The sequence below is a fragment of the Scyliorhinus torazame genome, chromosome 8 (assembly GCF_047496885.1).
Source record: "Scyliorhinus torazame isolate Kashiwa2021f chromosome 8, sScyTor2.1, whole genome shotgun sequence".
In the NCBI taxonomy this organism is placed as follows: Eukaryota; Metazoa; Chordata; class Chondrichthyes; order Carcharhiniformes; family Scyliorhinidae; genus Scyliorhinus; species Scyliorhinus torazame.
Window position 1 is genome coordinate 169,620,647 of NC_092714.1, and position 61,855 is coordinate 169,682,501.

Consider the following 61,855-nt stretch of genomic DNA (forward strand, 5'->3'; position numbering starts at 1 on the left):
TTAACAGGCCTCAGGTGACTGCCAGAGGACTGGGGCATGGGTTAAGGCTGCTGCAATTGATCTCAGTATCTCTGGATTACAGAAAAGCAGCCAGTCCTCAACACCACCCAGTGTAACCCACTGCAGCGTGGCTCATTTCAGATACTTTTTCAGTTAAATTATCTACCAACAAACAGCATCAGAGAATAATGGCAAAACAAAATTCAACGGTTTAGTGTTTAAAAACAAATAATTTTAATTTAAATCTTAAGACACTGTGTAAAATAGGTTCGCTTCTAACGTGGTGAGCAGCAAACTAACATGGAATGGTTACAGTGAATAATAGTGACCAGGAGTCACACCTTTAGCATCCACACATTACAGCTGAAAACCTTTTTAAAATAAATTTGACGCATTAAAGAAATGTGGGGACCTGCACTCCACACAAAATGATCGTGTCAAAAATGGCTAAAATTCTGCTTTCACTTCTGCTCAAGAGGCAGTGGGAGCTTCAACCTGCAGTCACCAGGAACACTTGACTCAAATTCTCCTTCATTATCCCTTCATGAGAATCAGGGAGGCTGCCCTGAATGGCACTGATGATGCCAACATTGGGTGTGGTCGTCCCATTCAAACACATAACAACTCCAGCAGGTGACAGAAATTTAAAATTTGGCATAAATAAAATGTCAAAATCAGTCTTCAGTTGAAAGAAACGTCTGTTCCATTGCTTGTTATCCCAGCAGCTTCTGGTAGAGGGTGCGGTTTTTACGTCTAGGATTTTGACTGCCATTTCCTTTCAGTTCGAGCTCCACTAAGCCATTGGCATCCCAAGGACAAGTAGCAGCTTTCTCCCAGGCTGCTGTAAGCCACTACTCTGGAATCCCAGTCACTTGATTTGCTTCCTGAGCAGCCAGGCTCCTATTCTACTCGGTCACATCAGATAGTGTGCATGTCAAAATTGAACAAATCGAACACCACAGCACAGAGCGAGATCAGCGCAGTATCTTGAACTCTTGGCAATTCAGCAAAGGGCATAGTCATCAAGCAGAGATCTTCATTGTATAAGCTGCTGGTCAACACCTCCATTCCAGGTTTAATAATCCCGAACAAAAAGTGAGCTTTACTAACTGATATAGTTGATTTACTTGTAGATAATTTCCATTTCTGTCACAGCACCAGCCTGAATGCTTTATATTTGTAAACTGAGTACACATACACAATACGTCATGTACATATAGCTGAGAAGTTCCAACACAAGAAATAAGCGGAGATCTATTCGTGCAGCTTTCATGGTCACGCCAGTCTCAGACATATTTTTCCAATCCAGTAGCTGTTGGCCAAGGCTTGCCTCTTAGTGCAGTCTCACTTCTGTTACCTCCTCTGGACTAAGTATGCAGCAATGGCCAGTGTCGCCCCCACAGCCGTTAGGGCCATAAACCATTTTGCGACTGAATCTTGCAGTTGACGGTTACGAGCAGCAGCATTATTCCCATATAGTGCCACAAAGGCATCCTGGGAAAAGAAGACAATAGCACAAGTTAGCCACCAGCACACAGTGCATTTGGATACCAGTCCAAGCTCAACAATTTCATGATTTACAGTTTCAAACATTGCTATGGTTGAGTTTCTTGATAATTACGGCAAAATCCCTGTCTAAACCATATAGATGGCAAGGTTCCCAGATTCAATCCCTGCTTGGAATTAGATTAGCTAATCACAGTCAGGGTAACAGTGAGAACTCTACAGTTTCAAATAACTTGATCTCAGGAGATGGGTGATGCCAGTAAATTTGCATTTATTGCCCGTCTCCTGAGAAATAAGTAGCTTGCTAGGCCAATTCAGAAGGAATAAAGAACCATCTATATAGTGTGGGGCTGAAGCTATGAGTAGGACAGGTAGGATCCATGAAGAACATTAGTCAGCTAGTTAAATTTATAGAACAATCCAGCAGCTTTTACAGTAATATTTCCAATGTTACCCCCCAAATTTATTGATTTCAGTAGCACAAGATGACATCATGGTGGGATCTGAACTCAGTTGCTCATCTGGTACCAAAAATACTATTTGAGCATATTCCTCCCAGACGCATTATTATCCTCACTGCCGCTGGGCTTGGCCATTATAGTCCAGTCACCTATTCTTGAGTTTTTTAAAAAAACACACATCAGGTAAACACAAGATCAAGCTGGTCTCTGATACCTTCCAATCAAATCAGCGGGCAACACCCAGCTACACACACAAAAATGACCCTTTAAATGGGGAATGGAGGCTTGAAACAACTTTGGCCCAGAGATCTGGCTTCTTCAGCCACAAGAGCCTAGAGGAGAAATTTAGCAAAATTCTCAGAAAATTTGCTCTGAAAGACAATTGCAAAAACAGAATCTTTGCATAGAATGAACCAAGACAATGCCATGTCTACCAAACCCAAATCATTTTTATACATTAATTTCAACAAACTGCAGTGAAAGAAAAGTAAATGATCATAAACAGCAGGCTTGGCTACACAGTGCCACTCCCCTACTGAAGTGTGGGGCTCGGTCTGTTGTGGTTGGGTCATCTCTCAGTACGTTCATTTGACAAGGGCAGACTGAGGTTCTCAATGATTTGGAGCCTGCACCTGACCTTTCCATTAAGGCATACTCTACCAGAGATGGCCTGTCTCTGTCACACTATTATTTTCTGGCTAAAAAAACATACATAATTATAACTGAGATGGTACACTGGAAAATATGAATACTACATGTTAGAATTTGCTAAAGTCTGAGCAAATCAGAATTTGGATTGCATTAACATGGAGATTAATCAGAACAATGGGAATGGCAACAAACAAACATGTTGGCTACTTCCCACGTCAGGTATTTAGTCTTGGCCGGAACAATGGAAGACTAAAGCAGCGTCACAATTATCTGGGATTGTCTAGGTCATCCGGTGTTCTCTTTGTAATGTTAACCGCTTAACAGTTAAGCCATCAAGATGGCCATTATGTCAAATCAGAAGGTGGGGCAAGAAGGAATTTGTTTCAATTACAAGTTTCAGTACCTTGTGATATAAATCACAAAGGAAGGGCACACAACAGAGCAGGATAGTCTTTTTGAGGTCAGAACTCATGGGACATCCAACATTTTCAGAGGCTAAATTTGATCACCTGGGAATGCAGTAAACCTATTTGTATTAATCTATTGCATAACCAGCATAGTTGTTATACTATTGATGTCTCAGTAATAAACTTTGAAAAGGCACGCAAGCTTGACTCACTTCCTAGGGGGACCAGCAATCAACTCATGGTCCTTGGTTTAAATCATGCCAGGAAGCAGCATGCAATCCTCCATAGAAACCCTACAGTGCAGAAGGAGGCCATTCGGCCCATTGGGTCTGCACCGACCCTCTGAAAGAGCATCCCACCTAGGCTTTATCCCTGTAACCCCACCTAACCTACACATCTTTGGACACCAATGGGCAATTTAGCATAGCCAATTCACCTAACGTGCACATCCTTGGACACCAATGGGCAATTTAGCATGGCCAATTCACCTAACCTGCACATCTTTGGACTGTGGGAGGAAACCGGAGCACCCAGAGGAAACCCAGGCAGACACGGGGAGAAAGTGCAAACTCCACAGTCACCCGAGGTCGGAATTGAACCCGGGTCCCTGGAGCAGTGAGGCAGCTGTGCTAACAACTGTGTCCCCGTGCCATGGAAGGAAACCCACAGACACAGGAAGAACGTGCAGCCTCCACAGTTACCCAAGGCCAGAATTGAACTCAAGTCCCTGGCAGTGTGAGGCAGCAGTGCTAACCATTGTGCCACCATGCTGCCCATTAGCACTCTTGCTCCCAATAATGACTCGTAGATTCAAGGTCAAAGCAGCCCACTTGATCGCTGCCCCTTCCACAAACATTTAATCCCTCCACCATCGATGAACAGCGGCAACCGTGTGTACCATCTACAAGATGCACTGCAGTAACTCAGCAAGGCTCCTTAGGGAGCACCTACTGAACACACGACCATCTAGAAGGACAAGGGCAGCAGATACCTGCGAACACCACCCCCTGGAGGTTTCTCGCAAGTTATTCACCATCCTGATTTGGAAATATATCATGTTCTTTCACTGTTGCGGAGACAAAATTATGGAATTCTCTTCCTCACAGCACTAGGTCTCTACCTACACCGCAAGGACTGTAGTGGTTGAAGAAGGCATCTTTCAAGGGCAAGTAGGGATGGGTATAAATGCTTGCCTAACCAGCAATGCCCACATTCCACCCGTAAAATAAATTTTTTAAAACTAGTGCACACTGCCCCGCCAATGCCGACCCCGCACACCTAGTGCCCCGCCAATGCCAACCCCACCCGCGCACACACTGCACTGCCAACCCCACCCGCGCGCACACTGCACTGCCAACACCGATTGCAACACAGATTGCAAACACACACACTGCATTACCAATGCTGGCCACACACACAACTTACCAGCACTGATCACACACATTGCTGCTTCTTAATTAACTGTCTTAAAGTTATGTATGAGATTGTCCTCTTTTCTTGGTCATGTGTGACTCTGGAAGTTAAACATGACAGTGTAAAAAGAGCATTTGGTCCTGTCCCCTCACAAAGTGCCGATTCTGCCTTGGGTCTCATTTCAGAGGCATCAATTACATAGAAACATATAGAAAAAGGAGGCCATTCGGCCCTTCGTGCCTGCTCCTCCATTCATCATGATCATGGCTGATCATCATGTTCAATACCCTGAACCCGCTCTCCCCCCCCATACCCCTTGATCCATTTAGCCCGAGGAGCTATATGTAATTCCTTCTTGAAATTACACAACTACTTTGTGTGGTAGCGAATTCAACAAATTCACCACTGGGTGAAGAAATTTCTCCTCACCTCAGTCCTAAAAGGTTTACCCTTACCCTCAAACTATGACCGCTAGTTCTGGACTGCCCCAACATTGGGAACATTCTTCCAAATCTACCCTGTTAGGTCACTATCCGTGTGGAGTATGCACATTCCTCCCATTTCTGCATGGGTCACACACACCCACAACACAAAGAGGTGTGCAGGGTAGGTGAATCGACCCAGTCTAATCTGTTCGAATTTTAAGTTTCTATGAGATTCCCTCTCACTCTTCTAAACTCCAATGAATATAATTCTAACCAACTTAGTATTGGCTCATATGACAGTCCCACCATCCCAGGAATCATCCTGGTAAACCTTCGCTGCACTCCCTACATAGAAAGAACATCCTTTCTCAGATAAGGACACCAAAACTGCACACAATATTCCACGTGTGGCCATATCAATGCCCTATAAATTACAGTAAAACATCCCTATTCTAATCTCAAATCCTCTCGCTATGAAGGCCAACATGCCTCCACGGTAGTCCTCAACACCGGGACCCCGGAAGGCTGCGCACTTAGCCCCCGACTATACTCCCTTTACACACACAACTCCAACTCCATCTGCAGGTTTGCTGATGACATGACCATGGTGGGTTGGATCTCAAATGATGAGTCAGAGTACAGGAGGGAGATAGAGAACCGAGTGGCATGGTGCAACGACAACAATCTCTCCCTTCATGTCAGTGTAACTAAGGAGCTGGTCATCAACTTCAGGAAGTAAATTGTCATACACACCCCTGTCTGCATCAATAGTGCCAAGGTGGAGATGGTTGACAGCTTCAAATTCCTAGGTGTACACATCACCAACAATCTGTCCTGATCCACCCGCGTTTGACACTACAACCAAGGAAGCACAACAACGCCTATACTTTCTAAGGAAACCAAGGCAATTTGGCATGTCCATATTGACTCTTGCCAATTTTTACAGATGCACCATAGAAAACATTCTATCTGGCTGCATCACAGCCTGATGTGTCAACTGCTTGGCCCAAGACCGTAAGAAATTAGAGTCGCGAACACAGCCCAGTCCATCATGCAAACCTGCCTCCCATCCATTTGACTCTGTCTATACCTCCTGCTACCTTGGGAAAGTGGGCAGCATAATCAAAGACTACTCAGATCCAGGGTATTCTCTCTCCTAACCTCTTCCATCAGGCAGAAGATACAAAAGTCTGTGAACACGCACTAACAGATTCAAAAACAGCTTCTTCCCCGCTGCTACCAGACTCTTGAATGGCGCTCTTATGGATTGATCGGACCTCTCCACGCATCTTCTCTACTGTGTAGCACTACACTCCGTATGCTTCACCCGACATCCATGTCTATGTACTTACATTGTGTATCTATTGTATGTCCTATGTTTTTAATGTATGGTATGATTTGACGAGACGATACACGTGACAATGAATCTAAATCTAAATCATTTGCTTTCTTTACTGTCTGTCCTACAGGTGTGCTTACTTTCAGTGACTTGACGTACGAGGACACCAAGGTCATGCTGAGTTTCCACCTCTCAATTTAAACCCATTCAAATAATAATCCGCCTTCCTATTTTTGGTAACAAAGCAGATAATCTCAATAATCCACATTATACTGCATCTGCCATGTCTATGCTCACTCGCTCAGCCTGTCCAAATCCTGCTGAAGCATCTCTGCATCCCTCACAGCTCACCCTCCCACCCAACTTTGAATATAATACATCTAGTTCCATCGTCCAAATCATTAATATATAATAAGGGTTGGGGTCTGAGCACAGATGCCTGTGATACCCCCCTAGTCACTTTCTGCCAATCGGAAAAAGACACATTTATTCCAATGTTTTACTTCTTGTCTGCTGACCAGTTTTCAATCCATCACAAGACACTACCTGCAATCCCATGCACTTTTAACTTTACAATGATCAATGTTTCTACTATTTCTAGGACCACTTCCTGAAGTACTCTGGGATGAAGATAATCAAGCCCTGGAGATGTATCTGCCTTCAATCCCATTAATTTCTCCCAAACCATTTCTCTGCTAATACTCATTTCCTTCAGCTCCTCGCTGAAACTTATAAAAAGATTATTAAACTTGTGTTTCTCAGAATTTCTGGTACATTATTCAAGTCTTCCTTTGTGAAGACAGAAGCAAAGTACGAATTTAGTTCCTTGGCCATTTCTTTGTTCCCCATTACGAATTTCCCCCCTTTCTAACTGTAAGGGGCCTAGATTAGTTTTTAATCAATTTCTTTACATACTGATAGAAACTTTAACAGTCAATTTTTATGTTCCCCGCTAGCTTACGTTCAGATTGTATATTCCCCTTCTTCATCAATTCCTTGGTATGCCTTTGCTGAATTGTTAAATGTTTCCAATCCTCAGGTCCAATGCGTTTTCTTGCTAATTTGGATGCCTCTTCTTCGAATCCAATAATATCTCTAATTTCTCTTGTCAACCACATGGCCACAGTTACCTTTCTACTCTTGCACCAAACAGGAATGAACAACTTTTGGAATTTACCATTCTCGTTCCTCAACTGCCTGCCTTTGCCTGTCCACTGTCCTTCCTTCCCAGTCCATCATAGCCAGCTCATGCCTCATACCATCATAGTTACCTTTATGGAGGTTCAGGACCCTGGTCTCAGAATCAATTACCTCACTATCAACCTTGATAAAGAATTCTATCATATTATGGTCACACATCCCCAAGGGTTCTCCCACAACTAGATTGCCAACAAATCCTCTTTCATTGCACAACACCCAGTCCAAGATGGCCTGTTCCTTTGTTGGTTCCTCAACATATTGGTCCAGAAAACCATCCTGTATGAAAAACACTCCAGAAATTCCTCCTCTACTGTACTAATTTGACTCACCCAATTGATATGCAGATTAAAGTCACCCATAATCACAGATGTTCCTTTATCACATGCATCTCTGATTTCCTGTCTAATGCTTTTCCCAACACCACTGCAGTTTGTTGGTCTGCATCCCACCCCTACAAATGTTTTTCACCCCTTGGGAGTACTTTAACTTGACCCAGACAGATTTCACATTATCTGTGCTAATATCTTTCCTCAATATGGTATCAATATTTTCTTTAATCAACAATGCACTTCCAGCACCTTTTCCTTTCTGTCTATCCTTCCTAAAAACTGAATAGCCCTTAACGTTTAGTTCCCATCCTTGGTCACCTTGGAGCCATGTTTACATAATCCCAACTACATGTTTCCCCTTGACATCTAACCTGTACAACTAACTCATCCATTGTATTTTGAATGCTCTGCGTGTTCAGGTACAAAACCTTAAGGTTAGTCCTTTTAACATAACTTGCCCCATCCCTACTATTTTTCATTTTAACAGTGTCATTATCGGATACAGGCCCTTGACTTCTCAGTCTGTCACTTTTGTTATTCTCCTTGCTGTCTTTTTCTCTTGTTCTTGATTCCCCTGCTCTGAATCCTTACATAGGTTCCCATCCCCCTGCAATATTAGTTTAGACCCTGCCCATCCGCTCTAGCAAGCCATGGAGTTCTTTAGTATTGTATTTTAGAGAGCGACACGGTAGCCGAGTGGCTAGCACTGCTGCCTCACCGGGACGAAGACCCTGGCTCTGGGTCACTTTCTGTGTGGAGTTTTCACATTCTCCTTGTGTCTGCCTGTGACCAACCGCCAGAACCCTGGTTGATTGTCCTCTCTCTAAACCAGGATGTGCTTCAGCCAACTCCGGCACCCTGACTGGCATTGGAGCTCAGATTAGATGAGAGATTCTGTTTAAAACAATGATCAGAAAACCTGAACGGACTTCTTCCCTTGAAAAGAGAAGGCGGAATAGTGATCGATAGAACATTAAAATTGTGACGGTTTCAAGTGGTAAACTTGTGGGAGTGTCCAAAGCTAGGGGCAATAAATAAGCCAATTAATCTCTCTCTCTAAAATTATTTCAATTAATCAAATTTGTGATTAAAAGTTAGTCTCGGTAATGGTTACCATGAAACTTGTAGATTGCGATAAAAATACAGCGCGTTCGCTAATCCCTTTCAGAAAAGGAAATGTCACCCTGACCTGTTCTGGCCTAGATAGGCTTCAGACCTGCAGCAATGACTGACTGCCTGCTGAATTGGCTGAGCAAGCCACTCAGTTATATCAAGTTGGTAAATAAACTTCAAAGAAAGATAGATGACTTGGCATTAACCAAAGCACCAGAAATAACAGCACTCAACCTTATAGGCCGATAGAGCCTGCAAATTCCTCTTCATTGAAGTTGCGTTGAAATTGGGAGTTGCCCTATCAGAAGTTCTTCATGGCAGTGGACAACTAAACAACTAACTGGAAGAGAAGGCTCCACAAACATGCTCAATGAGGGGCAGCTCTGCACAGCAGTATTCATACACAATACAAGGTGGAAGGTTTTGCAATCATCATCAACCTGAATTGCCGAGTGGATGATCCATCTTGGCCTCTTCCCGAGGTCTTCAACATCACAGATGTTGATCTTCAGCGAATTCTATTTAGACCATCAGACCATAAGACATAGGAGCAGAATTAGGCCACTTGGCCCATCGAGTCTGCTCTGCCATTCAATCATGGCTGATATTTTCTCATCCCCATTCTCCTGCCTTCTCCCCATAACCCCTGATCCCCTTATTAATCAAGAACCTATCTATCTCTGTCTTAAAGACACTCAGTGAATTGGCCTCCACAGCTTTCTGCGGCAAAGAGTTCCACAGATTCACCACCGTCTGGCTGAAGAAATTCCTCCACATCTCTGATTTAAAGGTTCGTTCGTCCCTTTAATCTAAGACGGTGTCCTCTGGTTCTAGTTTTTCCTACAAGTGGAAACATCCTCTCCACATCCACTCTATCCAGGCCTCGTAGTATCTTGTACGTTTCAATAAGACCCCCTCTCATCCTTCTAAACTCCAATGAGTACAGATCCAGAGTCCTTAAACGTTCCTCATACGACAAGTTCCTCATTCCAGGGATCATTCTTGTGAACCTCCTCTGGACCCTTTCCAAGGCCAGCACATCCTTCGTTAGATATGGGCCCCAAAACTGCTCAGTTTAGTCTAGTTTATGTCGATGAATGGATAAAAACATTGAATACTGCAAAAACTGACAATGTTGGTGCTGAAGTCTTGTCAGATCCAGCCATGCCCCTAACTGTTCCAGTTCAGTTACAACACTGGCATCGACCCGGCAATGTGGAAAATTGCCCTCGGGACAGCCCATTCATGAAAAGCCGGATAAATCCAATCCAGCCAACTACCGCCCCACTCTACTCTCGATTATCAAAGGCGATGAAAGGAGTCGTCAACAGTGACTATCAAGCGGCACTTATTCAGCAATACCCTGTTCACTGGCACTCAGTTTGGGTTCCAGGAGGGATCACACCAGATCTCATTCCAGCCATGGTCCAAACATGGAGCTGAATTCCAGAGGTGAGGCAAGAGTCACTGCCCTTAACATTAAGACAGCATTTCATCAAGTGTGACATCAAGGAGCCAGAGGAAAAACTGATACTAATGAGAATTAGGGGGGGGAAACCCTCAACTGGCTGCAGTTGTATCTTGCACAACGGATGACGACTGCAGTTTTGTGGCCAATCGTCTTCCCAAAGATCATTCCTATAATCTCAACCATCTTTAGCTACTTCATTAATGACCTCACCTTCATTACAAGTTCAGAGTGGAGTGTCCACTGATGATTGCATTGTGTTCAGTGCCATTTGCAACTCCTCTGATACATCCCGGATTGGGCTGACAGGTGGCAAACAACATTTACACCACACAATTACCAGGCAAAGACAGTCTCTAATCTCTAACCATCACCCCTTGACATTCAATAGCATTACCATTGATGAATACCCCATTATTCTGGGCTATACAGTTGACCAGAAACTGAACAGGAGTAGCCATGTAAATACTGTGACGACAAGAGCAGGTCAGAGGCTGGGAATCCGATGGCAAATAACTCTGTTTCTGACTCCCCAGAGGTCATCCACAACCTCCAAGTCACAAGTCAGGAGTGAGATGGAATACACGCCACTTTTTTAAAAAAAATACAATTTACAGGAGGCCATTCGGCCCATCGGGTCTGCACCAGCATTTGGAAAGAATAGCCTACTTAAGCCCATGCCTCCACCCTATCCCCGTAACCCCGCCAAACCCTTTGGACAATAAGGAGCAATTTAGCATAGCCAATCCACTTAACCTGTACTTCTTTGGACAGTGGGAGGAAACTGGAGCATCTGGGAGGCAACCCACACAGACACGGGGAGAAAGTGCCAACTCCACACAGTCACCTAAGGTCGGAATTGAATCTGGGACCCTGGAGCTGTGAGGCAGCAGTGCTAACCATTGTGCCACAGTGCCGCCTCACTTGCCTGGATGAGTGCAGCACCAACAACACTGAAGAATCTTGACACCAACCAGGACTAGCAGCCTGCTTGGTTGGTATCCCATTTATCACTTTAAACATTCACACCCTCCAACATCTACGTCCAGCGGCAGGAGCGCTTATCCTCAACTGCAACAACTCGCCCAGGCTCTTTCAACATCACCTTCAAAACTTGTGACCACTACCATTTAGAAGGACAAAGGCAGCAGATACCTGGAAACAACCACCTGGAGGTTCCCCTCTAAGTCACTACCCATCCTGACTTGGAAACACAGTCATTCCTTCACTGTTGCGGAGTCAAAATCCTGGGGCTCCATCTCTAACAGCACTGCGGATGTACCTACACCACAGAGTCTGCAAGAGTTCACCACCACCTTCGCAAGGGTAATTAGGGATGGGCAATAAAGGACCAGTGACACTTGCTGCCAAACAACAAATATAAATTCATAAATCCAATAGGAATTTAACAGCAACTTTGATGCTGCGCAAAAATCCTCTGCAGCAGACTTTACCGTCTAGAGTGATTGAGACAAACAGTATAGATGTTTTTATACAGATGCTAGAGAAGTACAAAGAGAAAAGAACAGAAGGATATGTTTTTTAAAAATAAATTTAGAGTACCCAATTCATTTTTTCCAATTAAGGGGAATTTAGCGTGTCCAATCCACCTACCTTGCACATCTGTGTGTTGTGGGAGCGAAACCCACGCAAACACGGGGAGAATGTGCAAACACCACACGGACAGTGACCCAGAGCCAGGATCGAACCTGGGACCTCGGCGGCGTGAGACTGCAGTGCTACCCACTGCGCCACCATGCAGCCCTTAACAGAAGGATATGTTGATTGGGTGACATGTACTTTAAACAAGCCCTATGTGGAACGCCTGAATGCTTGTTCCAATGTTACAAATCTTCCAATGCAGCACAGACAGCGACTGATGGTGATTTTCCTGGTGCTCACCTACCGATAGGATAAAGTTGCTGAGAAATCAGAAGCCTTTACATGTTTGTTTCTAAGCTCCGAGTCTCTGGCCAAAGTCTCTTTGTGTAGCTCCTACTCCAGCATCACTCCACACTTTTCTCCAGAAGTTATTTATTTATTTATTTTTAAAACTGTTACCTTACAGAAAATGAAATAAAAACACGTTTGAAAACCTCTGTGGGTCGGGCACCATCTGGGGGAGAGAAAAACGTGTCTGAATTGGGTTAGTCCGGCAGAAAGCGAATCTCACAGAGCTGTTGACCTCCCATTGAACAGAGGGCATGTGCCAGAGCACACTGCCTGGCAACTCAGTGGGACAAGATCAAATGTCATGAGGGACTAACGTGTTGTGCTGCAGTCATCCTCCTTGTACTGTCCTGCAAAGGAGCAAGCATGTTGTATCTGAGCCAGCACAGCAGTCTGCAGGAAACTGATAGCAGTGAGAGAGCTGGGTGAACACCGAGGTAGGTGGCCTGTTACAGGTCTGATACTGGTTCTGTTCTAACAAACCACCTTTCCTGGAACCTTTTATCATACAAATCAGTCAAGGCGTGTACAAATATTTCACTGGTTATCTAGAAACCTTCAGGCATTTCCTAATGGCCTCAGTGGAATCTGACACACCCAAAAATGTGAAGGAAGAATTCTCTCACAACGAACAGTGAGCTACACTAACTTTTAGAAGGTTTCTATCCAATATCTTTCTTGCCTCAAATCCAAAAGTTCTACTACTAATCTCGACCAACACCTGGTGTCTCTCAGAACCCCTCTGAAAATCCATACTGAGCCCATTCTCTCAATGTGCCTTCTATTGCTCTCGTGTTGAGCTCCTCCACCAAATAAATCATTCTGCAAATCTATAATGAATCCATCATTCCACTTACATCCCCTTGTATACCACTGTAGATCTGTAATGACTCTAGCTGAAATATCCTGGTTCCAATCTACACCGACTCAAACTGCAAGTCCTTCAAAGCCTCACTATTCCATACAAGTCAGGAAATGCCCAAATTGCAATAGATTTTTTTTATTTGCTGCAATCATAGCCAAGAGACAACACACAACAGCTTCACAAAAGAACACAGAAATCAAACCCTGACCTCAAGACAGCCAGACAACTTCCCCTCAATACAACACTGAAGCGACTTCTAGTGACGACTATGGAGTGAGCGGTCGCACATTTGGCAGCTCCCACTCATGGTGGTCTTTGTGCGGCTTTTAAGCCGGATTGTTGCAGGAAATTTGTAGAGAAAGGGTGTAGAAGCAGGAACAGAAGAAAGGGACCCCCAGTTTATGGAGCTGCGGCCCAAAAGTCATCGGAAAAGAACGAACCAGGATGTGGTGACTAGTAAGGAGCGGACAACGCGCGTGGAGATGGCGGAAGAACAGGGTCGTACCCAGTCAGCTCAGTGGTCGATGGACCCGTTGGTGAGCTTCCTGAATGAGAAGTTCACCCAACAGCGGAAGGAGAGTGCGGAGGACCTGGTCCGGGCAGTGGACTCGATCAAGGCGGTGGTTGATCACGTGGAGACGAATCTGGTTCCCAGGGACTGGCGATCCAGAGGTTGGAGGAGCTGGCGGGGTAGCATGAGGACCAGTCCACCACAATGGCAGCAGAGATTGGGATGCTGCGTGACCAGCAGATGCAACTGCTGGAGAAAGTGGAGGACCTGTAAAATCATTCTCGGAGGCAGAACATTCGAATCGTGGGTGTGCTGGAGGGAATCGAAGGGTCGGACGCTGGTGCATATGTGGGAAAGATGTTGGAGAAGCTGCTTGGGGAAGGTGTGTTTTATCGACCTCTGGAGGTGGATCAGGCCTACAGGGCACTGATGCGCAAGCCCCAGGGGGGTGAGCCGCCGAGGGCGATGGTAGCGCGATTACATCGGTTCCTGGACAAGGAACGCGTTAGGAGGTGGGCCAGGCAGACGAGGCAATGTACGTGTGAAGATGTCAAGATCCGGGTGTATCAGGACCTGGGAACATAACTCGCAAAGAGGAGGGCGAGCTTTAATAAGGTCAAGTCGGCCCTGTACAAAAAGGGCATAAAGTTCGGACTACTGTACCCGGCCCGGCTATGGGGACCTGGAGTGGTACTTTGGCTGGTCGGAGGAGGCAGCGGACTTTATGAAGGAGAATAGACAGACAGGAGGAGGATCTTGAACTTTAACTGAGAAGAACTGAACTATGTTTTGTAAAACTTTGGATCGGTGTTGTTTGGAATTTGGGGGTTTTGCTTGTTTCTTGCCAGGTTTTTTTCCGTTTCAGTTTGGGGTTAGGCTGGTTATATAGTAATTTGTAAAGGGAGGAGGGGTGGGCCTTTGTGCTCGGACCTTGGGAGGGATTGTTCATTTGTTTTTGGTTCTTGCCTTTGTTTCGACTGTTTGCACTAAGAGCGGGGCGGTGGGGAACCAGTGGGGTGCTAGGCGCCATGGGCGGGGTCTGCCAGGCTAGCTGGGAGGGCTAGTTCACAGAAACAAAGTGGGGGGTGAGCTGAACACCGATGTGGGGGGAGGGCGGGGGGACTGGACTGCTGACAGGAAGGGGACTTTCAAAGCAGAGGAGGAGGGTTGATGACGGTGGTTGCCAGAGGGCGGGCCAGGGGAGGTGCAGGACATGGGCTGAAGACAGGTTATGGTTGATCGGCAGAGGGTGGGGGTGTGCGTGAGTGTGTGTGCCCCTGACCAGGCTGGTCATGTGGAACGTTCGGGGACTGAATGGGCCAGTCAAAAGGACCCGTGTGTTCCCACACTTGAGGCAACTGAAGGCGGACGTGGCCATGTTGCAGGAGACACATTTGAAGGTGGGGGATCAGATTAGGTTGAGGAAGGGATGGGTTGGGCAGGTGTTTCATTCGGGAGGGGGTGGCAATCCTGGTCAATAAACAGGTGGCGTTTGAGGTGGGGAAGATAGAGGCGGACCAGTGGGGTAGATATGTTATGGCTAGTGGGAAGTTGGAGGGAATGGCAGTGGTATTGGTAAATATATATGCCCCAAACTGGGATGATGTTGAGTTTGTCAGATGGGTGCTGGGGAAGATCCGGGACCTGGATTTATATTGACCGATTATGGGGGGAGATTTCAACACAGTCCTGGATCCGAGGCTGGATCGGTCGAGTTCCAGGGCTGGGAAGGTATCAGCTGGATAGTCAGACTTTTTCCCAGGGTAGAGGGGTCAATTACTAGGGGGCATAGGTTTAAGGTGCAGGGGGCAAGATTTAGAGGAGCTGGACGAGGTAAGCTTTTTTTTTTTATACACAGAAGGTGCCTGGAACACGCTGCCGGAGGTGGTGGTGGAAGCATGTTTATGGGGCATCTTGACAAATACATGAACAGGATGGGAATGGAGGGATACAGACCCCGGAAGTGTAGATGATTTTAGTTTAGACGGGCAGCATGGTCGGCGCAGGCTTGGAGGGCCGAAGGGCCAGTTCCTGTGCTGTACTTTTCTTTGTTCTTTGTTCTATGGCAAAGGAGCCGCATGGGGGGGTTGGATCCGTGGAGATTTGGGAGGCCAAGGAGTAAGGAGTTTTCATTCTACTCCCATGTGCATAAGGCGTATTCCCGGATAGACTTTTGTGTTGGACAAAACGCTGCTGGCTAAGGTGGTGGATGCTGAATATTCAGCAAATGTGGTGTCGGACCATGCACCGCACTAGGTAGACCTGCAAGTTAACAAAGGAAAGGCCGCAATGGAGGTTAGACGTGGGGCTGTTAGCATGGGGCTGTTAGCAGAGGAGGTGTGCGGGCTGGTGAGGGAGGCCATTCGGAGATATATAAAGATCAATGACACAGGTTAGGTTTCGGTGGGGCTGGTGTGGGAGGCGCTGAAGGCGGTTATGGGGGGGGTGGGGACTCATCTCAATGCGGGCACAGAAGGAGAAGACTGAGCAGGCGGAGTTGGACAGGCTGGTAGGCAAAATATTACAGGTGGACAGAAGGTATGCGAAGTCTCCGGATGACGGGCTTCTGAAGGAGTGTCAGAGACTGCAGCTGGAATATGGCTCCTGTCAAGGCTTTTAATGAGTCAAAGGAGCTGGGAGTGATCGTCCCAACGTTATCGCAGGCATCGATCTCCCTTATTTTGAAGCGGGATAAGGATCCGGAGAGTTGTGGGTCGTATAGGCCGATCTCCCTATTGAATGTAGTGTAGGTTAGATGGTTTTTGTTTCGGTGCAACATCGTGGGCCGAAGGGCCTGTACTGCGCTGTATCGTTCTATGTTCTATGAATGTGGATGCTAAATTGCTGGCAAAGATCTTGGCGATGCGCATAGAGGATGGTGTCCCGGAGGTACTAGGGGAGGACCAGACGGGATTTGTGAAGGGACGACACCTGATGCCCAATATTAGACCGCTCCTAAATGTGATAGTGATGCCTGCGGAGGGGCGCGAGGTCAAGGTTGTGGTGACCATGGATGCAGAGAAGACCTTTGATTGGGTGGAGTGGAGGTACCTGTGGGATGTCCTGGGAACGTTTGGGTTGGGGCAGGGATTTGTGGATTGGGTCCGGTTGCTATATCAGGCACCAGTGGCGAATATAAGGATCAACCGGGTCCGGTCAGAGTATTTTAGTCTATGCAGGGGGACTACGCTAGGTTGCCCACTCTCCCCACTAAGTTTGCCCTGGCAATGGCGTGGAGGACATCGAACATTTGGCAGGGGATAGTGAGAGGGGGGGGGGCGTGGAGTATAGAGTCTCACTCTATGGGGGCGATTAGCTCCTGTATATAACAGACCTGTTGGGGGGATTGCAGGAATTATGGGAATACTGGAGGAATTTGGCCAGTTCTCAGACTACAAACTAAACATGAGTAAGAGCGAGGTCTTCGTGATCCAGGCAAGGGGGCAGGAGAGGAGACTGAGGGAGATGCCATTCAAAGTTGTGGGAAGAAGTTTTAGATATCTAGGGATTCAGGTGGCAAGGGGCTGGGGTCAGCTTCATAAACTAAATTTGGGCAGGTTGATTGAGCAAATTAAAGGCGATTTCCACAGGTAGGGCATGCTCCCACCGTCATTGACGGGGAGGGTACAGACTGTGAAAATGACAGTCCTCCCGAGATTGCGGTTTGTGTTTCAGTGTCTCCCAATCTTTATCCCCAAGGCATTTTTTAGGAAAATGAATGCAGCGATCTTGGGTTTTATATGGGCCGGGAAAGCCCCGAGGGTGAAGAAGGTCCTTCTTGAGTGGGGGCGCCGTTCCGAACTTTATTAATTACTATTGGGCGGCTAATATTTTGATGGTTAGGAAGTGCGTAGTGGAGGAGAGGTCGGTGTGGGAGTGGGTCGAGACGGAATCTTGGAAGGGCAGGAGTCTGGAGGCTCTGTTAACGGCACCTCTGCCGTTCTCGTCGGCTCGGTACGCCACAAGCCCAGTGGTAGTGGCAGCCCTGAGTGTGGGGGCAATGGAGGCAGCATATGAGACTGGAGGGGACGTCGGTGTGGTCACCGATCTGTGACAATCACCAGTTCACTCCGGGGGGGGGGGGGGGGGGGGGGTGGGGGTGCTGGGGCTGCTGGATGGGGGCTTTAGGAGGTGGCAGCGGGCAGGGATTGAGAAATTTGGGATCCCTTCTCTTCATTGAGGGGTTCCCAAGCCTGGAAGAGCTAGAGGTGGAGTTTGAGTTGCCGGGTGGGAACGGATTTCGGTACCCGCTGGTACGGGATTTTCTCCTGAGGCAGGTTCCAAGCTTCCCTGTCTCCCTCTAAGATGGCTACAGGATAAGGTGATGTCTAAAACAGGGGTTGGGGAGAGATGATGTTGGAAACATATAAGGAATTGATGTTTTTTTGAGGAGGTGGAGGACAAGTGTGGGAGGTGCGGGGGAAGTCCGGCAAATCCTGTACGCATGTTTTGGGCGTGTCCGAAGCGGAGGGGATTTTGGCAGGGATTCGGAGATGTCATGTCAGAGGTCCTGGAAGGGAAGGTGATTCAGAGTCCAGAGGTGGCAATAAGAGGGAGACGGAGTAGATTGAGACAGGCAGCTCTGAAGCATACCTAAATAAATCTGTTCCTTTAATTTTCCACACCACATGCCTGACAAGACTTTCTAATTCTAGTTACAGAAAAACCTCAAGCTACGTCAAAAGCTTTTCAAAGTAGCTGTGACACTTACCTCTCGCATACGGTGGACCAAGAAATGGGCAACAGCTGAAACAAGTAGTTCTGAAATATGATGGCGTAGCCCGAATTAACCAAGGCACAGATCGATCCCTAATGCCCGTTTCAGTTGAGATGTTTGTGATAAATGGAAATACAAAATGCCAGTTTTCTGTCACCATTCCTTCACTGCAATTTTCTATTGAGATGGTCCATACTTTATTGGATGGTTCAGCCATGTTACATGACCTTCAGTGAAAGGCTGATAGAAATAAGTAAGATGTTCTAACAGAAGCACAGTATATTTCCTTTTATTCATTTACAGGATGTGGGAATTGCTCGGTCAGTAGTGATGCGACCAATGATGGAGGATAACTCTCTCTCTCTCTCCTCTCTTCCCCCCCCCCCCACCAACTGTATACGACTGAGCCACCCGCCACGTCTGCTGGATTTGTCCTGTCGATTCAGTGAATAGACTAGGTCCGGCTGATGCTGGACAAGTCTGTGAGACAGCTCTCCCAATTTTGGTACAAGCTCCCAGATGTTAGTTAGGAGGATTTTGCAGGGTTGGGTTTGCGCTGTTATTTCTGGTGCTCCGGTATTGACACTGGGTGATCCATCTGAATTAGTTCCTTTTTATTGACTTTGTAGCGGTTCACGAGCCATTTCAGAGGGCACCGCTGTGGGTCTAGAATCACAAGTAGGCCAGACCAAGTAAGGATGGCAGGTTTCCTTCCCGAAAGGACATTAGTTTAAGAAAACATTTCAGACTTCCGGTTGCGGCAATGACCAGCTAAGCCGCACGTTTCGGCGGCTCCAGCTCAAACGGACCTTCGGGCTCTTTTAAGAGCCCCAACGGGAAGTTTTCGTGCGACGAAACCCGGTGTGGGGTGAGTGAGTGAATAGGGAGTCCCCCCCCAACGAAAGAGGAAAATATCGGCAGCGGCGGCTGCAGCGCGAGGAATCCTCGACGATAGGGACAGAAAAGGGAGAAGACACAAGATGGCGGCGGAGAAAGCCCAGGCGGCATGGGGGCCCCAAGCAAGACGAATTCTTGAGACGGTGTGTGGAGCTACTAAAGAGGGAGGTGCTGACCCCGATGCTACAGGCAATTGAGGGGCTCAAGGAGGCACAAAGGACCCAGGAGACAGAGCTCCACGTGGTGGAGCAGAAGGTGACGGATAATGAGGACGAGATCCTGGGCCTGGCGGTCAAAACACAGACACACGAGGCGCTCCATAAAAAGTGTATTGAAAGGATTGAGGCCCTAGAAAACAGAGCGCCAAGGAAGAACCTTCGGATACTGGGTCTCCCTGAGGGAGTGGAAGGAGCGGATTGCGGCGCTTATGTAAGCACGATGCTAAGCTCGTTGATGGGAGCTGAGGCCCCTGCGGGCCCCTTGGAGGTGGAGGGGGCACATCGGATCCCGGCGAGAAGACCAAAAGCGGGAGAACCATCTAGGGCGACAATCGTGCGATTTCACCGCCTTAAAGATAGAGAAGAGGTCCTGAGATGGGCTACAAAAGTACGGAGTAGCAGATGGGAGAATGCAGTGGTACGGGTGTACCAGGATTGGAGTGCGGAGGTGGCAAGGAGGGAGAGTTTTAACCGAGCCAAGGAGGTGTTACACAAAAAGGTGAAGTTCGGGATGCTGCAGCCGGCACGACTATGGGTCACGTACCAGGAGAGACATCACTATTTCGATACGGCGGAAGAAGCATGGACCTTTATTAAAGAGGAGAAAATGGATCGGAACGGAGGGACTGGTACTGTAGGGAATGTTATTGTCGATGTAAATAGAGAAGTAAATTGAGATGGGGGGAGACACTAAGAAACGTGGGCGCCGGTGAGGGGGGAAAGAAGGGACATAGGCGGGGAATGAGGAATGGGAGTGGGAGGGTAAAGGGAGCTGCGCCACAAGAGACGGGTCAGATAAAGGGATGTTCCCGCGCCAGAAAGATAATGGCAGGAAGACAGGCGCAAGGCAGATGGGAGTTCCCCACACCGGGGGGGGGGGGGGGGGGTCAAGCAGTGAGCAGGAGAAGCCGGGGTCAGTTGAAGTCAGCTGACTTGCGGAAGTAATATGGGGGGAGCAATCACGCTAGAAGGGGATCTAGCGGGGAGGGGGGGGCGGGATAACTGGGTTGCTGCTGCGGAAATCAAAGAGGAAATGGCTAAAGAGTGGGTGGACGGGGATGGAATGCGACGCCTGGGGAGCGAGTGGGAGCGCGGAGGCGGGATACGGAGCTGGCCTAGAGAAGGTGATGGCTAGTCGACACGGGAAGGGGGCAGGTAGCCCCCTAGTGAGGCTGATCACGAGGAACGTGAGAGGCCTGAATGGACCGATTAAAAGGGCCCGAGTGCTCGCGCACTTGAAAGGACTAAGGGCAGACGTGGCTATGCTCCAAGAGACGCACCTGAAGGTGGTGGACCAAGTTAGGTTAAGGAAAGGATGGGTGGGACAGGTGTTCCACTCAGGACTGGACCCAAAGAACAGAGGGGTGGCCATTTTGGTGGGGAAACGGGTAGCATTTGAAGCAAAGAACATCGTAGCAGATAGTGGAGGTAGATATGTAATGGTGAGTGGCAGGCTGGAGGGAATGGAGGTCGTGCTGGTTAATGTATATGCCCCGAATTGGGACGATGCGGGATTTATGAGACAGATGTTGGGTCGTATACCAGACCTGGAGGTAGGAAACTTGATATTGGGAGGGGACTTCAACACCGTGCTGGACCCAGGGTTAGATAGATCCAGATCGAAGACCGGAAGAAGGCCAGCAGCGGCCAAGGTGCTCAAGGGGTTTATGGACCAAATGGGGGGAGTGGATCCATGGAGATGTCTTACACCGAGGGCCAGGGAGTTCTCCTTCTTCTCCCATGTCCATAAAGTGTACTCCCAGATAGATTTTTTTGTTCTGGGAAGGTCATTGATCTCAAGGGTGGAAGAAGCTGAGTATACAGCCATAGCGGTTTCGGACCATGCCCCACACTGGGTGGACCTGGAACTAGGAGAGGAAAGGGAGCAGCGAGCACTCTGGCGATTAGATGTGGGATTGATGGCGGACGAGGGTGTGTGGAAGAGTGCGGGGATGTATTGAGGTACCTGGAGGCCAATGACGACGGGGAGGTCCGAGTGGGAGTGGTATGGGAAGCACTAAAAGCGGTGGTCAGAGGAGAGCTGATCTCCATTAGGGCCCACAAAGGGAAAACAGAGGCCAAGGAAAGGGAAAGATTACTGGGGGAGATTTTAAGGGTGGACAGGGAATTTGCGGAGACCCCGGAGGAGGGACTGTACAGGGAGAGGAGACGACTCCAGACGGAGTTCGACCTTTTGACCACCAGAAGGGCAGAGGTGCTGTGGAGGAAGGCACAGGGGAGGAGGTATGAATATGGGGAAAAGGCTAGTCGCCTGCTGGCCCATCAGTTGCGAAAGAGGACAGCGGCGAGGGAAATAGGGGGAATTAGAGACGAAAAGGGAGCTACGGTGCGGAGAGCAGGGAAGATAAACGAGGTGTTCAAGACCTTTTATGAGGGACTGTATCGGTCCCAACCCCCAGAGGGAGAGGAGGTGATGCGGCAGTTCCTGGATCAATTGAGGTTCCCGAGGGTGGAGGAGCAGGAGGTGGAAGGCCTGGGGGCACCGATTGGGGTAGACGAGGTTATTAAGGGGCTGGGGAATATGCAAGCAGGGAAGGCTCTGGGGCCAGACGGGTTCCCAGTGGGATTTTATAGAAAATACGTGGACTTGTTGGCTCCGCTGCTGGTGAGGACGTTTAATGAGGCCAGGGAAGGAGGGACTTTACCCCAGACAATGTCGGAGGCGACGATATCGCTAATTCTGAAGCGAGATAAAGATCCGTTGCAGTGCGGGTCCTATAGACCTATTTCATTATTGAATGTGGACGCCAAATTGCTGGCAAAGGTACTGGCATCGAGGATAGAGGACTGCGTCCCGGGGGTGGTGCACGAAGACCAGACAAGGTTCGTAAAGGGGAGACAACTAAATGTCAACGTGCTACGACTATTAGGGGTGATAATGATGCCCCCAGTGGAGGGGGAGGCAGACATAGTAGCGGCAATGGATGCAAAGAAGGCATTTGATAGGGTGGAGTGGGAGTACTTATGGGAGGTGTTAAGGAGGTTTGGGTTCGGGAACGGGTTTATTAGCTGGGTCAAACTCCTTTATGGGGCCCCAACGGCAAGTGTAGTCACGGGTCGGCAAAGATTTCCGATTATATAGGGGAACAAGACAGGGATGTCCGCTATCTCCACTGTTGTTCGCGTTGGCAATTGAACCTCTGGCCATGGCGTTGAGAAACTCCAGGAAATGGAGGGGTGATTAGAGGGGGAGAAGAACACCGAGTGTCGCGATACGCGGATGACCTACTGTTGTATGTGACGGACCCAGTGGGGGGGGGGGGGGATGACAGAGGTCATGCAGATATTGAGGGAGTTCGGAGATTTCTCGGGATATAGGCTTAACATGGGGAAACGTGAACTATTCGTGATACACCCTGGGGACCAGAGTAGAGAGATAGAAGGCCTGCCTCGAAGGAAAGTGGAAAGAAACTTCCGATACCTGGGGATTCAGATCGCTAGGAGCTGGGGAACCTTACACAGACTTAATCTGACACGATTGGTAGAACAAATGGAGGAGGACTTCAAGAGGTGGGACATGCAGCCTCTGTCGTTGGCGGGCAGAGTGCAGGCAATTACGATGATGGTCCTCCCGAGGCTCTTATTTGTATTCCAATGTCTCCCTATACTAATCACGAAGACCCTTTTTAAAAAAAATAGACAGGAGCATCACGAGCTTTGTGTGGGCAGGGTAAGTCCCGAGGGTAAGGAGGGGGTTCCTACAATGTAGCAGAGACAGAGGAGGATTGGCGCTACCGAATTTGGGCGACTACTGTTGGGCCGCCAATGTGGCGATGATTCGTAAATGGATGATGGAGGGAGAGGGAGCGGCGTGGAAAAGACTGGAGAGAAAGTCCTGTAAAGGGACGAGCCTAGAGGCGCTGGTGACGGCGCCGCTACCGCTCTCACCAAACAAGTTTACCACGAACCCAGTGGTGGCGGCAACATTGAATATTTGGGGACAATGGAGGCGACAGAGAGGTGCGCGGGGAGCCCTGGTGGGGTCCCCAATCAGGAACAAACACAGGTTTGCCCCAGGAAAGATGGATGGAGGATTTCAGAGCTGGCACCAGTTGGGAATTAGGAGGGTGGGAGATTTATTTATAGATGGGACGTTTGCGAGCTTGGGAGCATTGGAGGAAAAGTATAAGTTGCCCCGGGGAAACTGCCTTAGATATATGCAGGTGAGGGCGTTCACAAGACAACAGGTGAGGGAATTTCCGCTGCTCCCGGCACAGGGGATTCAGGACAGAGTGCTTTCGGGGGTGTGGGTCGGGGAGGGCAAGGTGTCAGAGATATACCGAGAGATAAGGGAAGAGGGGGAGGAGCTGGTGGGCGAATTAAAAGGAAAGTGGGAAGAAGAGCTAGGGGAGGAGATAGAGGAGGGTATGTGGGCTGATGCCCTAAGCAGGGTAAATTCCTCTTCCTAGTGCGCCAGGCTTAGCCTGATTCAATTCAAGGTGCTACATAGAGCACACATAACGGGAGAAAGATTGTGCAGGTTCTTTGGAGTGGAGGACAAGTGTGGGAGGTGCGGCGGAAGCCCGGCAAACCACGCACATATGTTTTGGTCGTGCCCGGCACTGGACGGGTATTGGAAGGGAGTGACGGGAGTGATCTCGAAGGTGGTGAAGGTCCGGGTCAAACCAGGCTGGGGGCTAGCTTTATTTGGAGTTGCGGATGAGCCGGGAGTGCAGGAGGCGAAAGAGGCCGACGTTGTGGCCTTTGCGTCCTTAGTAGCCCAGCGTAGGATTTTACTCATGTGGAAGGAAGCGAAACCCCCCCGGGCTGGAGGCCTGGATAAACGATATGGCGGGGTTCATAAAACTGGAGCAGATTAAGTTTGCGCTGAGAGGATCGGCTCAAGGGTTCACCAGGCGGTGGCAGCCATTCCTCGACTACCTAGGGGAACGTTAGAGGGAAGACTGATGACCAGCAGCAGCAACCCGGGGGGGGGGGGGGGAGAAGTTTTAGTTTATGTTAAATGATTAGTTTACCATGTTGGTTAGCCATTTGTTCACTGTTAAATTTTCTTTTGTTATGTTTGATGTGTAAGGGGAAAAAATTGTGATTGAAAAATCTTCAATAAAATATATATATTTTTTTTTAAAGAAAATATTTCAATGAATTATTATACCTGCCATGGTGGGATTCGAAGCCCGGTCTTCAGAGCATCATCCTGGGTCTCACCACCACTTCCCCTTAGTTGCAAGGGTGAAATGTCAGAATGGCTCAGTTAGATGTATTTGCCCCTCAATTCAGGATGCTGATTGTTCAAGCTTCACCATGGCTTGGGGTACACACTTCGACTCAGTGCAGGACTGAGGGACAGCGACTGTTAAATTAAAGCCCCAAATGACTGCTTGACTCAATATTAAAGACTTCAGAACATTAGAGTTCCCTCGCCTAATAAACATCAATCTTGTTGGCAGGCTCTGGCTGTCGAGAAACTGGCTGCTGTGTTTTCCTAAAATAACAGCAAAAAGCCCTTCAAAATAATGATTCGGTTCTGCAGGGCTTTGAGATGTTTACAGGTTATACAGTGCTATACAAATGCAAATTCACTTGCGCCCATTAAATCTAAATGAAGCATTCCCACTTCTGTGTGAAGTGAAAGGTTAACATATTCTACTTTCAGTCCGTTGCATTGATTATCTTGTTCCATCTCCAGCACATTATCCATTCTGCTGTAAAAAACACATTAATTTCAATTGCTCGGACTGTGCCATCCTGAACGAGTGCTAACCCAGAACTTTGCCATGTGACCCCCTATCCTCTCTCATCTCCAATCATTTCATATGCCCCAGCAAGATACCTCCATTGTTAATTCAGCCCCCATCTCTCCTCTAGACTACAGACTAGTGTTGCTCATCTGTTTCCTTTGGAAACTAGTCTATGTAAGGTGTGTAATATAAAAGTGTTAAGGTATGCGTGATGTTGTGTCTGAACTTGTGCAATAAAACTAACGGTGCTAGTTACTGAGATATTATCTACAGGGCCACTTGGCCCAGTGACACTGTTCTGCCGCGCACAGATCAAAGCTGACAGCACAGCATGTGAGGATGAGATGCAGCCTCTTCCATTGAACTTTGACTCTGCAATTGTTGAATCTGCTACTGCAGCAATGCTTACTCATTGCCTCCCATTTGATCAGATGATCGGTCAATGTTGTAATTAGCAGTAAAGCTTAATATGATTTGACATTGTAACCAGATCTGCAGCAGGGTATTCTGCACTTTCACTTAAATTAGTTCATGAATCATGTGAATCACATGAAAAAAGGAACCTGGAAATATTCAGCTGTTCATGTGATACAGAAAACAGTACTGCAGGAAATGGCTGTCTCCAGGATTGGTGCCTCATACACTGGAACCTCATGCTGTTGCAATACCAAATGTAATTCACTGCATTAGTTATGGAGGGATTTCTCAAAATGATTCAGAAATATCAGTTCAATCATTGATTGACCATATTTGAAATACAGTGTACAAAACAGAGAATTCCACAGCCAGAATACCAACAGGACTCGTATTTAATACAAGTTGTAATCACTTGGCTACCTCGGCCTAGCATTTGAGCTTAGTGGAGCTCTCTCGCCTGAGTCAGAAGGTTGTGGATTCAAGTGGCATAGTGGTTAGCACTGCTGCCTCAGCGCCAGGGACCCGGGTTCAATTCCAGCCTTGGGTGACTGTCTTGTGTGGAGTTTGCACTTTCTCCTAGTGTCTGCGTGGGTTTCTTCAGTGTTCTCCGGTTTTCTCCCATAGTCCAAAGACGTGTGGGTTTGGTGGATTTGCCATGCTAAATTGTCCCTTAGTACCCAAAGGCTTGCAGGTCAGGTAGGGTTGTGGGGTCGGTGCAGATGCGATGGGCCAAATGGCCTCCTTCTGCACTGTAGGGATTCTATATCCTGTCCTATATCCTGTCCTATTCTTGATGCTGGTCAGAACATGAAAAAAATACAAGATCTAGGCTGACAGTACAGTACCAAGGGACTGCAGCACTGACAAAAGTACAGTCACTTGGATGAGACATTATACGGAGGCTCCATCTGCCCTTGCAGGTCTCAAATGCCCCAGGGCACTAATTTTGAAGAGCAGAGGGGGCTATCCCTCGTGTCTTGGGACAATACTTATCCCTCACCCACCATCACTAAAACAGATGACCTGGTCATTTATCTCATTGTTGTCAGTGGAATCCTGTTGTGCACAAATCGGTTGCTGCAAAGAATTCCACATATAATAAACACCTCAACTCTACATACTGGAAAACACCTGTGACCCTGAACGACACAAACCCAATCACTGGAAATGCCAAACAAAACCCGATCCATGGCAGCCACTGTATGGAATATCAAAGACGTTAAGCAGGAAATAAATGTCTGGGGTAAGGAGTATTCCCGTTGACAAACCAGTCTGATACTGTACATGAACGTATCTCACACACGAGGGGAGGGGTGGCAGCCTGCGATGTGGTGCTGGGACGAGGTTGTGACACTCAATTCATTTGGCTTCGCTGGTGGAGAAGGGAAACAGTAGCAATAAAATCTTATGTACAAGTTGGTGGCAGTACAATAATTCAGCTGTTGAACATTAAAGGAGAGGCAGTGGCATAGTGGTATTATTACTGGACTAGTAATCCAGGAACCCACGACAGGTGGTGAAATTTGGATTCAAATAAAGAATTCGGAATTTTATAAAAGTTCCTTAGGGAAGGAAATCTGTCCGACACGTGACTCCAGATCCACAATGCCCTCTATATATGCTCTCCAAGAGCCACTTATAGAGATGGACAATAAATGCTGGCCGAGACACCCCCACTCAATGAATTACAGGAGGGAAGTGTAGATTATATGCCATTTAGCATCTGCTCAACCAGAACATTCACAATTTATGTGGGAATGTAAGAATGTATGTGGTTTCCTCATTCATGTAAAAATGTAATGATTCACCCAAAGTTCCGATCATTTTCAAACTTTGTGCTTCAGATTTCCCAACTATTTGTTGCAAGTATTTGACATTCGGCTTTAGGCAATATTGCTACCAACGTCATCATGCCCACATTAAAAAAAACACTGTCCACATGTATTTGTGCCTCGTTTTTTGCCTCCTCGTCCTCTCTGATTGACATTCAACTCCACTTCCTCAATAACTCTCCATCCATCTGATCCCCCTTTTCCACATCCAAGGGTGTGATACCCAGCCTGCTCGCTTCAAGACTTGTTTTAAGTGGCGAGTGTTTTTTAAAACAGTGAAGGTGTTTCAGTTGGCATATGGGATACTTTCCTTTATTAGCTGAGGCACTGAATACAAGAGCAGGGAGGTTACGAGGGAGCTGTATAAAACGCTGGTTAGGTCACAGCTGGACTACTGCGTGCAGTTCGGATTGCCACACTACAGGAAGGATGTGATTGCAGTAGAAAGGGTACAGAATTGCTGGGCTTGAGTATTTCAGCCATGACAAGAGGCTGGTTAGACTGGGGTTGTTCGCTATAGAGCAAAGAAGACGGAGGAGGTAACCTCATTGAGGTGTATAAAATTAGGAGGAACATAGATAGGAGGACACTGTTCCCCTTTAGTAGAGGGGTCAATAACCAGGGGACATAGATTCAAGGGAAGGCATTTGAAGAAAAACCTTTTCACCCAGAGGGTAGTGGGAATCTGGAACTCGCTGCCTGAAAGGGTGGTAGAGGCAGGAACCTTCACAACACGTCAGAAGCACTTAGATGAGCACTTGAAACACCAGTGTGCAGGGCTACAGACCAAGTGCTGGAAAAATAGGATTAGGATAAGTGTTTACTGGCCGGCACAGACATGATGGGCTGAAGGGCTGTAAAACTATGCCTATATGACATCCAATCCACAGCAGTAATATTGCTCAGATGAAACATATTCTCTGACGTTGCCCATGACACATTTGTACCTCCTTATCTTCTCTGCAACCTCCAATTAGGTTGACCACTCCATTCTTTCATCTTCTGCTGTCAAAAATTACATCTGCACCCTCTCGTATACCTTTGATGGTTCCAGTCCTACCCACCCCGACAAAGCATACAACGGATTCTCCAGCACATCTTTCGGGTCACCATCATCAGCCCCCAAACATCGCACTAATACCAACCAGCCCAACCCCCACACCAGGAATAATAACAATAATTGGGATCAGCTTCCACATGTATGCTGACAGCATCCACCTCTACCTCAGCATCACTCTTGTCCACATTAACAGTTGCTGTGCTATCTAACCACCTGTCCGAGTTAGGATTGGTTGAAGTAGAATAATTTTGCGATGAAACCAAGTGACCTGACTTGGTTCCTCAGCTACCTACACAGGCTAAACCCAGCAGCCAGAATCCTTGATATTCTATTTAATCATTAACAATGCTGAAAACCTTGCTGTCAATTGATCAAGATCACATTTCCAACTCCATAGTATCCCCATTTTATCCCTGCCAAAATCCACATTAATCAGGAGTCACTTTCGGACTTGACCTTTTTTCCTGTCATCTTCGATCAAGCTCCAACCCCTAATCTAGAATTCTGTTTCTTAAAATCTACCCTGCAGCAAAACCAGAGATCACCTTACAACCTTGCCATTATCAACCATCCCGCCAATGTTTTTATTTCATAAACATCACATTTGTTCCAAATTTTTCCATTACCACATCCCAGCCTACCTCTGCCCTCGTGCTCCTAAGTTTGGAAATTCCTCTCCTGAATTTCACCATCGCTGACAAAGCCTCCAGTCATCAAGGTTATTTCTTCAATTCTCACCCTAAACTCTTCAGAAGCATCTCAAAATCTTCACTTCCAATCAGGTCTTGAACCACTTGCCCTTAGCAAAGAGCAAAGAAAACTACACCACAGGAACAGGCCCTTCGGCCCTCCAAGCCTGTGCCGACCATGCTGCCCATCTAAGCTAAAATCTTCTACACTTCCTGGGTCTGTATCCCACTATTCCCATCCTATTCATGTATTTGTCAAGATGCCCCTTAAACGTCACTATCGTCCCTGCTTCCACTCCGGCAGCACGTTCCAGGCACCCACTACCCTCTGTGTAAAAAAACCTTGCCTCGTACATCTCCTCTAAACCTTGTCCCTCGCACCTTAAACCTATGCCTCCTAGTAATTGACCCCTCTACCCTGGGGAAAAGTCTCTGACTATCCACTCTGTCTATGCCCCTCAATTTTGTAGACCTCTATCAGGTCTCCCCTCAACCTCCGTCATTCCAGTGAGAACAAACAGAGTTTATTCAACCGCTCCTCATAGCTAATGCCCTCCATACCAGGCAACATCCTGGTAGCTCTCTTCTGCACCCTCTCTAAAGCCTTCACATCCTGAGTTAACTTCACCCAATCCCTACTGGAGAAGATCAAATACCCCTTTGACGGGAAACTTTATAGAGGTGCTGCAAATCAGAGAAATGAGAAACTGTTCCCATTGACTGAACAGTCTAGAACAAAAGGACACCAAGTTAAAATAACAAAAACAGAAAATACTGGACAATCTCAGTAGCTCTGGCAGAATCTGTGGAGAGAAGGGATCTCACGATTTGACAAAGTCATCCAGACTCTAAACGTTAGCTCCCTTCTCTCACCACAGATTCTGTCAGATGCACTGAGATTGTCCAGTATTTTCTGTTTTTGTTTCAGATTCCAGCATCCGCACTAATTTGCTATTACCAACTTAAAGTGATTGGACAAAACAAAAAGGGAAAGGAGGAAAAACCTCTTTATACAGCAAGTATATACAATGCCTGAGATTGTAGTGGAGGCAGCTTCAATCAAGGCTTTCAAAGGGAATTGGATAATTATGAGAAGATTTGCAAGGCTCTGGGGGAAAAGGCACGGTTTGAGTTGCTCTTGCAACACAGATATTACTGGCCAAATAGCCTCTTTCTTTACGGTACTAATCCAATGATTTGTGAAGCACCCTGGAACAGTTATTTAATTATGCTGTATTATTGCCCATCCAACTCATATAGGGCTGCAATAACAGAGTGAAGATCAGAGCCATGGGACTATATGCTCAATGAGTCAACAACAATAGTCAGAACCTAAAGGTTCCTAAGCAAATCACACATTTCAGTTTCCAAGAAAGTCCAGAGTTACATTCACTTTGCAATGCTCAGCACCCTGTGTGGCTTTGGGATTGTGCCTGAGCCTTGGGAAGGAGTCAGGTTCTGGTTGGATGCCCTCAAATTATTTGACCCGTCACTTGAATTGTATAATGTGGTTAGTTTAAGCATTTTGTAAATGATTAGTGCAAAACTAAACTTTGTTTAGGCAAATCCAAGAAAATGCCAGGAACAGTGTTTTTTCCACAAATGCCTTCAATTTGATCCACCACAAAAGGTTTATGGAGTACCCTCTTCAGATTATGCTGCCCTCAGAGGTTTGTCACCATCCTCTGCCAATACCATGGTGATATGCCAGCTAGGTTCCTCAGCAACAGAACCACCACAGACCCTAGCTCAGTGAAGACGGAGGTTAAACAAGCTGTCATTACACCAACTCTTTTCTCCATTTTCCTCTCTGCAATCCTGCATATCACCTGCACAAATTACCCACAGGCCTGGAGATAATCCACAGAGCGGGAAACTGTTCAACCTGCACTGCCTTCAACCTCGGTAATAAAAGGTTCAGTACGTAGGTGACACGCCTGTACACACATTCACTCACAAACTGAGCTCCAGGTCACTGTTGACTTTTCTCTGAAGCTTATGTGAAAATGGGCCTGTCACTGAAAACACCAATAACGAAGGCCATCATCCACCCAGCTCTCACATCACAGCACCTTCCCGCCAATAAGATCAACCGTAAAATTCTAAAAAATGTAAGCCATTTGCATATTTTGGGAGTCTCCTCTCGACAAAAGCAGACACGGATGACGAAATCCGTCACTATCACCAATGTGCTAGCTCAATCTTCAGCTGTCTGAGGAAAAGAGTATTTGAGGACCAGGAACTCAAACACAAGATGAAGGTCATGGTTAACCTGGTAGCAGTGATCCCCGTGCTCCTGTATGTCTCAGACACTTGGACAACCTACAAAAGGCACCTCAAAGCACTGGAGAAATACCACCAGTTGCTCCTTTGTAAGATTTTCCAAATCCAGTGGCAGGAAAGTCTGTCTAACAACAGTGTCCTCTCCCAAACTAACTTACCAAGTATCAATGTGCTAATCATTCAAAACCAGCACCGCTTGGCAGGACAGTGCTCATATGCCTGACGGCGGACACCCACAGTAAGTGCTCTATTTGGAGCTCGCTCACAGCACGAGATTCACAGAGGTACAGTGTAAACGCGTTAGGGTTATCCTCAAAACAGCCTGAAGAGGATAAATATCCCCGCCAACTCATGGGAATCCCTACTTGTGACCGACTGAAATAGAGAAAGTTCATTCGGGAAGGCAGTGAACACAATGTTTTTGCCTCAGGGAATTAAGGGATAAGGGACAGGCAGAACAGTGGGACTAAAGCCCAAGATTAGCCATGATTGTATTGAATGGCAGGGAAGGCTGGATGGTATCATGGCAACGGATCATAACCCCAAATTACCTGCGGGCGACACGGTGGCACAATGGTTAGCACTGCTGCCTCACCATGACAGGGATCCAGGTTCAATACGCTGGCCTTGGGTCACTGCGTGTGGAGTTTGTACGTTCTCCTCGGGTCTGCGTAGGTTTCCTCCAGGTGCTCCAGTTTCCTCCCACAGTCCAAAGGTGTGTGTATAGGTGGAATGGCCATGCTAAATTGCCCCTTAGTACCTAGGGATGTGGTCAGGTTATGGTGTTATGGGGACAAGGGGGAGTGGGCATCGGTAGAGTGCTCTTAAAAATGGTTGGTGCAGACACGATGGGCCGAATGGTCTCTTTCTGCACTGTAGAGATTCTCTGACATGTGGGGGTCAGCCTATAAACAGTTCAATAATTTTATATTGAACTTTTAAGAAAGAAGTGTTTTGTTTTTTTTAAAAAAAAGACATACAAGCAAAAACTAACGGAAACTGTAAATCAACCACTTGCTGGAATTGACCAACCTGTCTAGAGGGAACAGAGACACTTCAAAGGAAGAGATGCAATGCAAAAACTGGACTGTAATCTCCTAGAGAGATACTGGAGGCTGAATACCATCTCAGCAGAAACCATCTCCTGAGAGTTATATACCAGACTTCAGACATGTTAGCTTAAAGCAGTTAGGGTGAAAAATATGTTTGTGTCCTTCCCCCTTTAGGAATGCACAGGAAAAAAAAGGGTTAAAAACGACATCAACCCTGCCCTCTGTCTGTTAGTCTAGTGTTTTAGTTCTACTGTCCTAGTGTGTGCTGTGAAGGTCATAGCTGAAGAATATACACCAGACACCCCAGCACCAGCAGGTCAAGTCGGTCTCTCTCAGATTGCTGGAAGCAAGTCACAAGTCAGCAAAGCTACAGTCAAAAAGAAACGGGACACCTCCTTTCAGCTAATCTGCAGAACCAAGAGTCTCTAAACCAACCGCCCAACTATTGGAATCACCCAACTTAATGGCCTCAACATTTCACCATCTACTCCTCACAGACAAGCCAAAGGCGAATTTGTATATATATTAAACTTTTATTATTGGACTTGCTTAAAAAAAAAAATGTTTTCATTAAATTTTTAACATTTTATACATAAACAACAATAAAACATGCATCAACAACTTTAACAGCCCATACCAAGGCAACAAAAAAAACCTCCAAGCAATTATAACCAGCTCCTCCCCAAAAGAGCAACCCCGGCTCCCTGACAGATAACAGTGACTAAAGCTTTGAAATGTAATATAAAGACACGAGCTACAACATAACCAATTAACCGCTGCTCTCACCGTGAATTTAACCTTCTCGGTGCAAAAACGCCACCAGGTCACCCAGCCATGCAACAGCACTGGGCGGTGCAGTCTGTCTCCAACTCAACAGAATCCACCGCTGATGCAGCAATGAGGCAGGGCTCCAAATCCACAATTAAAATTGCCAATATGGTTTTAAAAAAAAAAAAGGCCACCAAAAAACTACCAACTTGGGGCAGGACCAGAACATGTGTATGGTTCATAGGCCCTCAAGCAGCATTCACACCTCTCCTCAACCCCCTTAAAAAACAAAATCAAATCATTCTGGCTATGATGAGATATGCCCTGAGCATCACCTGGAGTTGTATCAAACTTAACCTTGTGCAGGATGACATAGCATTCACCCAACGGAGAGACTCACTCCACACCACCTCCTCCAGAATGGGACCCAACACCTCCTGCAAAACTTACTCTTCCTCCATGATCCGTCTATATATCCTCCATATACTTGCCTTCTTCGACCCCACACAAGAGACGGGCCTTTCCAGCAAAGTGGACAGTGGCACCTCCGGGAATGTCAAGAAAGCTCGCTGTACCCAATCACGCATCTAAAAGTACCTGCCTTCTCCCTCAGCTCCACCAAGTCAGCAAACCGTCCTTCAAAAAATTGATCCAACCCCCCCCCCCCCCCCCCCCCCCCCCCGGGGCCCGGATCCCACACCTGCACAATCTCCTGAACAGCTTCTTCCTCCTTAACGGATGTGCAAAAAGGCAACTCGCTTTCTCCCCATACTTGTACGCCGCCCGTATGGGTGGCACGGTAGCACAGTGGTTAGCACAGTTGCTTCACAACTCCAGGGTCCTCGGTTTGATTCCCGGCTTGGGTCACTGTCTGTGCGGAGTCTGCACGTTCACCCCGTGGCTGCATGGGTTTCCTCCGGATGCTCCAGTTTTCTCCCACATTCCAAAGATGTACAAGTTAGGTGGATTGGCCATGCTAAATTGCCCTTAGTGTCCAAAAAAAAAAGGTTAGGTGGGTTACTGGGTTTCAGGGATAGGGTGGAGGTGTGGGCTTAGGTAGGCTGCTCTTTCCAAGAGTCGGTGCAGACTCGATGGCCGAATGGCCTCCTTCTGCACTGTAATTTCGATGTCTATATTTCGGTCATCCTTTCTGGCCCAAACTCCTATCGACATGCCAAACCCCACCATCATTCACAAGCCTATTTCCCCTCCTGCACACACAAAACCATCACCATAGCTTCATTAAACTCCCCCACCCCACCCCCCCCAACTCCCTCCAAACAAGGTCAAAACACAACCCACAAAGGCAAAAGTACAGAACATAGGCATCCCCCCCTGCATACACAGACCTAAGCAGTCCATCTCACAGCAGCCCAACGTTTTCTCCCTGATGCAGGCCTGTCAGCTGCAGCATATCAAAAGAAATGTATAATTCAGGTCCATGGTGACCCGCAACCTCGCCAGTTACACCACCCCAAACTGCACGCCCTAGCTGTAGAGAACAGCCTTAGCCCTGTTGAAGGCCGCCCGTCTCTTCGCCAGCTCAGTCCCAATATCCTGACATACTCGCACCGTGTGTCATTCCCAATCGATATTCCAAACCTTATTCACCCATTCCAAGACCCACCCCTTCCGTTTGAAATTATGAAAGCAAAGAATCATCGGCCGCGGTAGCTCATTCAGCGGCTTTTGCCTGAGCGCCCGGTGAGCTCTGTCCAATTCCAGAGCGGGGGGTAAGGAAAGAAGAACATCTCATCCCGCCAACCAACTGAGAAAACATCGCTGAAAAGTACTGAGCCGGCTTTGAACCCTTCAATCCTTCCAGCAGCCCCAGCAACTTGAGGTTTAACCGCCTTGACCTGTTCTCCAGATCCTCCACTTCCAGCCTCAGGCCTTTGTTGTTGTACACCACCATCGTCTTCTCAGCCTCCAAAAAGGTCAGCCGATCCTCATGCTGCGACAGGGCTCTATCACACCCTTCACAGTCTCATCCTGCGCCTTAACCACGTTCAAGCGAAATCAGGCCCAGAGCCTCCTCCACAGTGGCTTTAATGGCTTTTATCTCCTTGCCATTCCACTCAAACTGCCGAATTTCTCCAGTGCCATCACTACACCCAACTTGTCTAAAGTAATGGGCATGGTGGCCACCTTCCCTCCTTCATAGAATTTACAGTGCAGAAGGAGGCCAATCGGCCCATCGCGTCTGCACCGGCTCTTGGAAAGAGCACCCTATCCAAGCTCACCCCCCCACCCTATCCCCATAACCCAGTAACCCCACCCAACACTAAGGGCAATTTTTGGACACTAAGGGCAATTTAGCATTGCCAATCCACCTAACCCACACATCTTTGGACTGTGGGAGGAAACCAGAGCACCCGGAGGAAACCCACACAGATACGGGAAGGATGTGCAGACTCCGCAGACAGTGACCCAAGCCGGGAATCGAACCTGGGACCTTGGAGCTGTGAAGCAATTCAACAGGCTACCCTCCTGAGCTTCCTTCAAGTTGGGCTTCTTTGTCGTTGATTTCGACATGACTCCGTCGAGAAACAGTTCTTTGAACCCACAACGGGCGTGATCATCAGAAACCCCCCAAAAACGGGTAAAAGGGATCAAAAACAAAGGCCTAGCCAGGGACCACCTTTCATGTGTCTTGCTCTTACATCGCATCACCAGAAATCCCGCTTATTTGTAATCGGTGTGTATGTGCAGGTGTTGTATTATTTTCTTGCATTTTAGATTCAAAGATGAGGGATTCTTTCTTTAACTGAAGAAAGTCTGATTAAATTGGCTCCTTCTAAAACATAAACACAAGCGCTGGAGTGTGGCGACTCGGGGATTTTCACAGTAACTTCATTGCAGTGTTAATGTTAGCCTACTTGTGATACTAATAAAGATCATTATTAGGTGTCTACAAGGGAAGGGTTCCTTGGGGGACCTCACTGGGACACCAGTCCTAACAATGGGCATATGGTCTCCTCCTTGTAGTCTTGTGTGACTTTGTCAGGAGCACACAGAAGTAAAGTTACAGAGTCTGAGACAGCACAGAAATTTTAAAACACCTCATCAAGCATCACCTGCTCCACTTGTGGTAAAGTCTGCAAATGACCTATCAGCCATAGAGTCAGAGTTTTACAGCATGGTTAAGTGACCCTTCGGCCCATCGCGTACATGCCAGCCATCAAGCACCGAACTATTCCAATCCCACTTTCCAGCACTTGTATGCAATTACATTTATTTATTTTTTAAATTTAGAATACACAATTATTTTTTTTCCAATTAAGGGCCAATTTAGCATGCCCAATCCACCTAACTTGCACATCTTTTGGGTTGTGGCGGTGAAACCCACGCAGACACGGGGCAAATGTGCGAACTCCACACGGGGCCGGGATCAAACCCGAATCCTCAGCGCCATAGGCAGCAGTGCTAATCACTTGCGCCATCATGACCCCCAATATGCAATGGCATTTCAAGTGCTTGTCTAAATACTTCTTAAAAGTTGTGAGGGTTCCCACCCGACCACCCTTTCTGGCAATGAGTTCCAGATTCTAAGCACCCTCTGGGTGAAAATGTTTTTCCTCACATCTCCTCGAAATCTCCTGCCCATTACCTCAAATCTATGCCCCGCGGTTACTGACCGTTCCACTATGGAGAAAAGTACCTTCCTGTTTACCCTATGTTTCTCATAATTTTATACAACTCAAATCAGGACCCCTTCAGCCTTCTCCGCTACAGGGAAAACAACCCCAGACACAGTGAAAGAGCGAAAGGAGAGCGGCGTGGACACAGTAAAAGAGCGCGAGAGCGGCGCGGACACAGTGAAAATCGCTTATTATCATAAGTAGGCTTCAATGAAGTTACTGTGAAAAGTCCCTAGTCGCCACATTCCGGCGCCTGTTCGGGGAGGCTGGTACGGGAATTGAACCGTGCTGCTGGCCTGCCTTGGTCTGCTTTCAAAGCCAGCGATTTAGCCGTGCTAAACCAGACCATAGCACGAGGAGCGCGGCGGGGGACACAGGATTAAGAGAGCGCAAGGAGAGCGGCGGGGACGCAGGATTGAAAGAGCGCGAGGAGAGCGGCGGGGACGCAGGATTGAAAGAGCGCGAGGAGAGCGGCGGGGACGCAGTGAAAGAGCGCGAGGAGAGCGGCGGGGACGCAGTGAAAGAGCGCAAGGAGAGCGGCGGGGACGCAGGATTGAAAGAGCGCGAGGAGAGCGGCGGGGACGCAGGATTGAAAGAGCGCGAGGAGAGCGGCGGGGACGCAGTGAAAGAGCGCGAGGAGAGCGGCGGGGACGCAGTGAAAGAGCGCGAGGAGAGCGGCGGGGCCGCAGTGAAAGAGCGCGAGGAGAGCGGCGGGGCCGCAGTGAAAGAGCGCGAGGAGAGCGGCGGGGCCGCAGTGAAAGAGCGCGAGGAGAGCGGCGGGGCCGCAGTGAAAGAGCGCGAGGAGAGCGGCGGGGCCGCAGTGAAAGAGCGCGAGGAGAGCGGCGGGGCCGCAGTGAAAGAGCGCGAGGAGAGCGGCGGGGACGCAGTGAAAGAGCGCGAGGAGAGCGGCGGGGACGCAGTGAAAGAGCGCGAGGAGAGCGGCGGGGACGCAGTGAAAGAGCGCGAGGAGAGCGGCGGGGACGCAGTGAAAGAGCGCGAGGAGAGCGGCGGGGACGCAGTGAAAGAGCGCGAGGAGAGCGGCGGGGACGCAGTGAAAGAGCGCGAGGAGAGCGGCGGGGACGCAGTGAAAGAGCGCGAGGAGAGCGGCGGGGACGCAGTGAAAGAGCGCGAGGAGAGCGGCGGGGACGCAGTGAAAGAGCGCGAGGAGAGCGGCGGGGACGCAGTGAAAGAGCGCGAGGAGAGCGGCGGGGACGCAGTGAAAGAGCGCGAGGAGAGCGCCGGGGACGCAGTGAAAGAGCGCGAGGAGAGCGCCGGGGACGCAGTGAAAGAGCGCGAGGAGAGCGCCGGGGACGCAGTGAAAGAGCGCGAGGAGAGCGCCGGGGACGCAGTGAAAGAGCGCGAGGAGAGCGCCGGGGACGCAGTGAAAGAGCGCGAGGAGAGCGCCGGGGACGCAGTGAAAGAGCGCGAGGAGAGCGCCGGGGACGCAGTGAAAGAGCGCGAGGAGAGCGCCGGGGACGCAGTGAAAGAGCGCGAGGAGAGCGCCGGGGACGCAGTGAAAGAGCGCGAGGAGAGCGCCGGGGACGCAGTGAAAGAGCGCGAGGAGAGCGCCGGGGACGCAGTGAAAGAGCGCGAGGAGAGCGCCGGGGACGCAGTGAAAGAGCGCGAGGAGAGCGCCGGGGACGCAGTGAAAGAGCGCGAGGAGAGCGCCGGGGACGCAGTGAAAGAGCGCGAGGAGAGCGCCGGGGACACAGTGAAAGAGCGCGAGGAGAGCGCCGGGGACACAGTGAAAGAGCGCGAGGAGAGCGCCGGGGACGCAGTGAAAGAGCGCGAGGAGAGCGCCGGGGACGCAGTGAAAGAGCGCGAGGAGAGCGCCGGGGACGCAGTGAAAGAGCGCGAGGAGAGCGCCGGGGACGCAGTGAAAGAGCGCGAGGAGAGCGCCGGGGACGCAGTGAAAGAGCGCGAGGAGAGCGCCGGGGACACAGTGAAAGAGCGCGAGGAGAGCGCCGGGGACACAGTGAAAGAGCGCGAGGAGAGCGCCGGGGACACAGTGAAAGAGCGCGAGGAGAGCGCCGGGGACACAGTGAAAGAGCGCGAGGAGAGCGCCGGGGACACAGTGAAAGAGCGCGAGGAGAGCGCCGGGGACACAGTGAAAGAGCGCGAGGAGAGCGCCGGGGACACAGTGAAAGAGCGCGAGGAGAGCGCCGGGGACACAGTGAAAGAGCGCGAGGAGAGCGCCGGGGACACAGTGAAAGAGCGCGAGGAGAGCGCCGGGGACACAGTGAAAGAGCGCGAGGAGAGCGCCGGGGACACAGTGAAAGAGCGCGAGGAGAGCGCCGGGGACACAGTGAAAGAGCGCGAGGAGAGCGCCGGGGACACAGTGAAAGAGCGCGAGGAGAGCACCGGGGACACAGTGAAAGAGCGCGAGGAGAGCGCCGGGGACACAGTGAAAGAGCGCGAGGAGAGCGCCGGGGACACAGTGAAAGAGCGCGAGGAGAGCGCCGGGGACACAGTGAAAGAGCGCGAGGAGAGCGCCGGGGACACAGTGAAAGAGCGCGAGGAGAGCGCCGGGGACACAGTGAAAGAGCGCGAGGAGAGCGCCGGGGACACAGTGAAAGAGCGCGAGGAGAGCGCCGGGGACACAGTGAAAGAGCGCGAGGAGAGCGCCGGGGACACAGTGAAAGAGCGCGAGGAGAGCACCGGGGACACAGTGAAAGAGCGCGAGGAGAGCGCCGGGGACACAGTGAAAGAGCGCGAGGAGAGCGCCGGGGACACAGTGAAAGAGCGCGAGGAGAGCGCCGGGGACACAGTGAAAGAGCGCGAGGAGAGCGCCGGGGACACAGTGAAAGAGCGCGAGGAGAGCGCCGGGGACACAGTGAAAGAGCGCGAGGAGAGCGCCGGGGACACAGTGAAAGAGCGCGAGGAGAGCGCCGGGGACACAGTGAAAGAGCGCGAGGAGAGCGCCGGGGACACAGCTGCCATAGAAGCGGCCTTCCGATTTTCGGCGGGGGCAGTGGCCAGGGGTCAGTTGGGAAGGTAAGTTTACCTCTTTAAAAACTTACCTTGAAGAGTGACATCACAGCAAAGCAGTGACCTGATTGGCTGGTAAGGAAAGTGCTCCAATTAGCAGTAGCTGGGAGAAATTTAAATCTTTGTGTGTTGCTAAGTACTGTGATTGGTAAGTAAAATCTTTATTCCTTTCACTTATTCATTATCTGATATTATATTTGTAATCAGTTAAGTTAAAGTGTAAAAATGGCAGGAGATCCCAGACCCGTGTTATGCTCCTCGTGATCAGTGTGGGAGTTCAGGGATGCGGCCGATGCCCCTGACACCTTCATGTGCGGGAAGTGTGTCCATCTGCAGCTCCTGTTAGACCGCATGACGGCTCTGGAGCTGCGGATGGACTCACTTTGGAGCATCCGCGATGCTGAGGAGGTCGTGAATAGCACGTTCAGCGAGTTGGTCACACCGCAGATTCGGGTTGGTGAGGGAGACAGGGAATGGGTGACCAAAAGGCAGAGAAAGAGCAGGAAGGCAGTGCAGGTGTCCCCTGTGGACATCTCCCTCCAAAACAGGTATACCATTTTGGATACTGTTGGGGGAGATGGCTCACCAGGGGAAGGCAGTAGTAGCCAGGCTCATGGCACCATGGCTGGCTCTGCTGCACAGAAGGGCAGGAAAAAGACTGGCAGGGCTATCGTCATAGGGGAATCAATCGTAAGGGGAGTAGACAGGCTTTTCTGTGGTCGAGAACGAGACTCCCGGATGGTATGTTGCCTCCCGGGTGCACGGGTCAGGGATGTCTCAGATCGGCTGCAGGACATGCTGAAGGGGGAGGGTGAACAGCCAGTTGTCATGGTGCATATAGGCACCAACGATGTAGGTAAAAAACAGGATGAGGTCCTCCAATCAGAATTTAGGGAGGTAGGAGAGAAGTTTAAAAAGTAGGGCCTCAAAGGTAGTAATCTCAGGATTGCTACCAGTGCCATGAGACAGTCAGAGTATAAATTCAAGAATAGTCAGAATGAATACATGGCTTGAGAGATGGTGCAGGAGGGAGGGGTTCAGATTTTTGGGACACTGGAACCGGTTCTGGAGACGGTGGGACCATTACAGATCTGATGCTCTACACCTGGACAGGACTGGAACCAATGTCCTAGGGGGTGCTTTTGCTAACACTGTTGGGGAGGTTTTAAACTAATGTGGCAGGGGGATGGGAACCAGATTAGGAAGTTAGAGGTCAGTAAAGAGGCAGCAACTAAAGCCAGTAAGGTACCAGATAATAAACTCATTGTGACTAAGGGGAAGAGTAGACATCGAAGAGATGATGAACGCAAAGGGACAGGTGGTCTGAGGTGCATTTGTTTTAATGCGAGTAGTGTAGCAGGTAAGGCAGATGAACTTAGGGCTTGGATTAGTATCTGGGAATATGATGTTATTGGTATTACTGAGACTTGGTTGAGGGAAGGGCAAGACTGGCAACTAAATATCCCAGGGTATAGATGCTTCAGGAGGGATAGAGAGGGAGGTAAAAGGGGTGAACGAGTTGCATTACTGGTCAGAGATTATATCACAGCTGTGATTAAGGAGGGCACGATGGAGGATTCGAGCACTGAGGCAATATGGGTAGAGCTAAGAAATAGGAAGGGCGCAGTAACATTGTTGGGACTCTATTACAGGCCTCCCAAAAGCGAGCGTTAAGTAGAGGTACAAATATGTAGACAGATTATAGAAAAATGTAGGAGCAATAGGGTGGTCATGATGGGAGATTTTAACTTCCCCAACATTGATTGGGACTCATGTAGTGTTGGAGGTGTAGATGGAGCAGAATTTGTAAGGAGCATCCAGGAGAGTTTTTTTTTTTTTTAAGAGCAGTATGTAAATAGTCCAACTCGGGAAGGGGCCAAACTGGACCTGGTATTGGGGAATGATCCCAGCCAGGTGGTTGAAGTTTCAGTCGGTGATTACTTTGGGAATAGCGATCACAATTCCATAAGTTTTAGAATACTCATGGACAAAGACAAGAGTGGTCCTAAAGGAAGAGTGCCAAATTGGGGAAAGGCCAAGTATAACAAAATTCGGCAGGAGCTAGGGAATGTGGATTGGGAGCAGCTGTTTAAGGGTAAATCCACATTTGAAATGTGGGAGTCTTTTAAGGAAAGGTTGATTAGGATGCAGGACAGAAATGTCCCTGTGAAAATGAGGGATAGAAATGGCAAGATTAGGGAACCATGGATGACGGGTGAAATTGTGAGACTAGCTAAGATGAAAAAGGAAGCATACATAAGATCTAGGTGACTTCAAACTGATGAAACTTTGGAGGAATATCGGGAAAGTAGGACAAATCTCAAACGCGCAATAAAGAGGGCTAAAAGGGGTCATGAAATATCTTTGGCTAACAGGGTTAAGGAAAATCCTGAAGCCTTTTATTCGTATATGAGGAGCAAGAGGGTAACTAGAGAAAGGATTGGCCCACTCAAAGACAAAAGAGGGAATTTATGGATGGAGTCAGAGGAAATGGGTGAGATTCTTAATGAGTACTTTGCATCGGTATTCACCAAGGAGAGGGACATGACGGATGTTGAGGCTAGGGATGGATGTTTAAATACTCGAGGTCAAGTCGGCATAAGGGGGAAGTTTTGGGTATTCTAAAAGGCATTAAGATGGACAAGTCCCCAGGTCCAGATGGGACCTATCCCAGGTTACTGAGGGAAGCAAGGGACGAAATAGCTGGGGCCTTAACAGATATCTTTGCAGCATCCTAGAGCACGGGTGAGGTCCCGGAGGTCTGGAGAATTGCTAATGTTGTCCCTTTGTTTAAGAAGGGTAGCAGGGATAATCCAGGGAATTACAGACCTGTGAGCTTGACGTCAGTGGTAGGCAAACTGTTGGAGAAGATACTGAGGGATAGGATCTATTCACATTAAGGGAGGAAAATAGACTTATCAGTGATCGGCAGCATAGTTTTGTGCTGGGGAGGTCATGTCTTACAAACCTAATAGAATTCTTTGAGGAAGTGACAACGTTAATTGATGAGGGAAGGGCTGTAGATGTCATATACATGGACTTCAGTAAGGCGCTTGATAACGTTTCCCATGGCAGGTTGATGGAAAAAGTGAAGTCGCATGGGGTTCAGGGTGTACTCGTTAGATGGATAAAGAACTGGCTGGGCAACAGGAGACAGAGTAGTGGTGGAAGGGAGTGTCTCAAAATGGAGAAAGGTGACTAGTGGTGTTCCACAAGAATCCATGCTTGGACCACTGTTGTTTGTGATATACATAAATGATCTGGACGAAAGTATAGGTGGTCTGATTAGCAAGTTTGCAGTCCAAAGATGTGCAGGTTAGGTGGATTGGCCATGATAAATTGCCCTTAGTGTCCAAAATTGCCCTTAGTGTTGGGTGGGGTTACTGGGTTATGGGGATAGGGTGGAGGTGTTGATCTTGGGTAGGGTGCTCTTTCCAAGAGCCAGTGCAGACTCGATGGGCCGAATGGCCTCCTTCTGCATTGTAAATTCTATGAATCTATGATACTAAGATTGGTGGAGTTGCAGATAGCAAGGAGGACTGTCAGAGAATACAGCAAAATATAGATAGATTGGAGAGTTGGGCAGAGAAATGGCAGATGGAGGCAAATGAGAGGTGATGCATTTTGAAAGATCCAATTCAAGAGTGGACTATACGGTCAATGGGAGAGTCCTGGGGAAAATTGATGTACAGAGAGATCTGGGAGTTCAGGTCCATTGTACCCTGAAGGTGGCAACGCAGGTCGATAGAGTGGTCAAGGTGGCATACAGCATGCTGGCCTTCACCGGACGGGGTATTGAGTACAAGAGTCGGCAGGTCATGTTATAGTATACGACTTTGGTTAGGCCACATTTGGAATACTGCGTGCAGTTCTGGTTGCCACATTACCAGAAGGATGTGGATGCTTTAGAGAGGGTGCAGAGGAGGTTCACCAGGATGTTGCCTGGTATGGAGGATGCTCGCTATGAAGAAAGGTTGAGTAGATTAGGATTGTTTTAGTTGGAAAAACGGAGGTTAAGGGGAGACCTGATTGATGTCTACAAAATTATGAGAGGTATGGACAGGGTGGATAGCAACAAGCTTTTTCCAAGAGTGGGGGTGTCAATTACAAGGGGTCATGATTTCAAGGTGAGAGGGGGAAAGTTTAAAGGAGATGTGCGTGGAAAGTTTTTTACGTAGAAGGTGGTGGGTGCCTGGAACACTTTGCCAGCGGAGGTGGTAGAGGCGGGCACGACAGCATGATTCAAGATGCGTTTAGACAGATATATGAACGGGCGGGGAACAGAGGGAAGTAGATCCTTGGAAAATAGGTGACAGGTTTAGATAAAGGATCTAGATCGGTGCAGGCTGGGAGGGCAAAGGACCTGTTCCTGTGCTGTAATTTTCTTTGTACCAGCCTCTCTTGATAGCTGAAATGATGCAAACCCAGGCAACATCCTGGTGAATCGCCTCTGCAACCTCTCCAGTGCAATCACTCTCTTTCTATAGTGTGGCGGCTGACCAGAACTGCACACATGACTCTAGCTGGGGCCTAACCAGCGTTTGATGAAAACGAATGTCCCTTATAATCAGAAACGGGGGAATTCATGAATTTGTACTTTACTTCTGTCTTCAAAATGGAAGACATGAATAATGTACCGGAAGTTCTGAGGAACACAAGTTTCGGTGACGGGCTGAGGGAAATTAGTATTAGCAGAGAAATGGTTTGGGGGAAATTAATGGGATTGACGGCAGAAAAATCTCCAGGGCCTGATTATCTTCATCCCAGAGTACTTAAGGAAGTGGCCCCAAAAATATCCATTGGTGGTCATTTTCCAAAATTCTTCGGACTCTGGAATGGTTCCCACAGATTGGGGGTAGAAAATATAACACTGCTATTCAAAAAGGGAGGCAGAGAGAAAACAGGGAACTACATTAAAAAAACATTATAGACGAGTGAGCCTAGTAGGGAAGTTGCTGGAGTCTATTATCAAGGATTTCCTAGCACAGCATTTGGAAAGCAGTGGTATAATCAGACAATGTCAGCATGGATTTATGAAAGGGACCAGGTGACCACAGGAATCTGTTCTAGGACCCCAACTGTTCATAGATATATAGAAGATAGGACCTTTTGGCCCTTCAAGCTTGCTCCGCCATTCATCACGATCATGGCAGATCATCCAACTCAAGAGCCTAGTCCGGCTTTCTCCCCATAGCCTTTGATCCCATTCTCCCCAAGTGCTAGATCTAGCCGCCTCTTGAATATATTCAAAGTTTTAGCATCAACTATTTCCTGTGATAATGTGTTCCTCAGGCTCAGCACTCTGTGTGAATAAATGTCTCCTTATATCTGCCTGAAATGGTTTACCCTGAATCCTCAGACTGCGACCCCTGGTTCTGGACACACCCATCATTGGTAACATGTTCCCTGCATCTACCCAGTCTAGTCCCGTTAAAATGTCATAAGTCTCTGAGATCCCCCATCATTCTTCTGAACTCCAGCGAGAACAATCCCAACCTAGTCAATCTCTCCTCATGTGACATTCCTGCCATCCTTCACTGCACTCCCTCAAGAGCAAGAACATCCTTCCTCAGAAGGAGACCAAAACTGCACACCTGGAGACAAAATACTCCAGGTAGAGCCTCACCGAGGCCCTGTATAATTGCAGCAACACATCCCTGCTTCTATACTCGAAACCTCTTGCAATGAAGGCCAACATACCATTAACCTTCTTTACCGCCTGCTGCACCTGCATTCTTAACTTGAGCAACTGGTGCACAAGGACTCCCAGGTGCCACTGCACACTCCCCTTTCCCATTTTATAACCATTCACGTAGTAATCTGCCTTCCTGTTTTTGCTTCCAAAGTGAATAACCTCACTTATCCAAATTTTACTGCATATGCCATTGATTTGCTCACTCACCCAACCTGTCCAGATCATGCTGTAGGATCCCTGCATCCTCATCACCATTCACCCTCCCACCCAACTTGGTATCATCTGCAAACTTTGAGGGTACATTTTGATCCCTCATCCAAATCATTAACGTATATCGTGAATAGCTGGGGTCCCAGCACCGATCCCTGTGGTACCCCACTCGTTACTGCCTGACAATTTGAAAAGGATCCATGAATCCCTACTCTTGGTTTCCTCTCTGCCAACCAGGTTTCTATCCACCTCAATACATTTCCCCCAATCCCATGCGCTTTATTTTACACAATAATCTCTTTTATGGGACTTTGTCAAACGCCTTCTGAAAGTCCAAATATACATCGACTGGCTCCCCCTTGTCAACTGTGCTGGTTACATCTTCAAAGAATTCCAACAGATTGGTCAAGCATGATTTTCCCTTTATAAATCCATGCTGACTGTACTGATCCTGCCACTACTTTCTAAATGGTCCGTTATAAAGTCCTTGATAATGGATTCAAGCATTTTCCCCACTATCGATGTTAGGCTTACTGGTCCATAATTCCCTGCTTTCTCTCTACCGCCCTTTTTGAATATCAGAGTGACGTGAGCTACCCTCCAATCCGCAGGGACAGTTCCAGAGTCTATAGAATCCTGGAAGATGGCCACCAATGCGTCCACTGTTTCCAGAGCCACCTCCTTAAGCACTCTCGGATCCAGATTCTCAGGCATTGGGGATTTATCCGCCTTCAATCCCATCAATTTTCCCAGCACCATTTCTTTACTAATATTGATCTCCTCAGTTCACATTATATATTAATGATTTTGACACTAAATGTATTAGCTCCAAATGTGCACATTATACAGTTAGGTGGGAGAATGAGCTGTGAGGAGGATGCAGAGATGCTTCAGTGCATTTGGACAGGCTGAGTGAGGGTGCATATGCATGGCAGATACAGTATAATGTGGATGAATACGAGGTTGTGCGCTTCAGTAGCAAAGGTAGGAAGGCGGATTTTCTGAATGGGTGTAAATTGAGAGAGGCGGGTACACAGCGAGACCTTGGTGTCCTCGTACATCAGTCGCTGAAAGGAAGCGCGCAGGGACTGCAGGCAGTAAAGAAGGCAAATGGTATGCTAGCCTTCATAGCGAGACGATTTGAGTATAGGAACAGGGATGTTTTACTGCAATTCAGTAGTGCATTGGTGAGGCCACACCTGGAGTATGGTGTGCTTTTGGTGTCCTTATCTGAGGAAGGATGTTCTTGCTGTGGAGGAAGCTCAGCGAAGGTTTACCAAGCTGATTGCTGGGATGGTGCGACTGTCAAATGAGGAGAGACTAATCAGTTAGGATTATGTTCATTAGAGTTGAGAAGAGCGAGAGAGGAGCTCATAGAAACTTGTAAAATTCTAACAGGATTTGACAGGGTAGATTCAGAAAGAAAGTTCCCAATGGTGGGGGAGTCCTGAACTAGGAGTCATAGTTTGAGGATAAGGGGTAAACTTTTTTGGCCTGAGGTGAGGAGAAATTTGTTCACCCCGAGAATGAAGAATCTGTGGAATTCACTACCTCAGAAAAGTAAAATAAAGTTGCTATAGTCCCAAGTGACGATAGGCTGCTGCTTTCTCCTTTGAGGGGGAGAGCTGACTGGTGGTGGTTTAATCTGAGGATCACCACACCTCTGGCAAGGGGACAAATTTGGGAAGGTGGGCTTTCATGATGGACCTCAGTGGTAGAGGCCAAAATGTTGAGTAATTTCAAGGAGGAATTAGATATAGCTCTTGGGGCGAAAGGGAACAAGGAACGTGGTGGGGGGTTTGATCAGGGCTTTGAACTTGATAATCAGCCATGATCATAATGAATGGTGAAGCAGGCTCGAATGCTCTCCTCCTGCTTCTCTTTTCTCTATATGTTTCTTTGTCAGTCACCCTCCTGAGGGACTGCAAAATAAAATGTAGCGCTTGACTCAAACACATCATGCATCAAGGAAATTCTAGAGTTAATTAGCAAAAATCAAACAACACCAGCTTATGAAGTGCCTTTAACATAATGAAGTGTCCCAGGAGCATTGTTTGACACTGAGCCAGAGGCCAGAATTGGAGGAGTGGATATCTCAGAGGGTTGCAGCATTGGAGGAGGTTAAAGAGATAGGAAGGGGCCAGGCCATGGAGGGATTTGAAAACAAGGATGAGTATTTTAATAGAATTAACTTAATTAAAACAATAATGATAATGATACAAAACAAATGCATAACCATTAATAGGACAGAGCTAGGTGGGAAGCAGTTTTAAACATGTAAAAAGCACATATTTCATTAAACGATTACAGTAGCACTAATTCTGGCAACCTGAATATTATTGATGTTAGAATTTATTTTAGTTGAAACTTTTTTTTTTTTTTTTTTAAATGTCTCATTTCTGTGGCACTTGCAATCAAGGTAGATTTGGGTCGTAATTAGTCTATGCAGCAATAAACAGCAGTGGGGAAAAGCAATGCCAATATCCTCCTACTTGAAGGCTGTTCACTTGGCATGAGACAAAGGAGCTAATACTGAGGAAAAGGCCTTCACTATAAGGGAAAGGGATAGTTTAGGCAATTAACACACACCTTTCTCTGAATTTAGCCCAGGCCATGGACAAACCCAATGTCTTTTTGTAGAAGTGAATTTGTACCTTGCTAAATTCTGTTGAACGGCCACAAATCCACAGTATAAAACTATCCATGACTGGTACTAAACTGTCTACCACTCCCGCATGACTGTAACTGCTGTGGAAAACAAAGAATGGTGCTCTCTACACAAAAAGCTGCAAAACATTTATGAGGAAGGTCAGTCCAACTGCTCCCATCTCTTCTTGCAGCCCTGGAGAAGGATCATAAGTTGCCCACCGGCATGTCCGAGGCATTCTGTGACCAGCGGCCTGTTAGCTAGAAACTAGCTGCATCAAGATTATGATTTGCTGTTATTGGTATTTTCCACTTGGCTTGATTGGACCATTTGTGTCTTGGTGGTGGCCTCCTCTTAGGGGAAGTCACCTTTTTTTCTGGTTGCAGTGAACTGATCCACGCCAGAACAGATAGAAGAAGCTGCTCCTCTCACTCGAAGATTAAACACACACAGCCAGTGTAGCAGAAGGTTTAACTTGTCCCTCATCTGTGCTCTACCTAATGTGGGAATGCTTCTCACGAGGATAAATGTGCAAGTATATTCAATTTCCAAAAACAAGGTCCCTAGCTTTCTGCAGCTCAAGATTCATTCAGCCCATTCATTACATTGCTCAGAAGAGCCAAACTGGTAAGATACTTCAGGCTGCCCAAGAATGATGTTTCCATCAAGCTGTTAGCTTTGAGACTCCAAAGAATACAGAGCTGCTCCATTGCTTCCTGTATGAATAAAGAGCCTGGTAACAGATGCCCATCTGCGGTACCACAACATACCTGGTATTCCACTGCCCATGCAATAATGATGTGGAGATGCCGGCGTTGGACTGGGGTGAGCACAGTACGAAGTCTTACAACACCAGGTTAAAGTCCAACAGGTTTGTTTCGATGTCACTAGCTTTCGGAGCGCTGCTCCTTCCTCAGGTGAATGAAGAGGTATGCTCCAGAAACATATATATAGACAGATTCAAAGATGCCAGACAATGCTTGGAATGCGAGCATTAGCAGGTGATTAAATCTTTACAGATCCAGAGATGGGGTAACCCCAGGTTAAAGAGGTGTGAATTGTACCAAGCCAGGACAGTTGGTAGGATTTCGCAGGCCAGATGGTGGGGGATGAATGTAATGCGACATGAATCCCAGGTCCCGGTTGAGGCCGCACTCATGTGTGCGGAACTTGGTTATAAGTTTCTGCTCGGCGATTCTGCGTTGTCGCGGGTCCTGAAGGCCGCCTTGGAGAACGCTTACCCGGAGATCAGAGGCTGAATGCCCTTGACTGCTGAAGTGTTCCCCGACTGGAAGGGAACATTCCTGCCTGGTGATTGTTGCGCGATGTCCGTTCATTCGTTGTCGCAGCGTCTGCATGGTCTCGCCAATGTACCACGCTTCGGGACATCCTTTCCTGCAGCGTATGAGGTAGACAACGTTGGCCGAGTTGCACGAGTATGTACCGCGTACCTGGTGGGTGGTGTTCTCACGTGTAATAGTGGTATCCATGTCGATGATCTGGCACGTCTTGCAGAGATTGCCATGACAGGGTTGTGTGGTGTCGTGGTCACTGTTCTGAAGACTGGGTAGTTTGCTGCAAACAATGGTTCGTTTCAGGTTGCGCGGTTGTTTGAAGGCAAGTAGTGGGGGTGTGGGGATGACCTTGGCAAGATGTTCATCGTCATCAATGACGTGTTGAAGGCTGTGAAGAAGATGACGTAGTTTCTCCGCTCCGGGGAAGTACTGGACGGCGAAGGGTATTCTGTCGGTTGTGTCCCACATTTGTCTTCTGAGGAGGTCGGTCCGGTTTTTCGCTGTGGCGCGTTGGAACTGTCGATCGATGAGTCGAGTGCCATATCCCGTTCGTACGAGGGCATCTTTCAACGTCTGTAGATGTCTGTTACGCTCCTCCTCGTCGGAGCAGATCCTGTGTATACGGAGCGCTTGTCCATGGGGGATGGCTTCTTTAATGTGTTTAGGGTGGAAGCTGGAGAAGTGGAGCATCATGAGGTTTTCCGTAGGTTTGCGGTAAAGCGAAGTGCTGAGGTGACCGTCCTTGATGGAGACGAGTGTGTCCAAGAATGCAACTGATTTTGGAGAGTAGTCCATGGTGAGTCTGATGGTTGGATGGAACTTATTAATGTCATCGTGTAGTCGTTTCAGTGATTCTTCGCCGTGGGTCCAAAGGAAAAAAAGGTCATCGATGTATCTGGTGTAGAACATCGGTTGAAGGTCCTGTGCGGTGAGTAGGTCCTGTTCAAACTTGTGCATGAAGATGTTGGCGTATTGGGGTGCGAATTTGGTCCCCATGGCTGTTCCGTGCATCTGGATGAAGAACTTGTTGTCGAAGGTGAAGACGTTGTGATCCAGAATGAAGCGGATGAGTTGCAGAATTGCGTCTGGAGATTGGCAGTTGTCGGTGTTGAGTACTGAGGCTGTTGCAGCAATGCCGTCGTCATGGGGGATGCTGGTGTAGAGTGCCGAGACGTCCATTGTGACGAGGAATGTTCCTGGTTCAACTGGTCCATGGGTGCTGAGTTTCTGTAGGAAGTCCGTCGTGTCGCGACAGAAGCTGGGTGTACCTTGTACGATGGGTTTCAAGATGCCCTCGATGTAGCCAGAGAGGTTCTCACACAGGTCCCATTGCCTGAAACGATAGGGCGGCCTGGTGTGTTGGCCTTATGTATTTTCGGGAGGCAGGAGAGATCTCCAATGCGGGGAGTACGTGGGATGAGAGCACGTAGGGTGCTCTGATGATCTGGATCCAAGGTCTTGATCAGTCTGTTAAGTTGGCGGATGTGTTCCTTGGTCGTATCTGCGGGTAACTGTCTGTAGTGTTCTTGGTTGTTCAGTTGTCGGTATACTTCTTTGCAGTAGTCCGTTCTGTTCAGTACGACAGTGGCCCCCCCTTTGTCTGCTGGTTTGATGACGATGCTGTGGTTGGTCTTGAGAGCGCGGATGGCATTGCGTTGTGCTTGGGTGACGTTCGGGGCTGTCTTGTGAATGCGACTGATGAATCTGGCATTGACGCGACTCCTGACGGCTTGAGCATACATGTCGAGTCTAAGGCAGCGGCCTTCCGGAGGGGTCCAATTCGACTCTTTCCTCTTCGGTTGCCGCACCGCAGATCTCTCGGTCTGCTGTTCCGGTTCATTGGTAGTCTGCTTGGGTTCGCTGTTGGCCTCTTGGGGTCTGTGGAAGAATTCCCGGAGCCTCATTCGCCTGATGAATTCCTCAGTGTCTGCCGTGTCTGCATGCAATAATGGTATGTGTAAAACTGCCACCTTCAAAGTCCCAAGTAGGGGTACTTGGGGCTGAATTTGTAAGTAATACAGAGCGCAGCTTTGCATTGTTTGAAAGGAAGCAGCTGTTTGCGGCTGGTTTTCGAGCTGGTCCTATGTGAATGGCAGGGAAGAAATAAATGGACGGCTGGTAGCTTTGTACAGCTCAGAGATGTGAGCCCATATCTCTAAACAGAGGCATTGGCATTCAATAGCTGCACAGATGATGCCCATCTTAATAAACTAAACTCTTTGGTGTAGATTACATCAGCAGTAAAGCAGGGTGAGAAGGTAAGTGGTGGAAAAATGTGCCACCACAGCGAGAAGCAGGGGAACAAATGGATATCACTGCTGTACTGAATCTTTGAAACTGCATAATATGTGCTTCAGACATGAGTGCACAGGAGTCTCGCCATCAGGAATTTTGGAAAAAATTGAGCAATTCATTAAACAGTGGAATCAGAACAGCCAAGTGGGAAGGGTATCAGAAATAAGGTGAATAAAATCATGAGGCTTGATCAGTTGAGTAATTGTGCAGTATCTTAAATTGCTAATTTCTTCTGCTTCATATGATCAACCCTGTATCTTACACATTGTATGATTTCATCATCTTATTTGTTAGGACAATGTTAAGCAAGAAAGATCATCTGACCCATCAAGTTTTTTTCTCCCAGTGGAGTTTGTACTGAGGGACATTCAACTCATCTAATCTGAGAGTCAATTGGTGAGACAATGGCTCATGTTGTTTGATGCAACTAATCTGAAGAGTTTTTGGTGAAATTTCCAAAGACAACCGAGGACCATAGAGGGCATTTACAAACTGCTATTCCCTGACTTCATTTACATCATCAAAATAGTCTGCCTCCAACTTTTGGAAATATCCAAAACACTAAAGAAGGACAGACAATATTTAACAACTCAAACAGAAGTAACTGGAACTACGCAGCAAGTCAGCCAGCAGCAGATATTGGTAAAAGATATTGTGTCCCACGGTCTCGGCAGTCCGTGGGACACAACTGCAGGCATTGCTCAAGCAATTCTTCAACTACGTCATGCAGAGGAAAACTAACAGAATGACACCTCCAACAAATGCAGCCGAGAGATACTGAAATCAACTGTCAAAATCTGAAAGCTTGTACCAGTCCCATTCACCCATCATGCCTGTGCTCACTGACTTACATTGGTCCCTCAGAGAAATCAGCACTTCACCAGTTCAAGGCATTGCACATCCCTGATTTATCACTTCACCATTGATGACTGTCACCTGCTGAGGCCCCAAACTCTGTAATTCCTTATTTGGAGCAAGTAACTCGCCTCCAGGCTCTACCAAAACTGGTCATCTGGGATAAGGAAATACTCTCAACTTGCCTGGATGAGTGTAGCTGCAGCAACACTCAAGAAGCTCAACACATCCAGGACAAAGCAGCCCCCAAGTCCCCACTTGATTGGTACCCCATCTACCACCTTAAACATTCACTTATTCCACTACCTACACACAGGGACAGCAATGTTCACCATCTCCAAGATAAACAGGCAGCATGGTAGCATAGTGATTAGCACAGTTGCTTCACAGCTCCAGGGTCCCAGGTTCGATTCCCCGCTGGGTCACTGTCTGTGCGGAGTCTGCACGTTCTCCCCGGGTCTGCGTGGGTTTCCTCCAGGTGCTCCGGTTTCCTCCCACAGTCCAAAGATGTGTGGGTGAGGTGGATTGGCTATGCTAAATGCCCTTAGTGTTAAGTGGGGGTTACTGGTTTACAGGGATAGGGTGGATACGTGGGCTTCAGTAGGGTGCTCTTTGTAAGGGCCAGTGCAGACTTGGATGGGCCGAATGGCCTCCTTCTGCACGGTAAATTCTGTAAACTGCAGCAACACACCAGGCTCTTTTGACAGCACCTCCCAAACCCTTTACCCACTGGAAGACCAAGAGCAACAGACATGGGAACAGTGGTACATGCAAGTTTCCCTCAAAGTCACACACCATCGTGTCTTGGTACAATATTGCCGTTCCTTCACCGTCGCTTCATTAAAATTAGGGGGGGGGGGGGGCGGAAGAGAGGAGGCAGGGCTTGTGGGGGGGGGGGGGGGGGAGAAGAGAGGAGGCAGGGCGGGGAAGAGAGAGGAGGCAGTGCGGGGGGGGGGGGGAAGAGAGTGGAGGCAGGGCGGGGGGGGAAGAGAGAGGAGGCGGGGGGGGAAGAGAGAGGAGGCAGGGCGGGGGGGGGAGAGAGAGGAGGCAGGGCGGGGGGGGGGGGGAAGAGAGAGGAGGCAGGGCGGGGGGGAGAGAGAGAGAGGAGGCAGGGCGGGGGGGAGAGAGAGAGAGGAGGCAGGGCGGGGGGGAGAGAGAGAGAGGAGGCAGGGCGGGGGGGAGAGAGAGAGAGGAGGCAGGGCGGGGGGGGGGAAGAGGAGGCAGGGCGGGGGGGGGAAGAGGAGGCAGGGCGGGGGGGGGGAAGAGGAGGCAGGGCGGGGGGGGGGGGAACGAGAGGAGGCAGGGCGGGGGGGGGGGGGAACGAGAGGAGGCAGGGCGGGGGGGGAACGAGAGGAGGCAGGGCGGGGGGGGAACGAGAGGAGGCAGGGCGGGGGGGGGGAACGAGAGGAGGCAGGGCGGGGGGGGGGGGGAACGAGAGGAGGCAGGGCGGGGGGGGGGAGCGAGAGGAGGCAGGGCGGGGGGGGGGGAACGAGAGGAGGCAGGGCGGGGGGGGGGAACGAGAGGAGGCAGGGCGGGGGGGGGGAACGAGAGGAGGCGGGGCGGGGGGGGGACGAGAGGAGGCGGGGCGGGGGGGGGACGAGAGGAGGCGGGGCGGAGGGGGACGAGAGGAGGCGGGGCGGGGGGGGGAACGAGAGGAGGCGGGGCGGGGGGGGAACGAGAGGAGGCGGGGCGGGGGGGGAACGAGAGGAGGCGGGGCGGGGGGGGAACGAGAGGAGGCGGGGCGGGGGGGGAACGAGAGGAGGCGGGGCGGGGGGGGGAACGAGAGGAGGCGGGGCGGGGGGGAACGAGAGGAGGCGGGGCGGGGGGGAACGAGAGGAGGCGGGGGGGAACGAGAGGAGGCGGGGGGGGAACGAGAGGAGGCGGGGGGGGAACGAGAGGAGGCGGGGGGGGAACGAGAGGAGGCGGGGGGGGAACGAGAGGAGGCGGGGGGGGAACGAGAGGAGGCGGGGGGGGAACGAGAGGAGGCGGGGGGGGAACGAGAGGAGGCGGGGGGGGAACGAGAGGAGGCGGGGGGGGAACGAGAGGAGGCGGGGGGGGAACGAGAGGAGGCGGGGGGGGGAACGAGAGGAGGCGGGGGGGGAACGAGAGGAGGCGGGGGGGGAACGAGAGGAGGCGGGGGGGGAACGAGAGGAGGCGGGGGGGGAACGAGAGGAGGCGGGGGGGGAACGAGAGGCGGCGGGGGGGGAACGAGAGGCGGCGGGGGGGAACGAGAGGAGGCGGGGGGGGAACGAGAGGAGGCGGGGGGGGAACGAGAGGAGGCGGGGGGGGGAACGAGAGGAGGCGGGGGGGGGGAACGAGAGGAGGCGGGGGGGGAACGAGAGGAGGCGGGGGGGGAACGAGAGGAGGCGGGGGGGGGAACGAGAGGAGGCGGGGGGGGGAACGAGAGGAGGCGGGGGGGGAACGAGAGGAGGCGGGGGGGGAACGAGAGGGGGCGGGGGGGGAACGAGAGGAGGCGGGGGGGGAACGAGAGGAGGCGGGGGGGGGAACGAGAGGAGGCGGGGGGGGAACGAGAGGAGGCGGGGGGGAACGAGAGGAGGCGGGGGGGAACGAGAGGAGGCGGGGGGGGAACGAGAGGAGGCGGGGGGGGAACGAGAGGAGGCGGGGGGGGAACGAGAGGAGGCGGGGGGGGAACGAGAGGAGGCGGGGGGGGAACGAGAGGAGGCGGGGGGGGAACGAGAGGAGGCGGGGGGGGGAACGAGAGGAGGCGGGGGGGAACGAGAGGAGGCGGGGGGGAACGAGAGGAGGCGGGGGGAACGAGAGGAGGCGGGGGGGAACGAGAGGAGGCGGGGGGGGGAACGAGAGGAGGCGGGGGGGGAACGAGAGGAGGCGGGGGGGAACGAGAGGAGGCGGGGGGGGGGGAAGAGAAGAGAGGAGGCAGGGCGGGCGGGGGGGGAAGAGGAGGCGGGGGGGGAAGAGGCGGGGGGGGAGGGAAGAGGCGGGGGGGGAGGGAAGAGGCGGGGGGGGAGGGAAGAGGCGGGGGGGGAGGGAAGAGGCGGGGGGGGAGGGAAGAGGCGGGGGGGGAGGGAGAAGAGGCGGGGGGGGGGGAGAAGAGGCGGGGGGGGGAAGAGGCGGGGGGGGGGAAGAGGCGGGGGGGGGGAAGAGGCGGGGGGGGGGAAGAGGCGGGGGGGGAGAAGAGGCGGTGGGGGGGGGGGGGAAGAGGCGGTGGGGGGGGGGAAGAGGCAGGGGGGGGGGAAGAGGCAGGGGGGGGGGGAAAGAGGCGGGGGGGGGGAAAGAGGCAGGGGGGGGGGGGAAAGAGGCAGGGGGGGGGGGGAAAGAGGCAGGGGGGGGAAAGAGGCAGGGGGGGGGAAAGAGGCAGGGGGGGGAAGAGGCAGGGGGGGGGGAAGAGGCGGGGGGGGGAGAGGCGGGGGGGGGGAAGAGGCGGGGGGGGGAAAGAGGCAGGGTCGGGGGGAAAGAGGCAGGGTCGGGGGGAAAGAGGCAGGGTCGGGGGGGGGAAAGAGGCAGGGTCGGGGGGGGGGGAAAGAGGCAGGGTCGGGGGTGGGGGAAAGAGGCAGGGTCGGGGGGGGGGAAAGAGGCAGGGTCGGGGGGGGGGAAAGAGGCAGGGTCGGGGGGGGGGAAAGAGGCAGGGTCGGGGGGGGGGAAAGAGGCAGGGTCGGGGGGGGGGAAAGAGGCAGGGTCGGGGGGGGGGAAAGAGGCAGGGTCGGGGGGGGGGAAAGAGGCAGGGTCGGGGGGGGGGGGGAAAGAGGCAGGGTCGGGGGGGGGGGGGGAAAGAGGCAGGGTCGGGGGGGGGGGGAAAGAGGCAGGGTCGGGGGGGGGGGGGAAAGAGGCAGGGTCGGGGGGGGGGGGAAAGAGGCAGGGTCGGGGGGGGGGGGGAAGAGGCAGGGTCGGGGGGGGGGGGGAAGAGGCAGGGTCGGGGGGGGGGGGAAAGAGGCAGGGTCGGGGGGGGGGGGGGAAAGAGGCAGGGTCGGGGGGGGGGGAAAGAGGCCGGGTCGGGGGGGGGGAAAGAGGCAGGGTCGGGGGGGGGGAAAGAGGCAGGGTCGGGGGGGGGGGAAAGAGGCAGGGTCGGGGGGGGGGGGAAAGAGGCAGGGTCGGGGGGGGGGGGAAGAGGCAGGGTCGGGGGGGGGGGGAAAGAGGCAGGGTCGGGGGGGGGGGAAAGAGGCAGGGTCGGGGGGGGGGGAAAGAGGCAGGGTCGGGGGGGGGGGGAAAGAGGCAGGGTCGGGGGGGGGAAAGAGGCAGGGTCGGGGGGGGGGGGAAAGAGGCAGGGTCGGGGGGGGGGGGAAAGAGGCAGGGTCGGGGGGGGGGAAAGAGGCAGGGTCGGGGGGGGGGAAAGAGGCAGGGTCGGGGGGGGGGGGAAAGAGGCAGGGTCGGGGGGGGGGAAAGAGGCAGGGTCGGGGGGGGAAAGAGGCAGGGTCGGGGGGGGGAAAGAGGCAGGGTCGGGGGGGGGGGGAAAGAGGCAGGGTCGGGGGGGGGGAAAGAGGCAGGGTCGGGGGGGGGGGGAAAGAGGCAGGGTCGGGGGGGGGGGAAAGAGGCAGGGTCGGGGGGGGGGAAAGAGGCAGGGTCGGGGGGGGGGAAAGAGGCAGGGTCGGGGGGGGGGGAAAGAGGCAGGGTCGGGGGGGGGGGGAAAGAGGCAGGGTCGGGGGGGGGGGAAGAGGCAGGGTCGGGGGGGGGGGAAAGAGGCAGGGTCGGGGGGGGGGGGGGAAAGAGGCAGGGTCGGGGGGGGGGGGAAAGAGGCAGGGTCGGGGGGGGGGAAAGAGGCAGGGTCGGGGGGGGGGGAAAGAGGCAGGGTCGGGGGGGGGGAAAGAGGCAGGGTCGGGGGGGGGGAAAGAGGCAGGGTCGGGGGGGGGGAAAGAGGCAGGGTCGGGGGGGGGAAAGAGGCAGGGTCGGGGGGGGGAAAGAGGCAGGGTGGGGGGGGGGGGGAAAGAGGCAGGGTCGGGGGGGGGGGGGGAAAGAGGCAGGGTCGGGGGGGGGGGAAAGAGGCAGGGTCGGGGGGGGGGGGGAGAAGAGGCAGGGTCGGGGGGGGGGGGGAGAAGAGGCAGGGTCGGGGGGGGGGGGGGGGAGAAGAGGCAGGGTCGGGGGGGGGGGGGGGGAAAGAGGCAGGGTCGGGGGGGGGGGGGGGAAAGAGGCAGGGTCGGGAGGGTTGGGGGGGGGGGGGGGGGGGGGGGAGAGGAGAGAGACAGGGTCCCGGGGAGCTTCTGATGGAAGCTTGGACATGGGCCTTACCCAGCCCCCGTGCTGCCGGATCCAGGGCTCCAGGTTACTCTCCAGGTAGGTGCTCATCCACTCGGCGATGCGAGGCACCAGCGAGCCCATCTCCTTCTCCGCGCTCTCCACACTCAGAGCCGCCCCGAAACAGAAGAAAGCCACCAGGCGGCCCCAGTTCACCCCGTCCCGGAATAACTCGCCCACCACCTGCTCAAAGCGCCGGTAGGCCGTGTCCGGGGTCACCCGCAGCTGGGCTGAAAGGTCGCTGAAAGCCCGGCGGTAGCGCAGCTCAAACTCCTCGGCAGCATCCCGCAGGGCCTGGCAAGCTCGCTCAGCCTCCGGCCTGCCGCCCGCATCAGCCGCTCCCTGCTCCGGCTCCAGGCCTAAGCCCGCCGCTCCATTCTGCTCACACAGCCGGCTCCAGCTGTGGCCTTTCTGGGACAGTTTGTACCTGAGGAAGTCAGTGACCAGCTCGCCACTGCTGGACATCCTGCCGCTTCAGATCCTCACAGAGCCGGCATGGCGGACAGGAAACAGAGAGCCCGGCCCCAGAGACACACTGGCGGCCCCAGCACAACCCAGAGACAACTGGAGCAGCCGAGCCCCGCCCCTTCCCCGAGCCACGCCTCCGAGCCCCGCCCCTTCCCCGAGCCCCGCCCCTTCCTCGGGCCACGCCTCCGAGCCTCGCCCCTTCCCCAAGCCGCTCCCGGCCACGCCTCCGAGCCCCGCCCCTTCCCCAAGCCGCTCCCCCGGTCACGCCCCTTCCTCTGGCCACGCCCCTTCCCCGAGCCACGCCGCCGAGCCCCGCCCCTTCCCCGACCCTTCCTCGGGCCACGCCTCCGAGCCCCGCCCCTTCCCCAAGCCTCTCCCCCGGCCACGCCTCTTCCTCGGGCCCCGCCCCCAGCCGAGCCCCACCTCTTCCACAGGCCACACACCTTACCGGGAGCCCTGCCTCCAGGCCCTGCACCTTTCTCCTCCCCTGTCCCGAACCCCGCCCTTCACCCCGAACCCCACCCCTTTCCTCAAAACTGAGCCCCTCCCCTTGTCTCAAAACACTTTCCCCAAAACTGAGCCCCGCCCTTTCCCCCAGGCTGACCACCCCTCTCAACATACATAGGTACATAGAACATACAGTGCAGAAGGAGGCCATTTGGCCCATCGAATCTGCATCGACCCACTTGAGCCCTCACTTCCACCCTATCCACACTAATCTCCATCAAGAATAGTCACCTCAGCACTTCGCTTTATCCCAAGCCCACGGATAACCTCCCGATGCTCCACTTCTGCAGCTTCCACCCTAAACACATTAAAAAAGCCATCCCCTATAGAACATAGAACATTACAGCGCAGTACAGGCCCTTCAGCCCTCGATGTTGCGCCGACCTGTGAAACCACTCTAAAGCCCATCTACACTATTCCCTTATTGTCCATATGTCTATCCCATGACCATTTGAATGCCCTTAGTGTTGGCGAGTCAACTACTGTTGCAGGCAGGGCATTCCACGCCCCTGCTACTCTCCGAGTAAAGAACCTACCTCTGACATCTGTCCTATATCTATCTCCCCTCAATTTAAAGCTATATCCCCTCGTGCTAGACATCACCATCCGAGGAAAAAGGCTCTCACTGTCCACCCTATCCAATCCTCTGATCATCTTGTATGTCTCAATTAAGTCACCTCAACCTTCTCTCTAACGAGAACAGCCTCAAGTCCCTCAGCCTTTCCTCATAAGATCTTCCCTCCATACAAGGCAACATTCTGGTAAATCTCCTCCGCACCCTTTCCAATGCTTCCACATCCTATACTGCGGTGACCAGAATTGAACGCAATACTCCAAATGCGGCTGCACCAGAGTGTTGTATAGCTGCAACATGACCTCATGGCTCCTAAACTCAATCCCTCTACCAATAAAAGCTAAATGGACAAGCCCTCCATAGGCACACGATCTGCTCAGACGAGGAGAAACGTAACAGACATCAACAGATGCTGAAAGATGTCCTCGTAAGAGCGGGATATGGTGCTCGACTCATCGATCAACAATACTTTTCACTGTATACTAATACATGTGACAATAATAAATTAAATCAAATCAAACAGTTCCAATGTGCCACAGCAACCGCACTCACCTCCTAAAAAGACAAACATGGGACACAACCAACAGAGTACCGTTTGTCGTCCAGTACTTCCCCGGAGCAGAGAAACTACAACATCTTCTTCGCAGCCTTCAACATGTCATCGATAAAGACGAACATCTTGCCAAGGCCACCCCCACTACTTGCCTTCAAACAACCGCATAACCTCAAACAGACCATTGTTTACAGCAAACTACCCAGTCTTCAGGAGAACAGTGACCACAACACCACACATCCCTGCCATTGGCAACCTCTGCAAGATGTGCCAGATCATCGACATGGGTACAACCATTACAGATAAGACCACCAACCAGGTACGCGCGACGTACTCGTGCGACTCAGCCAATGTTGTCCACCTCATACGCTGCAGGAAAGTATGTCCCGAGGCGTGGTACATTGGCGAGACCATGCTGACGCTGCGACAATGGATGAACAGACATCGCGTGACAATCGCCAGGCAGGAATGTTCTCTTCCTCCAGTCAGGGAACATTTTAGCAGTCAAGGGCATTCAGCCTCTGATCTTAGGTCAAGCGTTCTCCAAGGCGGCTTTCTGGATGCGCGGCAGCACAGAATCGCCGAGCAGAAACTGATAGCCAAGTTCTGCATGCATGAGTACAGCCTCAACCGGGACCTTGGATTCATGTCGCATTACATTCACCCCCACCATCTGGCTTGGGCTTGCGAAATCCTACCAACTGTCCTGGCTGAGACAATTCACACCTCTTTAACCTGTGATTATCCCTCTCGCCAGTTGCACCGTCTGGACCTGTAAAGACTTAATTACCTGCACAGACTTGCATTCAAAGTATCATCTTGCATCATTGAATTTGGCTATATATGCTTGTAGAATCCACCTCTTCATTCACCTGAGGAAGGAGCTGTGCTCCGAAAGCTAGTGCTTCGAAACAAACCTGTTGGACTTTAACCTGGTGTTGTAAGACTTCTTACTGTGCCCTCTCCCTAGACTTAGCACCACCCTCAGACTGACCCCCATCTCCGCCTCATCATCCAAACCCACTCGCCATCTCCCTGTCCCCTTCTCACTCTCCAACCTATTCCTACCCAGCCCTCTTCCCAACCACTTAATATCTCCTATTCCACCTCCCAACCCAGCCTCCCCATCTTAATGGAACCATGGACCAAAGAGCTGAACTCAACAAGTGAGGTGCGATTGAATGTGGTTGAATGTGGAGTATGACATTCTGGAGCCCTTGTAAAATTGCAGTCAGTGGAATAAAGGGGAATTCTTTGCACTGTTTGGAGTCATACCTATCCCCGACACTGGATGGTTCTGGTTCTTGGAGGGTAATGACTCCCCAAAGCCACCATCTACAGGGCATAAGTCAGGTGTATGTTGGAACGCGCTCCTGATGCTTGAATGAGTGCAGCTTCAAAACCACGCAAGAAAGAAGCTCAACGCCATCCAGGACAAAGCAGACCAATTGGAGGGTGTCCCGTTGCTGCTCTGTTTCTCTGGTTATGAATATGGCGGTCAATATGGTCGCCTTCCTTAATCCTAATTATGTTTGCTTTAGAGTCGCCAGGTATCTCTCGATACTGCCACAAGGTTCAAACCCGAATACTGATCAAAGAGCCAATACACCAGTTAGTTAGTTCAAAGT

The 61,855-nt window shown here is 50.5% G+C and overlaps 1 protein-coding gene across 1 annotated transcript; it reads right to left on the bottom strand.

Moving 5' to 3' along the window:
- Positions 1–210: 210 nt before the first annotated feature.
- bcl2l1 (BCL2 like 1) lies at positions 211–58,699 on the bottom strand. Its single transcript, XM_072514508.1, has 2 exons — positions 58,120–58,699; positions 211–1,494 (listed from the first exon to the last, which is right to left on the bottom strand). The coding sequence occupies exons 1-2, from the start codon at positions 58,588–58,590 to the stop codon at positions 1,354–1,356; spliced, it is 612 nt and encodes a 203-aa protein (XP_072370609.1). The 5' UTR covers positions 58,591–58,699; the 3' UTR covers positions 211–1,353.
- Positions 58,700–61,855: the final 3,156 nt, after the last annotated feature.

Bases quoted from the DNA above. Each gene is read 5' to 3' on its own strand.
- bcl2l1 (XM_072514508.1), bottom strand. From the start codon at position 58,590: ATGTCCAGCAGTGGCGAGCTGGTCACTGACTTCCTCAGGTACAAACTG. The intron at 1,495-58,119 runs GTAAGGCCCATG...TTCTTTTCCCAG, and splicing joins TCCGGCAGCACGGGGGCTGG to GATGCCTTTGTGGCACTATA.